Here is a 72,089-nt window from a genome sequence, read left to right as displayed (position 1 = left end):
TAAGGAGAGTACTAACACAAAGAGCTTTAGAAAGTCATTAATACTGGAGTATACTGGGGTAATCAAAACAGCTACAGTAAACTCGAAAGCCATCTATCCAGATGACTTAACACTAAATTGATATCATCCTGAAATGCAATGCCAACAATTTAATAATAGCACCACAGAGAGATAAGCCTGTGAAGCTGTTGTCCAACTGGTCATCAATGACTACATAACAAAATAGACAGTATAATAAAATTAAAGCCAGTATAGAGAATGCATTGGGCTAGTTTCATTATAGCCATATGGACAGTCCATTAACAGGGCAAGTATTTGGCAGAAAACAAAATAGACTGAACTGGTAAAAACATCATTTACAAGGAACAAAAGTTACGTCAAATGTGGATGTTGGACTGAGGGAACTTCATAAACAGTCAGGAAGGGATGTTCAGAAACTGACCATTTTTCACAGTTAACTTCTCTGTTTCTAAGCTGGAACATCTTATTTAAACATCTAGGCAACTCTGGCACTACTATCTCCAAATGGTTCACAATATTTTATAGCCATTGTTTCTAGAGTACCTGACGCAGCCTTCTTCCTTATTTTTGTGTGAATAGTTCTCTCTGAAGGAACAGACTGTGGTGTACATTGATGCGACTTCCTCTGGTGGGTGACTTATGTATATCAAGTTGTGGTGCTGGCAAAAATGATAACATTTTTGTTGCTCTCTCGGGGTCTTTTGTTTACTTTGTTACACATATAGTTTTACTTAAGGAATTCTCTGTAACTGTCATCCTCTTCATCTTTCTTGAAAGTTTCATACTGTTGCTGGGGGCATCATTTCGTGTTCATAAAAGTAGAGTGATGAACTTTATTAAATGGGAAACAAATGGCTTCAGTAGTTTGTAGTTTTTGATCCTTTTCAGTTAAAATTAATGTATCATTAATCTTTCAACATTTTATATGGTGTCTTTCATAGCAAACAATATAACAACTACAATGAAAGATAAAGTTATTTTTTATGTACAACAAATTGCTGTTTATATTCATATGTAACAAACTGGTATACTGCAGAGAATACAGTATGAATTCAACAGAACTGAATATCAAAAATGTTAGGGTTAAAATCAAAACAAAGTGACATATGTTAACAGCTGAACCTGCTATTTTAAACTGCACATGGGAAAAAATGGGCCTTAAACCTCACAAAGAGCTTAAAAGATGACGGAGCTCAAAAGATGAAATCTTAGAATGAGTGATGTAAATGCTGAATGCTCATTTGCCAAAATTTTTGTTTATTATAGTGAGAAAGATGGAGTCGGGAAATGTCAGGTATTTTACATGTTTGCGAGCGAATAGCAGTTTAGACCAGTACTGAGGAATATTCAAGTTAAAGGTAGCACCTTCTTGAAGAAGTTTATAAAATGCACACCACGCCAGCTTCTTAAGACAGGTGACTGTAATATGATCTGTCTGTTTGGCTCTAATTCAGACTTTAGCAGCACTTTGAACCTGCCTTCCTCTGTTTGTGCATTACACAGAAAAACCATTGAATGAAAGAGAGCAGCAATGCTATGACAGGTATTATCTTTAGGCCTTTGGTGGATTTTGACATTTTCAAAACATATCACAACAATGAAGGAAACAGTAGCACTTAATAACATTAATTAAATTCTCAAATTCAATACTCGGTTGAGGGCTGCAGGTGGCTGGAATCTGTCCCAGCAACTTCAGAAACAGGGCAGGAACAAGTCCTGGATGGGGCACCAGTTCATCCCATGGATCACTCATGTAGCCAAATTAGAGTAGCCATTCAACAAACATGCAATCTCAAGAAAACGCAGAATACCCAGATTCAAGTCATCACAGCCAAAAACTGGGTACAGCAGTGCTAACCACTGTATGAATATGCCACACCACTTAATGCTCCAAATATTAGGAGACAAGAAGTTCCATCCATGACAAATCTGATTGACTAATGTAGCTGCAACCCACAAATCTGCCATAATGTATTTAAATAGCAAATGTCACTGTTTCAGTTACAGAAGGGCTAACCAGTTAGCTTATCTGTTACCATCAGAGCTTGCCAAAACAAAAATCCTTATAGCAGAGTGTAGGGTTCTTCCCTTTACCACATTGCAATGTCAATATTGGCATGAGCTACTCAAACAGTTAGATCTTTGGGTAATGCTGTTTCTGCACCATATATGCCCTAGGCACCTTTCTATAACTTCTCTCCTGTGCAGTGACTTGGGATCAATGATGTTCTTATTTCCCATTTATCACTGCCAAAATAGCCAAGCAAAATTAATAAGATGCCTGGCTGTTTCTTGAATTAAAAGGTAGGAGACACAAAACTGAGTGAAAGGTTCAAAATGATATGGACATCAAGAAAATAGTTGGGGACAATAAAAACCTATATATAACCAGTTATTCTACTTCATTTTCCTTTCCCCCCTTCTATGTGGAGTTTATAGGCCTGCTAAACCTTTTCCATACAGCTCAGTCCTGCAGCTCCTTCCCAGTCAATCCCTTTTCTTTCAAATCTTTTTTACTTTATCTATCCTCTACTTCTGCCTCTCTCCCTTTTTCTTCTCCTGTACTTCCATTTCCATCACTCTTTTGCCCACATATTCATTGACTTTCCTCATCACATGTCCATACCACTTCAACCTACTTTCCTGTACTTTCTTAGATATCACTCCAACTTTTGTTGTTCCTCTGATGGTGTCATTTCTTATTCTGTTCTTTTTTTGTAATTTTACACACCTATCTCAAGATTGTAATTTCTGACAAATTCAACGTCTTTTCTTGTACTCCCTTAACTGTCCATGTCACAGATCCATACATCATTGCTGGCTTTACCACTCCTTGTCTTAAAAACCTTACTTTTTACATTTGTTAATTCTTGGACCACACAATACTCCTGATACTGTATCTTCTTCCAATTATTCAATTCACACTGCATTCTGTGGTTTATCTCTACATCTAGTTCTGCATCTTGGGCTACCGCTGGTTCAAGATATTTAAACTTATCCACTGTTTTCAATGGCTTCCCCATACTGAATATCTCCCTTCTCCTTATAAATTGGAACAATCACATTCTTCCTCCACTCCTCTGGTATTCTCTCCTGTTCATGGATCATCTGCATTAGATCCCAAAACACATCTACTCCCTCTTCTGCTGAACCCTTCCACAATTCCACTGGTCCTGTTACCTTTAAATTCTTCATTTTTTCAGTGCCTCCTTTATTTCCTCCCTTCTTATTCTTGGTACTACCCTTCATTTGGGAATCCGACCCCAAATACTACCTCTGGATTTTCTTTATTCAGCAGCTGTTCATAGTATCACTTCCATCTATTCTTGATCCTATCCTGCTCACTCAAGGCCACACCTTGCGAACCTTTTATCTGCTTTATCTGACTAAAATCCTTCCTAGCCTTGTTCCTAGCCTTTGCTATTCTAAATATCATTCTCTCTCTCCATCTTTTGTCATGCACATCTTCCAAAGCCTGTGCATTTGCTCTCACCACTGTCTTCTTTGACTTCTTTTTTGTCTGCCTATACTTTGTAACCATCAGATCTGAATCCAAAAAGTGATTTCAAGGGTAGGTGCACCAGGAAACTTACCATACATATTACCAGATTTTACAGATCTCTATGTCAGAGCAGGAAAATCCAGAAGAAAGATACTAGGGTCTCTCTGTCTTTTTAATGGCACAAATGAGTTTTGGTTCAGAGGTAGTTGGACTGACCAGGAGATGCACTGGTTTTTCCTAGTGCAATCTATGATATCAATTGAGTTACCACATGAGAGAACCTGAATTATCATTTTCAAGCAAAACAGGGTTATTTAAATATATTAACAGAAGGGAACTAATGTGTATAAGGGTGTTATGCAGAAAGAATAAATTAGAGGTAGGCCAAGGAAGTAGACAGGACAGATAGATTAAGACAGTTTTGTTTTGGTATATGGACAACAACATGCTTCTAAGCAGCTGTATCCAATCCAGGCAAAACGGATGGGCCAAGAGTGCGTATTGTGTTATGAAAGGGTATCCACAAATAGTTCATCTATTTATGCTGATTGGGTTTGTCGACAATAAGTGCTGTCTCATCATACCTCAGCACCTTCAATGCCCCGAGAATGCCCTGAATGGTTGTGTTCCAGAGCTACGTATGCAGACATATTAGCTTGTAATCTCCATGTTAGAATAATCTCTCATCTTGTAGTGTAGACAAATGCCACCACTGATCAACTCTATCAGAACTGATGAAGATGAATATAGAGCTGTAATCTAATCTGGATTTATTTCCATGATAGAAAACACCTACCTGTACCTCAGTCTGCTTGCTATTTTGCAGGAGGAGGAGGAAGAGGATGGGAGCATGCGGTGATATTGTGTTGCTGCACCCACCTCATGGCAAACCACTGACTGGGATCTGAGTGCAGTCATTCATCAGGTGACACCTCACCAACACACTGGAACAGTATGAGGTTTTTTACAGTGGCTGGAGTGCTGATCCTGCCCCCAACCCCCAAGTTTTCCCTGCAAGTTGGAGGACCTGCTTGCAGAGCTGGATGCAGGTTAATATGTATGTAAAAAATCTGTAGTGTTATTAATTAGACTCATATTTTCATTGAGGCTTGAAATGTTGAACAAGGAATGAAGCTGTCAGCACTAGCCATTGTAGAATCTAGTGACCTGGGGATATAATACTGAAAAAACATAATTAAAGTGCCAGAGATGTAGTAATAATGAATCATAAAAAGGAAACATCAAAGAGATAAAAAATAAGGTGTTTAATTGGTGATACTTAACAAAATGCAGTTTCATTTTGCTTTAGATGAAAAGCAGCTTTGATATATAGATGGTATCTATAGTAACATTCTTTTCATGTATATCTCTTACAATTATTAAGACATACAGCATAGTTTAAATTGTATCCTGCATGTCCCACAACCAGGCAGTGGTAGCATAAACCAGCAGGTTTATAGTTTGAAATCTAATACTTTGGCCACACTGCTTGTCTAGAAGAATAGTCTTTGAATACTGATATAATTCCATTATCCTGTATATGTTTAGTGCCGTTGTCTGGTTGGTTCAGGTAATATGAAATAGTGCAGTTATTAGTACTAATCACCTCAGCATATAATAATTCTTGTTCTAGCATTGAGTCTAATATGGTTATGAAGAGGTACCAAAAAGCTACCTGCTCCAAACTGCACTTTCAGCTACAGAGCTGGTTTTGAAGGTCTGTATGTATTTGGTGGGGGAGCTGTGACATTCTGTACATGTGTCATTTCAGTTGACCTTTTCACTTTTCCTCTCACATACCAAAGATATTCATGTTAAATTGTGTCTATTCTAAATGACCCTGCATGAGTGAGTTGTTGAATGAGTATGGCTTATGACAGACTGCTAGCCTTTGCAAGGTTTTTGTTCTTGCTATCACCAAATGTACTCAAGATAGGCTCTGACTTTCTGCAACATAAAATTGGTTGAAGCAGGTTGTGAGAATAATAGACAACTAATTTGTTATTCACAGGTAAATCAATCCATCCATACATTTATTATTAAATTAGCTTAATCCTGTTCAAAATTGTGTGGGCTGGAGTCTGTCCTGGTAGCACTGGGCACAAGAGAGGAACCATTCCTTGATAAAGTGCCAGTCCATTACAGGGAACACCCCCACACACAAAATATTGTCATACAATTAATATAAAGTATTGTTTTTAAATAAATATATTGTTGTCACAGCAGATGCAGTCATGTCATGACTTATGAATAAAACACATAGTGGACTCCTGAGCTAAAATTCCTTTAGCCAACTAAGTCAATAGTTTTTCAATTTTGCAAGAGAGCAAAAAAGCATAAAGACATGGGGTTTGAGCCTTGGCAAGGGAACAATGCAAACCCTTTACATTGGTGACAGAGATCAGATATAAGACCAGCAGGCTGTGACCTTTAGTGTCAGAGGTGGTCTTAGTAACCAAGAGGAGTCTTGCGTGCCATGAATGGAATGCAAAGCTGGTAGACTTGTGTTAGAGAGAAGAAATTCTTCATTTTAGGTAACAGTCATAAACAGGGTATACTATAATAGAATTATGGAGTGAAAACATAGAAACATTCCCATAGGTCACAGATTTCAACTCCATACTAAGGCTAGTAATTGTGAGGATGTAAATTTGAGTCCTGTAGGGGGGAAGACTTGTAATTGTTAAAATGATTTCCATTGACTAGTAAATCTTTAATTTACGAGATGTTTAAAAATGTGTTCAAAAAAGAGTCTCGTGGGAAGAAACGTGTTAATAAGAAAAAGTTTCAGTGCAAAAAATTATTTGGCCAATACAAATAGTAATTTTAAACTTTTTCTACTTCTGCTTCTGCTTATCTAAAATGTTTAAGGAGTGCTTAGCAGAAGGATTCTACTAAAAGGAAACATATTTCTCTTCCATTGTTATGCCATTAGAGAATAGATTCAGATTCCAAAACATCTAAATTAATTATGTGAATTCAGTGAGCAAGCAAATGACCAGGCTAAAAGAGCCTTCACATCAGTTGAACTTCTCTGTCTGTTTTACTTCACAGTCAGATAGAGCTCCCCTAATAGCACCCAGACTCTAAAATCTGTTGCTCATAACATATAATTAGGAAGAACTATAAAGTTCACCCTCCTTTAGAATACTGTAATTCCACACATGTTCTTCATTCTGAGGGTTTTTCAATTTTTCTATAATACGATGAAACGGAGTGGCCTCCACACATCATATTACTAAGGGACTTGCCATTCTAGTTTCAGTCTGGAACTCATTGCATGAACTTCTATTGCTTGCAGATCTTTTGGACTTTTGACAATCATTTTTACTAAATGCTACGAAACATTATGTAAGAAGTTTGACAAACAAGAGCAGACCACACAATTCATTAAGCTTGTTTGGTTAACTAATAGTTACATTATTGCAGTATCTCATCCAGATACTTTTTAGAAGTTGTCAAAGTTTCTGCTTCAACTGACTCAGTAATTTGTTTCAGATTCCCATGACTCTTTCTGTGCAAAATTGCTTCCTGCCTTCAGTCATAAATGCACTTCCCCTTAATATTCACCAGTTTAATCAAGTAAATGATTCATTATTTAACTGAAAGGACCTGCTAGATCAAAATTATCGATGTTTTTGAGAAATATGGAGAACTGGATATGGTTTCCACATTGCCTGATCAAGACTTAGGTACAGAAAATGCACTTGGCTGTGTCATGGCAGTTGGAATTTATGAAATATAATTTGGCATAATGTATTGTGGTAAACGGAGGTCCGTGGCTGATTGGTATCTTTTTAAATAAATAATCGTTGCACTCACGTCTTGGTAAGAAGGAGCATGGTAGCATGGCGAGAGCTGTTACTGGGCACAATGTGGGAGTGGACGGCCCTACACTAAGTGCACAGGTGCAGGATCGTCCATGACCCTAACTGGCGCTGGGAAGTGCTGATCGACACAGCTGTGCCATGTCCCCATTTTAAAAGCAGAAGCACCAGCGCAAGAGAGAAAAATAATCGAAAAAGAAAAGAAAGAAAGAAAGAAAGAAAGAAAGAAAGAAAGAAAGAAAGAAAGAAAGAAAGAAAGAAAGAAAGAAAGAAAGAAAGAAAGAAGGCAGGAGACGGAAGGAGCAGGTGCGGGAGTGAGTGAGCTGAGGAGGGAAGGCTCAAGGGAAAGAGAGGAGGCAGCTGGGAAGTGAGCCCTGAAGACGAGTATGTGGCAGTTGGTTATGGTCTCTCTGGTTGAGCTGCAATGAGGAGCAGGAGTGAACGTGATTTTAGGCGGCTCGCTGTGGAATATCAGAAAGACAGTGGGAGTCAAGGAGGCTTGGGAGGAGAGCCCCAGTGTGAGCGCCCTGGCAATTGGGAACCCAAGCTGAGGTCCGGAGAGGGAGCCATTCTGTAGACATGGAACAGCAGGGACCCAGAGCTGAGGAAGGTCAGCTGCATCTGCTGTTAGGACGACTCCTGTGCTGTAAGGCCCGTATCAGATAAGCAGAGGAGCTGCCAGTGAGAAAGAAAGCACCGGGCCTTTTAGTAAAGACTGTTTCTTGTCAGTCGATTGTAACCTCGTTTTTAATGGATTTATTTATTTTGATTTTAACCTCCATTTAACCTTTGTTTTTTTTGGATTATTTATTTTTGATGAAGCATTGTACTTTTTGAACATTTGGTTTGGACTTGGTTTTTAAAAAAAGCACTGATTCACTTTTACACCATCCCCTTACTCCAAGTGTGGTTTGTCCTCATCTGCCATGCTCATCTTGGTTACGGTTCTGACAGTGTCGGGTTCAAGAGGCCCAGCCCCAGAGAATGAGTTACAGTGCATGTTAATGCAGTGCATATGCTGGGAAATGGGGTCCCATTCTGTACACTGTTTAGGTGTGTGATTTTACAAGTTAGGATGTTATTTTATTACTATTAATCAAGTTTTAGGACAACCCAATACAAAATTTTAATGTAACATATTTTTTTTTTAAACTTTTCCAATGTTCATTTAAGTTTATGCAGTGTGTTACATTTACCAACATATGTTGGTTAGCACTGTTACTTCATAGTTCCAAAGTCCAATTTCAAATCTCAATGTCATTTTTGAGGAGTTTGCACAATCCCTCTGGGTCTGTGTGTGTTTATTCCAAGTTCTCTGGTTTTCTTCCATATTGCAAAAATATTCAGTTTAAATGGATCAGTGCCCAGTGTGAGAGAGTCCTGTGATGAGTAGTTCTGTATTGGCCTTGCGCCAGGTGCTCCAGCCCCTATGACCCTTAACTGGACTGAATAGATAGGGTAATGAATGCATAAAAGAATAGTTAATACCTTACTGCATGTGATTTAAACTGTATGGTCCTGATCATACTGACTTCTAGGTTTTTGTTTCCTTTTGAATATGCATTTTTTACATATTTGGTTCAACTAAGAGTGACTTCACCTTTCCCTACTAGCTTATTGAATTTCTGGAAACCTAACCGTGCTATTCAGAGACTTTTGTAGCCCTTTTTATTTTTATGCCATCTTCTTGGCTTTGCAGATTCAGATAATGCTGTATGACAAAGTAATTTTCTTGTATTCCACTGGCCTGATGTGTTTATCCAGCAATCAAACACGTTCATAGCGCAAATTCTTTTCCTGGAATAATAAACCACATGATGTCTGCAAGTTTATTCCAGCAACAGTATGGACTTCCTTCCTCATACACAGTGCTCACTGAATTTATCTGCTGAGGCAAGTGAAATCTGGCAGCTTAGCAAGTATTAATAAAGGATTAGAATAAGACAACAACCATGGACTGATACCTGGGGATGTGCAGCACTTTCAGACGGGCAAGCTGCAGCACACGGGGCAGCGTTTACAAAAACAAATATAGAAATCACAAACTGTGTATACTACAAAGGCAATTCTAGCCTCTTCTTTCAGAAGGACAGCTGCTGTTGCCAAACTGCAATACTGGAAAGGTAAGCAGGAAAAGTTAAATTCTTTAAATAACAAATGACAGAGTCAAATCAGAAAAAACTAAGCCAGGCTCAGCATCTTACAAAAGGTGGCACATCTCCATTAAAACATAGATAAAGAAACCTTGATTACAATGAAAGACAGAATATAAGTTTTTAAAATGATAAGTGGATTAAATAACGCTGATACAATAATCTATCTTTAAAATCAGTTCATCATGGCGTTTTGGAATTTTAAACACAAATTTTCTGCATTCACAATTTCCATATTACTTTCTTACAGGTCAGTTGCTCCTGATTTGGTTCTAGGAAGGATGCCTTCTATCTAAATTTCAACCCACAAATCTATTAGCTTGAATTTGGCTGACTGACTGCCATAACCTGGATGTGACTGTCAATCAGGTTATTTCATTTTTTGGCAGTGTGGCTTGATTGACTACAATGTTGAACTTTAAACCACAATGTTGTCAATTTAATCCTTGTCTTTAACTTATTGAGTGAACATGAGCAAATCACTTCATACACTTACACCAACAGTACAAAATATAAGCAATTGTGTTTTATATCTTTAAAGTCAGTCATTTTCTAACCCGCTTAGTCCTGAACAGGGTCGTGCGTGGCTGCTGGAGCCTATCCCAGCTAGCATCGGATGCAAGATAGGAACAAACACTGGCAGGGTGAACACACACACCCACCCATCCACACACGCACACACACAACCCAATTACCAATTCACCTAACCTAAATTCTTTGAATTAACTTAACCTAACCTAAAGTCTTTGGACTTTAGTAGGAAATCCATGCAGACATGGGCAGAACATGCAAACTCCCTGCAGGGAGGACCCAAGATGCGATCCCTGGTCTTCTTTTTGCAAGGCAGCAGAGCTACCACTGCACCACTGTGCCACCCTTATCTTTAAAGTACCCTTGGTAATGGTTGCTAGAGAAAGGTAAGATATAAAATGAAATTATTATTTATTTTTCTTCTGGATGGAGTTGCATGCTCCCTTCTTATGCAGTTATGGCTTTTTTTCTCAAACATTTACTGCTTATATGCCCTGAAATTTGCTGACATCCCATCCATGCATCTCTCTCTCTCTTTGTATTAAGTAGTGTTTCATTCCCCAGGAAAATTAATTTGGATAAGTATGTACAAAACTGAAAAGAAGGAATGTTACCTTGTGAAAACTGAGTCAAAGGTGGATTGCAATCTGAATGCGATATACAGTAACAGCAGATCACAGATGGCACTGGTGTGTCAAGCCCTTTTTCATGTGACCAAGCTGTTCTATCTAGAGCCTCCTCAAGTCTCACAAAGCAACGATGACTTGTGGGCATTCAAGAAGACTTGTCATGTTTTCTAACTTGTTTAATCCAAGCCTGGGTCATGGAGGGTGCTGGAGCCTTTCCCAGCTTGCATAAGGAGCAAGACAGAAACAAACCCTGAACCGGGTGTCATCTATCTTGGGACACACACACACACACGGTTCAATTTAGTGTTGCCAATTCGCCATTCAAGAAGACTTGTTCATGCTATACAACACAAATAGGACATCAACGTGTGCCATGCATCAAGGAGTACACTTATTGTACTTAAATGTAATGTCAGGGACCTTTTACAACAACTTGACTCTTGTTTCTTTATATTGAGACCTTTTAGTGTTACACATGCAGTTTGTGTGGAATTTTCACGTTCCCTTAGTGTCCATATGAGGTTTACTTCCACATCCCTAAAGACAAATGTATTGGGATAACTGGCAACTCTTCCCTGGCTCTGTCTGGGTTTGTGATTTTGAGTGGGTTCTGTCATTGACTGGCATTCCATCCAGTGTTGACTCTGTCATATATTCTGATTCTGCCACAGTCCTGCCTTAGATTAAGTTGATTTGAGAATGTACTGTTATTTTACTAAGAAACTGCAGTATATGTCACTGTGATATGTTTTAAAATATATACGTTATACTAATTCTAAGTTAAATTTTAATATTTAATTTGTAGCACAGATAGAACATATAATGAGCAGCCCTAAACAAAATTATAGCAAATTTTTCTTGTTTTTGGCTGGAAGAAGGTGACAGTAAAGCAAAGCAAGTGATTTTCTGCTGTAGATTGTACTTGTAAAACTTGGATGTTCATGTTGGATAGTCCATTGTGATGTACAGTACAACAGCAGCTCTGAAATTCTACTGTTATGTAGCTGTTCATTGCAATATATTTGCTTTTTTAGAAATTATCCATCTATTTGTTTAGAAGAGCCTGTTTAAAACAATTTTTTGGTCACGGGAAGCTGCCAATAGCACCAGGTCAGAACCAGAAATTCATTCATACATGGGACCTGTTTAGAGTTGCTTATTACCCTAATCCACATAGCTTTTTGAATTTTCCATGTAAAGACAGGAAAATATCAACATAGGCTGCTATTGGGTCAAACTGCAATCCACTAGAGTAGTGAGGCAGACAGTTTATCCACTATGCCATCATCCTTCTCAGAAGGCTATGCAAATTAGATGCTTTGTGCCCTTCATACTAAGACATACTGTACATTGTTTCATACTAAGACAAGTGACAATAAGAAACATTTAGTGGTGTCTTGGTGAAAAGTATTTTAAACTAGGCCACATAAAATGAGGGAGACTATTTTAAAATACATCTGGCCTCTATGTGTTTTTTACTAACTGCACCAAGGAATTCCAGAAAGCATACTGTTTCTGTAACAGATGCATGGTTATTTATAATAATAATAATAATAATAATAATTCATTACATTTATATAACACTTTTTGAGGTATTCAGAGTACACAGTGAATGGGGAGCCACTTCAATCACCACTAATGTGCAGCATCCACCTGGATGCTGCAATGGCAGCGATTTTGCACCAGTACGCTCGTCATATATTAGCTGTTAGGGTTTAATGGGTGAGAGATACTTAGCCAATCAGAGACAGGGGATGATTAGGGGGCCATGGTGGACAATTTAGCAGGGACATCTGGATACACCCTACTCTTTACAGAGGATGCTCAAGGATCTTTTATGACAACAGAGAGTCAGGATCTCAGTTTTACATCTCATCCGAAAGATGACACCATTTTTATAGCATTGTGTCCCAGTCACAGCACCATGGTATTGGGATCCACATTCAGACCACAGGATAAGCACTCCCTGCATATTATAGCTGCAAACCCTTTGACATTAGCTGGTTGGTAATTCATCTCACAAGTGAGGTAGATGGTAGTACTCTGAAGACCTTCAAAACTCTTATTGATTTGAATAACTTGTTCTATTCAAAAGAGTAGTAACATTTTATCATGTTGAACAAAACACAACTGGGACAAATCTTGGTTTGTTCTGGAACTTCAAAAGTGAGTTCCTTGACTGCAGCACTCAAAGTGATTACACTGCCATGTTATGTTTTCGTCAGTGGCGTCAGTACCCAACACCATGATTACATCTTCCTGGATTGAATTCTGTTTCATTACAGCATCTTATTTCCTGATCAGTCATCCTTCATTGCAGAAAACTATAGTACAACATGCTGACATAGAGGAGCTGCTTTCCATAGTACTTGTTGTGATCCTTACTTGTACGTATCTAAATTACATTTTGTCAGATCTGAATGCTGCTTAGATGCACAAAAGGCAAAATAACTGTCAGTCACTACAACTTTGTGATAAATCTCCTGGTTGGTGGTGCTACCATCCCTTCAGGGATTTTCTCACCAATGTACAAATGCCCAGTGTGGGCAAACATCTACATCGATGAGGCCAACTCCAATCCTGGAGAGCTGCAGTGACTGCAGGTTTTTGCTCCAAGCCAGTTGCTTAATTAGAAGCCAATCCTCATCAGTAACAGATCTTATTTAATTCATGGCTTGTTAGTGTTTTAACTCTACCATGTCAGTTCATTCTTAAATCATAGATTTTTTTTCCCTTTCTAATGATACATGCAGTGATTTAAAGCCTAAAATGGACGAATAATTTTCAGTTATTTACTTTCCCTTCAGTTTCCTTCTGAGTACTTAATTAAACCAAATCATGAATGATGAATACACACGGGTAGAAATGGACACAAGCTAGATGTAGAACTGCTGGTTCCTTTGTCATTTGCCTCTTATTGCAAATAAAAAGCAGTTAAAACAATGAATACAGCTGTTTAAGAGTAAAATAAGCAATTAAGAGTTCAAAATCTTAACAAGCAACTAAAATGAAGCCGAAAAAAGCCACTTCAGCAATAAGTGCTTCATGAGCAATGAATGATTGATTTCTTAAGAAGCACTTAGGTTGGAACAAAAAACTGAAGTCACTGCGGCCATCCGTTGCTCAGCCCTGATTTTAAGGGTCTGAGCCTTAAATAGCAAATAAATTAAAAGAGGTTAATTAGTAGCAATTGTAGTAGGTTGTCTCAAACAGTATTCTATTACATCTTTAAATCAAAAAAGCATCTAGAAACTGAGCATCGTCCTCTTTTCATTTTTCCAGATCTGTTATGTGGGTTATGTCATGGATCATTGATCACCCTCAGTTATTAAATAAGCCAGCAGAAGGCCCTATTGATCCTATGAGCACAATGTGTATTCTTTCATACTCCAGATCACGAGTTAAAGGTATTTGATGTACCTAAGACTCCTACAGTTCTTATGGTTAGAGCAGCATATTGGTCTCCTGATTATTACTCCTGCTTCATAGAATATCAGTTGAATTTCCAGTTCTACCTTCTCATGTATGGAGTTTTTTATATTATGCCTGTGTCAGTGGGTTTTCTCTGGTATTGACTAATACCCTAATAATGTATATCATTGGTTCATTAGCCACTCTAAATTTTTCCAGCATTTACATTATTAAAGGGGCAGCAGTAATAAGAATGTGTTACCACTTTTGGCATATAATTTGTTGCTGGTACGTGATGATAAATAAATTTAGAGATTTTTCAGGTAATTAAGACTGAAGTTTTAAGGTCAGGTTGTTGCATTCATTAGCCACAGTTTGTAAAACAATATTCCATTGCAAACACTCCTTGCAAAAAGCACAGTTTACCAATTGGTGAAAAAGTGCATACTATTGAATTTGTGAACAATGTACTAAAACCAAGAAAGTTTTCCATCCATACAGTATTCCAGAGGCAGGAACAGATTAAAGCACAGGCTTCCTTGGCTTAAGGCCCAGGGACTTAAGAGAGTGGAGGAAAATTGCTATGATGAAAAAAAAAGTCAGGAAATATTTTAAATTTTATAATTCATTTCTGAATGCTTAAAAAATCTCATTTAAAAGAACCAAGAAAAATATATTGAACTTTAAATAACCTAGCTGATCAGAGACAAGTTCCTAAAATTTGCCAATTTTTTTCAAGCAACAGGACAGTGAGGTGAAAAAAAGAAAAGCTTAAAGAGTGAATGAGTGTATTCCACAAAATAAGCTTAAGAAATTTAGACTTAGTGGAGTAACTCTCACTTAAAATGGACTTATGGAGGCTTGAAGTGTAAGTGTTTCATATTAACTGAAGAGTGGCTTAGATTATCCATGACTGTGCACACTTGTGAAATTTAAACCACCCTGAGAAACAATTGTTGAGAACAGAAGAGTGAAGCGCATCTGCAGATTGAATACCTGTAACTTTAAGTGGAAAGCTGAATGGATCACTGCTTGAAGTGGGTTGGCAGTACCTTGACCTCTTCCAATTTCAACATTGACTACGAGCAGCTTTTCATGAATCATCGATTGAAAGTTGATATTTCCTAGTGCTCAAAGCTTCATGATGGGGCCCAAATTTGATAGACAACTTTCACCATACCAACACCCTTTTTCAAATAATTGAACTTCTTTGTGAATCCTCATGTGGAACCAACAGTCTTTTCTCCTCATCATCTTCAATCACATGTTGATGTTTCCTGGCACTTGAAGCTTCACGGTGGGGTCCAAATTTGACAGATTGCCTTATATTGCGATATAGATAGATAGATAGATAGATAGATAGATAGATAGATAGATAGATAGATAGATAGATAGATAGATAGATAGATAGATAGATAGATACTTTATTAATCTCAAGGGTAAATTCACATAGTCCAGCAGCAGCATACTGATAAGGAAACAATATTAAAGAGTTAAAAAAAATACAGGTAAAACAGACAATAACTTTGTATAATGTTAACGTTTTCCCCCGTGTGTGGAATTGAAGAGTCGCATAGTTTGGGGGAGGAACGATCTCCTCAGTCTGTCAATGGAGCAGGACATTGACAGCAGTCTGTTGCTGAAGCTATTAATTTCACCATACGTCCACCTTTTCCCATCATAACGGAACGTCTTTGTGAATTGTCATGGTGGACCAACAGTCTTCTCACCTCATTATCTTCGATCACATGTTGATGTATTCCATTGCTCTAAGTTTCACGTGCCACTTCCCCCTTCATCAACCGTTTCATCAAATGTCACTGTATTGTTATAAAAACAGTCAGGTCAGGTCAGTTCATGTTGAGGAGCATGCACTGGTACAGCACATTGCCACACCCACCACACAACGAAACAGCTTGGGATCCTGGTTGACAACCCTCCAGGCAGACATGCGGTCCAGACCCACCCTCCAGAAATAACTATCTATCTGCCGGGTGTTATGTGGACATCACTTTGGCCTCGTCCAGCCATTCGGGTCCTCAACAAAGAGGATCCTGCGAGCTGGATTACCCTCGGGGAATCGCGCCACATGGTCATAGTGCTATAACTGATGCTCCCCCACAATGCAGGTAATGCGCCTCATTTGGGACTCCATGAGCAACCACTCATTCGACACAAAGTCAAACCAGTGGTACCCAAGGATTTTCCAAAGTAACAGAATGCCGAAGGAGTCCAGTCTTCATCTCAGGTCACTGAATAGTGTCCATGTCTCCCAACCATATAGCAAGACAGGAAGCACTAGGAATATAAAGATTTTGACCTTAAAAGACTTTGACCTTTATCCTTTTGCATAAATATCGGGAGCGCCACACACCCCATTCCAGCAACCTCATGGCCCCCCATGCTCTCCGAATACATCTTCTGACTTCATAGGAAGAGTCACCAGAGATATGAATGTCGTGCCGAGGTAAATAAATCTCTCGACATGGTAAACACTCTCTCCGCAAACAGACACATTGCTGATGGCTGTGCCCAAGAGGTCATTAAAGGCCTGGATCTTGGTTTTTATCCAGGACACTCACAAGCCCAGACACTCAGACTCCTCACTCAGTCTCTTGAGAGCCTCAATCAGAGCCTCCATTCACTCCATAAAGATCATAGCATTGTCAGCAAAGTCAAAATCAGTGAATCTTTCAACCAATAGATGCCCCACTGCCACTGGACCCAATGACCCTGCCCAACACCCAGTCCATGTATGCATTGAACAGAGTAGGAGCAAGAACACACCCCTGACGAACCCCAGAATCAACTGGGAAATACGCTGAGGTTCTGCCTCCACTCTGCACAGCACTCACAGTACCAGTATACAGGCTATTCAGCAACAGTGTACATGGTATTCAACAACCTTGAGGGGATCCCGCAAAGTCTGCGGATGTCCCACAGGGTAGCTTGACAAACTAAGTGGAAGGCTTTACGTAAATCAACAAAGGCTGCAAAGAAACTCTGCCGATATAAAAACAGTACCATCAGTAATTTGGTTCTACTTCAAGCACTGGAACGCATGGTGCATTATGAGATAGCCTGGAAACTATTACAGTTTTATTTCATTTTTATAAAATGAAGAAGATAGACCTTATCTACATATGATCTATAATAAAACAAAAGTGGAAATATGTCTGCTAGTTTACGAATGTAACACATCAAACACTATTTATGTGGTAATGTGAGTATTATGAAGAGCACTTGGAAGCAAGTGAAAATTATATGCATGCACATACTGTACTGTAGAAGAACTAGAGTATACATTTATATGAAAACATACTGTAGGATGCACATTATTTTTTCATTATTAATATACTTTGTTAATTCTGTTACTGGTGTGGTGCCCCAATTTTGCTTGTGCTGAAGGAATTTGCTCTCAGCACAATGTAACATTGCACATGATGAGTGGCCATATATGCCAATGTCATTTAAAATTATTAAACTATACATTAATGCCCCTAATGATTTGAGTGTTACATAGTCCACCTCTAATGAGCGAGGCAGTGTAGTTATTCACATTCGAGTGCAGTCTATTGTGCCAATGATGTTTGGGAAGCCTAAAGAACATTACCCATCATCACTGATAAAACTTTGGATAAATACATTTTACATAGTTTCACTCATCAAAAAAAGCCTTCTTTATTGCATTCTGACCTTTTCATGATTCTTTACATTGCCAATACTGCACAGAAATGCAGCAGATGCAAAAACGAGCAAACTGATATGCAGTGGTACAGTGAAATTTTTACTTGTGTGTGCTAATCATCTTGCAATGTGTTGCCACTCTCTGATGGGTTTGACAACTTTACTAGCTGCTGTTGTATAGAAAGTTTTTTTTGTAAAGCTATAGTTGTCAAGTTGTCCTATAACAGTATTTTAACTGGTGGTGTCAACCCCAAAGATCCTACAAGTTTGTTGGAAGCAAATTGACTTTTTACGCATTGAAGGTAACCACAAACATCTGTCTGAAAATCATCTTTAAAAGTACCAGGACATACTTTTCAATTGTTATAATTAGTGTTTCTATTTTATTGGCTGATCCTCAAAACATCCTCAAGGCAGCATTTTGTCTTTTTAAATTATCTCTAGTGAAAAAAGAGCAAGCTGGACTGTTGAAAATAAGGAAGAGGTTGAATGAATGAGTGCAGCATTTTGTTCTTCATTATTATTATTAAACATACATACAAATACAGTTAGGTCCATAAATATTTGGACAGAGACAACTTTTTTCTAATTTTGGTTCTATACATTACCACAATGAATTTTAAATGAAACAACTCGGATGCAGTTGAAGTGCAGACTTTCAGCTTTAATTCAGTGGGGTGAACAAAACGATTGCATAAAAATATGAGGCAAATAAAGCATTTTTTTAACACAATCCCTCCATTTCAGGGGCTCAAAAGTAATTGGACAATTGACGCAAAGGCTATTTCATGGGCAGGTGTGGGCAAGTCCGTCGTTATGTCATTATCAATTAAGCAGATAAAAGGCCTGGAGTTGATTTGAGGTGTGTGCTTGCATGTGGAAGATTTTGCTGTGAACAGACAACATGCGGTCAAAGGAGCTCTCCATGCAGGTGAAAGAAGCCATCCTTAAGCTGCGAAAACAGAAAAAACCCATCCGAGAAATTGCTACAATATTACGAGTGTCAAAATCTACAGTTTGGTACATCCTGAGAAAGAAAGCAAGCACTGGTGAACTCAGCAACGCAAAAAGACCTGGACGTCCATGGAAGACAACAGTGGTGGATGATCGCAAAATCATTTCCAAGGTGAAGAGAAACCCCTTCACAATAGCCAACCAAGTGAATAACACTCTCCAGGGGGTAGGCGTATTGATATCCAAGTCTACCATAAAGAGAAGACTGCATGAAAGTAAATACAGAGGGTGCACTGCAAGGTGCAAGCCACTCATCAGCCTCAAGAATAGAAAGGCCAGATTGGACTTTGCTAAAGAACATCTAAAAAAGCCAGCACAGTTCTGGAAAAACATTCTTTGGACAGATGAAACCAAGATCAACCTCTACCAGAATGATGGCAAGAAAAAAGTATGGAGGAGGCGTGGAACAGCTCATTATCCAAAGCATACCACATCATCTGTAAAACACGGTGGAGACAGTGTGATGGCTTGGGCGTGCATGGCTACCAGTGGCACTGGGACACTAGTGTTTATTGATGATGTGACACAGGACAGAAGCAGCCGAATGAATTCTGAGGTGTTCAGAGACATACTGTCTGCTCAAATCCAGCTAAATGCAGTCAAATTGATTGGGCGGCGTTTCATGATACAGATGGACAATGACCCAAAACATACAACCAAAGCAACCCAGGAGTTTATTAAAGCAAAGAAGTGAAAAATTCTTGAATGGCCAAATCAGTCACCTGATCTTAAACCAATTGAGCATGCATTTCACTTGTTGAAGACTAAACTTTGCACAGAAAGGCCCACAAACAAACAGCAACTGAAAGCTGCTGCAGTAAAGGCCTGGCAGAGCATTAAAAAGGAGGAAACCCAGCATCTGGTGATGTCCATGAGTTGAAGACTTCAGGCTGTCATTGCTAGCAAAGGGTTTTCAACCAAGTATTAGAAATGAACATTTTATTTCCAGTTATTTAATTTGTCCAATTACTTTTGAGCCCCTGAAATGAAGGGATTGTGCTAAAAAATGCTTTAGTTGCCTCACATTTTTATGCAATCATTTTGTTCACCCCACTGAATTAAAACTGAAAGTCTTCACTTCAACTGCATCTGAGTTGTTTTATTTAAAATTCATTGTGGTAATGTACAGAACCAAAATTAGAAAAAAGTTGTCTCTGTCCAAATATTTATGGACCTAACTGTATTGTCATGACAATTATATTAAAAATGACAAGGGGCTTTTTTGTAATTATTATTTGGGCTGGTGGTTTTAAAAGCTCTGCATGGTACGTGAGCTTCAAGTTCAATAAGACTTAAATGTAAAAGAGTACACATACTTGATCCTAAAAAAACATGGCATTTTTTTCATTACATAACATTTCTGCGCTACTTAGTGTTAGAGATTTACTAACATAGAATTGGTCCTTTCTGTAATTAATAATTTAAACTTAATGGAATACACACTTATAACCTATTTTTTATTAATATATATTTTCTCCTTTTGCCACTTACTGATAATAAAAACAGGGGCTGATGGCCTAAATAATTTAAATTATTATTATAATTCACATTATAGATTTTAATGTTCTGACATTTTCTACTGAACATATCAGATTCATTCAAATGATAGTGTAACTAAGAATTCAGCAACATCAGTTATATGGTCCAGACCTGAGAGTGACACGTTTCTCAGGTGGTCATGGACAATCCAAAGAGGTGGGGCTGTCTTGAGAAAGCTGGCTATAAAAGCTACTCTGGCATATGTGGAAGAGGGGGCTTCAGGTAGAGTGTGTAAGAGACACATTTACAGGAAAATTACTGCTAAAGGTTTGTGGCTGCCTCAGATAGGATCCTGGATTTGTATTGACTGGAGAAAAGTATGGTAGATGGTGTCGACGCTGATCCCTGAGTGAAATGATGCGGAACGCTATGGGGGAAGCAATAGATAGATAGATACTTTATTAATCCCAAGGGGAAATTCACATACTCCAGCAGCAGCATATTGATAAAAAACAATATTAAAGAGTGATAACAATGCAGGTATAACAGACAATAACTTTGTATTATGTTAACGTTTACCCCACTGGGTGGAATTGAAGAGTCGCATAGTGTGCAGGAGGAATGATCTCCTCAGTCTGTCAGTGGAGCAGGACAGTGACAGCAGTCTGTCGCTGAAGCTGCTCCTCTGTCTGGAGATGATACTGTTTAGAGGATGCAGTGGATTCTCCATGATTGACAGGAGCCTGCATAGCGCCCGTCGCTCTACCATGGATGTCAAACTGTCCAGCTCCGTGCCTACAATAGAGCCTGCCTTCCTCACCAGTTTGTCCAGGCATGAGGCATCCCTCTTCTTTATGCTACCTCCCCAGCACAACACCGCGGAGAAGAGGGTGCTCGCCACAACCGTCTGATAGAACATCTGCAGCATCTTATTGCAGATGTTGAAGGACACCAGTCTTCTAAGGAAATATAGTCGGCTCTGTCTTCTCTTGCACAGAGCATCTCTAACAATAGGGACAGCATGGAGCCAAAGAACACACAAGGCGGCCAAAAGAAGGAGACAGCAGGTTTGGCCCTAGTGCTCCTTTTATGAACCAACTACCACCAATGTTGTTGGAGTGCAAGTCCATTTCTCTGTCTCCCACACTCTGTCACTAAATATGCTCAAAGAATTTCCTCTCATTGACAAAATGGTACAATAGTGCCATTAGATATTATGTTTTATTAATTCTTACTGTTTTCGATGGATAGTTTAGTTTATACTGGCTTTCCATTTTGTAATAAACACATCAGATTCATTTAAAGGATAGAATGCAGCAACACTGGTTATGCTAAAAAATAAATTTTTGAATTTCTCATCAAACATTAGTTTCTTGTCAAACGTGAGTTTCATTAATTCTCCATCCGCAGCACTACACTAAGCTTCATCTTTAGCCTGTCATAAAGCAGGTTAAAAGGTGATGCTTATTTGCCTCAGTTACTGAGCATGATTTGTCCTAATCCTCCTTGCTGGAACTCACACTGGTTGAAATAAACCAGGTTTGTCAATTTAAGCAAGGCTAAGCATGCTTCATGGAATTTTCCCTTATCTTTAGTGCAAAAGATACCCAATCTGACAAGCTATTTTAACAAGATAGCTTCAACCAGAAGTTCCGATGATGATGATCTGATTGCTTTACAAGACATGGCGGATGAGTTAACATCTGGTTCTGCTAGACTTGTTTTTCCAACCTCAACATGGTGTCCAGCATCTGCACCGTCAGTAGAATCATTGATCTTGGGACATCATTAATCCACCAATTATTATCATCACAGATCAGGCAGCTTGCTGCAGAAGATAATGTAAAATTACTGGATTAGAAAGGAGCTTGAAAAATATCAGTATAAAGATGCCAATGTTTCAGCATCAAAGTGGCAACATAAAAACCAAAAGCAGCTTTTCTCAAAGTCTTACTTCATTGCAAACCCACTAATGGAGGGTATGAGAGCTGTTCTGACTGAAGTAGATATCTCTGTCAAGCTGTCATGTTCTTCCTCCTTTAAGTGTCTTGAAATCATGTGACTTGCAAAGTGGCGTAAAGCTTGTTTTGGTTTAGGTTTGGGTTTGACAGTTTATTTTTTTCATCCATTACGTTATTTTTCCACAATTTTGTGTTGTTTAACCAACAGGGCAGGGTAAGGGACAAATAGATGTTACAGCCCAGGGCAGGATTCCAACTGGGTTAACGTTACCCCAAGATTGTCATGGATCATATGGAAATAAGTCTGCATAATTCAGCATGAAGTCCCTTTCTTCACAAATATGAAAATATAGAGGTTTGTAGTAGATCCTTATTATGCACATGACTGAGCCTTCTCTCCTGAAACTAACTGGCAGAAGCACTAACCACAAGCTATCAAATTTAGAATGGAAAAACTAAGGACCAAAACATCCTGGAAAAATCTGAAATCTGAAACTGTGAATGATTTATGGATAATTTGACAAACAATTTACTAGTTTACCCTTGCAGTATTCCCTTTCCTAGCAACACAGCATCTGAAGGTGGTGAGCCCTCGTAATTCAGCAACTCTGTGGAGTGAACTGATCATTAGAGCTTTTCCAGGTGTATCCATGGATACTGTTAGATCTCTGAGGTAATCTCCGTCTCCTGATTATGGCATAGGAGCACATCTTAATGAAGCATTGAGATGGTGCTAACAAGCACTCTTGCTAGGCTTTAACAATAGGATCTTAGGGAATTATCACGTGCAATGTGGAAAAAAGTAAAGAGTCTTACAAAACAACAATTTTGCTCCATGTAATACTTTTCACTCTCTCTCTCTCTAGATGTTCCCATGGTCTCTCTTTACCTCTCTGGGTTCCCAACCCTTGCCCAGCCCACGTTCAACAGAAGAATTGGTGTCGGAGACGCTAATGTTGGAGTTTGAGTCACTACTCAAGCGCTGTGAGAAGCTACAGTATGAACGAGTTATGGAAGGTCGGCGGCGCAGGTCCAGTGTAGACTATAGCTGGCTTGCATCGCCTCCCCGTGTCACCTTCCAGTTATCCCCTGGAGAACTCCTTGAGTTGCAGGATCTCTGTGTGAAGATTCTGCCCTCACAGTGTGGGCCTGTAATACTAAGGTAGGTAATGACAGCCAAGGATGTTGCACCACATTCACATTGGGTGTTAAAAGTTATTATAGTGTATGAATGTTATTGTAGTAAAAAGCAGACAGCAGACAGAAAAAGGTTTGGGGATGGTCTCCCCATATACTGCAAAAATACAGATGGAGTTCAAAATGGAACTGGCCAACAGGCTAATAACTGAGCTTAAATATGGTGGACAAAAAGGAAGAGGTGGAGTCAGGATGACCGGAACAGGAACTGATGTGGCAGTATGATGGATTCTGGGTATGGGAAATGATGTCATCAGTGTTGGCCAGAAGTGACATCAATAGTGGGTGGACCAGTAGTGATATCATCAAGGGGCTGGGACTTTGGGTGAAGTGCAGAGGAACAAGAGCAGAGACGGTACACTATAAAGGCGCCTTCAGATAATTAATTTGCTTCTGTAAATAGAAAGCATTGCCATTCCATTAATGTGCTGCTCTTTATCCATAGTGTGGACAAGTGTGTCACATTGTTTAAGAATGTAGCGTGCTGCATAATGTAGCACATAATCATGGCTTGCCCGTACTTGAAGAGATGCGGTATGATGAATCTGACCCTGACCCACCAAATGAACGGCCAAATAGGACAGCGTTACAACTTTGTTTGAATGTAATTAGCAGAATGTAAAACCAGGTAATCAGATGCAGCACTTTATTTTTTAACCAATTCATTTAATTTGTCATCAATATCACATAATACAGCCCTTATATTCCTTAGTTCATTGGCCACATCTCTAACAGCATGCATTATTGTATTTTGTGACTCCAGAACAGCGTCTGTGAGCACAAAACCAGATGGTCGCTAAGTGGTTTCCGAGGCAGAGGTGTGTGCACAGCAGCACCATCACCGCATGGATTTGTGTCCTCGGCATGGGGGTTGGCTTTTGTAATATTGTCTTAAACAGAGTAAACAGGCAGAGGGATGCAACTTGCCTTTTCACTGCGACTTTGATATCTAACCGCTTCTTTTGTATTTTGACCACTGTGTGACTTTCTGAGCTTGAAGTTTGAAGTGTTTCTGTCACATTATATCAGTCCATAACTTTCTTTTCAAGCTTATACCACTGCTTAAGCCAATAAATAGTATGTTTTTCTTTGCCTCCACTTCACATTCACTGAAATTCTTCTTTTTTCCACGTGCTTTTGCCATTATCTTTTAACAAAACACTGAACGGAAGGGGCTATTTATATTGATTTGCATATTCAAATATTCCATATTCTGGGAGGAGTCAGTAGGTGCATGCATGTGTGTTAAATGTCATGTTCATTGGGGTTTATAAAAGGGAAGTGTGTGGAACTTGGCATATGCAGTTTTATGCATGTGGATTTTTTGTGCATACGCACATTTTCCAGTTTTGCCTGTACACCATGTTTTAGTTTGAATTCTACACACGGTGTTTTACATGAGGTCCCATAAATTCAAATGGGTAGACTAGGCTTTATAATGTCTTCATCCTCATGCTGAGCCCACTTCTGAGCAAGTCTTTTAGACATTAGACTCACAGCAAGACTTAATCTTCTTTAGCTCTTGGTAAATGATCACAGAATACTCTTTTAGTATTACTGTGTTCCAGAACAAAAAGGTTAGTTACACCATTTACTACTATGTAAGTTAGAAAGATAAGTTTTAAGCTTTAATGGCAGCAAATGAAGAACTGTAACGAACTTACAGTTAAAAGGCAGAGTTGTAAGGCAATTTATAAAAAAGAAAGAAGTTACAGGTATCAGGCATACAGTACAAAAGAAGTCATAGTTGGGTTTCAAGTATAATTTTAATGGTATAATTCATGGATTTCCAACTTCAGTCCTGATGGGCTGCAGGTTTTTGTTCCAACCAAATCTATCAATTAGAAGCCAAATTTTGCTGCCCAATTGCGACTGAGCTTCGGCTTCCTTGTTGAGATCTTGAGATGTTGCTGCAGAATATCCACATAATTTTGCTTTCTCATGCTGCCATCTATTTTGTGACGTGCACCAGTCCCTCCTGCAGTAAAGCACCCCCACAATATGATACTCCCACCCTCATGCTTGATGGTTGGCATGGTGTTCTTTGGTTTGCAAACCTCATCTTTTTTCCTCCAAACCAAGGAGGAACCAAACAGTTCAATATTGGATTCATCAGGCCCGATGCCATTTCTCCAGAAGGTAAGATCTTTGTTCCCATGTGCCATTGCAAACTGCAGTCTGGCTTTTTATGGTGGCTTTGGAGCAGTGGATTCTTCCTTGCTGAGCAGCCTTTCAGGTTATGTCAACATTGGACTAATTTTACTGTGGATATAGATACTGGTCTACCTGTTTCCTGCAGCATCTTCATGGGGTCCTTTGCAGTTGTTCTGGGATTGATTTGCACTCTTTATGCCAAAGTACATTCTTCTCTAAAAGACAGAATGCAATTCCTTCCTGAGTAGTATGACAGCTGTGTGGCCCCATGATGTTTATACTTATGTATTATTATTTGTACAGATGAATGTGAAACCTTCAGATGTTTGGAAGTTGTTCCCAAGGATGAACCAGATTAATGGAGGTCAACAAATGTTTTTTTGATTTTTCCATTATGTTAAGAAAAGCCAAGCAAAATGATACCTTTTATTGGCTAACTAAAAATATTACAATATGCAAGCTTTCAAGGCAACTCAGGCCTCTTCTTCAGGCAAGATGTAATCCTGAGTTGCCTCGAAAGCTTGCATATTGTAATCTTTTTAGTTAGCCAATAAAAGGTGTCATTTTGCTTGGCTTTTCTCTACATTCATAATGGCTAACACAGTACAACACCCTAGTACTACCCATTATGCTAAGCAAAGACTAGTAGGCCTTAACATAATTGGCTATCAGAAGCTAATTGTCTAATAGCCTAATAATAATAACAATAATTTTTTGCATTTATATAGCACTTTTCTCACTACTCAAAGCGCTCAGCAATTGCAGGTTAAGGGCCTTGCTCAAGGGCCCAACAGAGCAGAGTCCCTTTTGGCATTTTACGGGATTCGAAGTGGCAACCTTCCGATTACCAGTGCAGATCCCTAGCCTCAGAGCCACCACTAAAGAGCCTAAAGGCTTGACATCATTTTCTGGAATTTTCTGAGCTGTTCTGTAAACTTGAGACACATCTAAATTGTGATATAGTCAATAAAAAGTGAATAGTAAATTTAATGCCTCAGTGATTAAATAGCATAACACTGCAACATGTTAATACATCATTAATGAATGAACTTAAATCACCTTCTGTGCTGTCACTAGACAATGCAGGTATTTCATGGATGTTTAAATAAACACACGGTTTTTGTTCTTTAATAAATAAATGAAATCTAGACACTAACGTTAGAACAACTTCTATAAAGAGGAAATTAGGCCCAATGCCTGCTAATGTGTTTGTATTAAGAACAGGATTTGTGTGCACCACAAATAGGGTAGGGGGATAGGGTAGGGGTAATTGTTGATTTAATAATGTCTAGGTAACATGTAGTCTTAGTTTTCAGATTTAAGTATTTGTTTTGCTATTAAATGTTAAAATCCATTTGAAGGTGTAGAATTTTTTGGATACTTTCAAAGGAAGAGATTATTGTATCCACTTGGACTAAGACTTATTTACAAAGCGCTTTGGGAGCCAGCAGCCCAGTATACTGTCCAAACCGGAGAATATTTTCTAGAGAAGTAGTTTGAGGAGATATAAAGGTTGTTACCTATATGTGTGTGTCAGACAGTTAGAATTACATTACTGGCACTCTTTGAATAAGCATTGACACTTCAAAGAGTTAAATTATATTACTGCCTACCAGGAAACAACTAAGCACAAAGGCTGTTTACTGGATTAACAGGTTAATTCTAGTTTTCACATCAAAGCATTAAATTATATTGTTTTATTACTACAGTCCTTCTGCAGTAGGTATGTTTTTTTTCTTTCAGGAAACTGGCAAAGTAAAAACTTTACATAATATTGAGACACCCAGCCTTGTTAAACACAAGTAGGTAACGCCTGGTACGTTTCTAGAATTTAATGGCTTTAATGGAACACAGTTACTGTCCAGTGGTGTGGCCCATTTAACTCAATAGTAGGTTAAGCATCCATGCTGGATCTGAACAATGTACTACTCTGAACCATCAGGTCCACTTTGGTAATAATTTTGCAACTGTTCCTCTGCAGATTTCGCAAACTGGTGACAGAATATGAGCCTGATGTTCACGAGGTGTCTCGCATATTCCGCAGTGTTCTTTGTGATACTCTTGATGAAGAGCCTCAGCAGAAACAGGATTTCAAACCACCACCTCATCACTGGGATAAGCGCCGAACCAAGAGCTTGTCTCTGATGTCCTTCAAGTCTCGCCTGCGCATTAATCCCTTTAGAAACACTGCCACTTGTGCTAACGAAGAGGAAGAACAATGGCCAAATGATGAAGAGATGGGGATGGCAGTAGCCAGGAGAGTGCAAAGCATGCCCGAGATCTCGCCGCTGGAGAAGGGAGCACAGAGAGTGGAGAACTAGAATGCTTCAGAGTGCCCAAAACTTGACATTCCTTTGAAACTCATCATATTGTCATTGCTTTAGTTTTAGATGCCTCAAGTGTTTTACCAGAATAAAACAGGTCTATATTCTCCAAGTAATTTACTTTTATTACTGTTCCATCAGCAAGGTTTTTACACTATTATATGTTCAGGATATTGACCCTTGTCCGCACCTTAGGCTATCTTACTTTTTTAATCAAGTAATATCTGAAATGCAGAAGCTTTACACATTTATAGGAGTCACATTTTTTGTTTGCAGGGAGACTATAATGGAGGGTTGGATCAACAAAAAATGGCAACACAACTAGTCAATGGGCAGTACACCCATTTACATAACACATGCACAAACTTCTTATTTACAGTTTCATATTTACTACTTGCACTCAGCTTCAATATCATGATTACTAATGTCAAGCTACCCCTCTCATCCACTCAGCCATGTAACTACTTTACCAACAGCTTACTTCACTTCACAACTGGAGATGAAGAAATCTTTACACTGCTTAGCCCTTTCAATTAAATATCAAATAAACTGGGACAATTAAGCTTCTCCCTACTAACACGTATGTCTTTGTAGAGAAGTCTCCAACCACATCCAAGACACTGGACTTACTGAGACATCTTTGACTTGTTTCATTTTAGACATTTATCTTCCGGAGTTATTAAGAAAAGAAAAAAGAAGGTTGTTTTCTCTTGTAGGATCCTATGGTGACCTTATATTCCCTGTTTATACTCTTTATTGTGTAGACCTTAATAAAATGTTTAAAATCCCATACACTTGCGCCTCTGTGCTCAGGTACGTTTAGCACTTTCTACCCCCTTCCCTTCCACATCTGTAACCTCAAGCAATTAGACAGAGTAAAGAAACAAGCTTAAGTTAAGTTACACATTTAATTATGTAATATTGATCTTCTTCTTCTTCTTCTTCGTCTTTCAGCCAATCCTGTTCGGGGTTGCCACAGCGGGTCATCTTCTTCCAAATCTTTCTGTCCTCTGCATCTTGCTCTGTCACACCCATCACCTGCATGTCCTCTCTCACCACATCCATAAACCTTTTCTTAGGCCTTCCTCTTTTCCTCTTCCCTGGCAGCTCTATCCTTAGCATCTCTCCTCTGCACATGCCCAAACCAACAAATTCTCGCCTCTCTGACTTTGTCTCCAAACCGTCCAATTTGAGCTGACCCTCTAATGTACTCATTTCTAATCCTATCCATCCTCATCACACCCAATGCAAATCTTAACATCTTCAACTCTGCCACCTCCAGCTCTGTCTGCTGTTTTCTGGTCAGAACCACTGTCTCCAATCCAAATAACATAGCTGGTCTCACTACCGTCCTGTAGACCTTCTCTTTCACTCTTGCTGGTATCTGTCTGTCACAAATCACTCCTGACACTCTTCTCCACCCACTCCGCCCTGCCAGGGTATTTAAACTCGCCCACCTTCACCCACTCCTTTGACCTCCCTCTCATTCACACACACGTATTCTATCTTGGCCCTATTGACCTTCATTCCTCTCCTCTCTAGGGCATATCTCCACCTCTCCAGGGTCTCTAATTATGTATTATTAATGATATGCCCAAAATAATGGGCAAAAATAAAATGAGCATGACAAATATACCATTACAGCCTAAGTAGCAGTGCATCTTGTGTTCATAGGTGGCTCTCTTCAGTCTAGGTTTGTCTTTGTTAACACGTGGTCTTTGAATGGAGTATTGAAACAGGCCACATGCATGTCTCAGTATGGCTGCCAAGGCAGAGTTGTCTTCAGCATGGAGAAATTACAAAAGAGAGAGGTGGTTGTCTCTTCACGGCCAGAAAGTCAGAAAAAGACTTAAACATGGGGTGACTAACTTATACCATTCCCATCCAAATCCCAGACCAGTGGGTGCAGGCAACTCCCTTGGTTCATCCAATTCTATTTCTGCCACAGTCCAATTTCAACGACCAATAGAATTAGTCCACCTGTCCTATTTACCAAGAACAGCACTCAGGCACAACTCATCCACCAGTTGCTTTGTTTAGGCAGTTTATAGCCATCCTGTGGAGAATCGTTAATATGCTCATGTAAATCCAAACACAGTAATCCTTACTGAACTAGTTTGACATATGCAGAAACCTCCTCCGCCATAAATTTCACATCCTGAACCCGTCCTAAAGACTAGGGGTTTGGGTAGGTAAACATAAAAGCAACGCTGTTCTTACCAATTAAGCAAAGCATGTCTCCTGAAACACTGTCTACTATTATTACACTCAATTTGTAGATTACAAATACAAGACATGCGATATATCTTTAAACTTGCATGCTAGATATCACTCATTTAGCACTCCACTACAAGGATTTATTGAAGTGTCACACTTTGCACTTAAAAATGAATTTAGATAAAGTGCAACAATAAAAAAAAATTATCAGTAGATTCGTAGGTCTTACTCCTCCGGAAAAACATAATAATAAATAATAATAATAAATTTTATTTATATTGCACTTTATATTTTAGCAATCCCAAAGTGCTACAGAGTAAAAATAGAATAATAAAATAAAAAAAAAGAACAGAAGAGTCTATAAAATACTTTAACAAAATGACTTTCTAAAAAGATGAGTTTTTAGGTTTCGCTTAAAGGCCTCAGTCGACTGTGGGGCTCTCAGGTAATCAGGGAGGGCATTCCACAGCCTCGGCGCCACCGATGAAAACGCCCTGTCACCCATGCTGCTGAGCTTAGTTCTGGGGACTTGAAGAGTGTTAGTGAGTACAGAGCGGAGGGAACGTAAGGAGTTATGAGGGGTAAGGAGTTCCTGTAGATAAAGAGGGGCATGTCCATAAATGCACTGATGGGTAAGAAGGGAGACCTTGTACTCTATTCTGAATGAAACAGGGAGCCAGTGAAGGGTTTTCAGGATTGGGGTGATGTGATCATACTTTCGCACCCTCATCAGGAACATGTTGATCATTGACCACAACTCAAACATATCACTTAATACAAAAGGAGTTTAGCATATTTATCAACACAACACACAAAAAAATGCTCCTGTAGGTCTTTCTCTGCAGAGATAACTGCACATGCTGTATGTATGGGATCTGGCTATCTACCTATATACAGTGCCTATAAAAAGTACTCACCCCACTGAAGTTTTCTTGTTTTATTGTTCTACACCAGTGGTCTCAAACTCCGGTCCTGGAGAGCCACAGTGGCTGCGGGTTTTCCTTCTAACCCTTTTCTTAATTGGTGACCAGTTTTTGCTGCTAATTAACTGCTTTTCCATTCATTTTAATTGACTTGTTTTTTAAGATCTGTTCCCCTGAACTTCTTTATTGTTCCTCTGAATTGCTTCATTTCTTTCCTTAAATGTCATCCACACAGAAATGAAATGTGAAATGAGTGATCCAGCAGAAGACCAACTAAGTCAGCGCCTCAAACTACAACCAATTTCACTCCAACCAGTTGCTTAATTAGGATTCTCAAACCCAGTCCTGAGGACCTACTTTGGCTGTAGGTTTTTGTTCTAACCATCTTCTGTTTTTAACTGGCCTCCTGGCTAATTAAGTGATGTGTTATTTACCAAATTCTGTGGTTTGGTAACAATATAGAAATTAGAAAACTAAGTTTGGTTAAAAAAAAAAAAAAAAGTATGGGAAAAATTTATTTTTCTTCCTTTTTTTAACAATATTTTCATTCTACTTTTCCAGGTGTTCTAGTTGTTTAACTAATCCATTATTTACTAATTAGTGGGTCTGACGCTAAAGTAGTTGCAGTCTTTGATTATTCAGTGTTGTTTACCTGGGTGTCTGCTCTGCTCGTTTTTAATTGTCATTATTAATATACAATGAAGGGAGCAAACCGCACAGAGCAAGGGCAAAATATAATGAAACCAACCAAAGAGAGTTGAGCATCGAAATGTAGAGCAAAAATAGAAATATTTCTAAATGTCTTATGTGAAAATTATGCTGCTGCGCTTTTCTGGATGTAGAATAAGAGGAAAAAAAATACCAGCTAATTAAATAAGATCAGTGTTTTCAGTTGTCACTGATTGTGAATCTGGTTGGAACAAAAACCTGAAGCCAAAGTGGGCACCCAGGACCGAGTTTGGGAATCCCTGAGACAATCCCAAAACAACATCCCATGTTAAAGTCAGGGATACGGTAGCCAGAAAGCTGACATCAAGTACACATAATCAGTGAGTGAATGCTGGATATATGGGCAGGTGTAAAGAACTTAGTGACTTTCATAAGAGCTGATGGGCAGGCAACAGTGTGAAAGCATTTCTGAAATGGCATGCTTTGTGCGTTGCTCACAGTCTTTCATGGGGAGCACCTATAGATTGTGATACAAAGAAGAAAAAAAATGCAAACCACCTATAGGATGTTGGGCAGCTGAAAATTTAGTGCTGTGAGAGGATAACAAAGACTATCCAGTCTGGTACGAATCATCAGAAGGGCTACTGTGGCATAAATCACAGATAATTTTAATGATATTTACAGGAGTAATGTGTCACAACACAGGGAACATTGAACCAGTCAGAGTGCCCACGGCTAACCCCAATCCACTGTCGGAAGTGACGTACAATGGACATCTATGAAAACTAGACCTTGGATGAATGGAATAAGGTTGTCTGGTCTGATGAATCCAATTTTGTGTTGCATCATGTGGATGGTTGGGTACATGTGTATTGTTTAACTGGTGGGACAGACGGCACCAGGATGCACTGTGGGAAGAAGACAAGCCGAGGGAGTATGTTGCTTGTGGCAATATTCTGCTGGGAATCTCTGCATTTGGGAGTTCATGCAGACATCACTGCAAACGAAGTGCACCCATTCACAGAACCCTTATTTAATGATGGGAACTGGGTATGTGCAACGGCTCACTGCACAAAGTGTTTGGGAATGGTTTTATGTGCATGACGACGAGTTCAACATATTGCCCTGGCCTCCAAATCCGATCGAGCACCTGTGGGATCTGGGAAACAAGTCTGACTGATGGGGGCTCCACCGCACAACTTACAGGTGCTTGAGAAGCAGCTGCTGACATCCTGGTGTCGGATACTACAGGACACATTCAGAGGTCTTAAGAGAGTCCACACCATGGCAGCTGGTCACAAATTTTTGGCTCGAGTGTATATGTGTACACCCTACAAATATCTGCACACTTGATATTGTCATACACTGTAAGAGATTACTATACAGCAATAAACGACAGATGAGAGTATTTGCATCATGGTTTTCTTTTGTTATCTTTTAAGGTCAGTGGGATTACAATCTCATTTTCAGACAGTCTTGATTTTTCAAGCAGTTTATACAGCCCTTCAATATTCTTAGCCTAAATACTTTATTTTTTCTTTTTCATATCCGAAAGCTAAACTTTATACTGATTAGACAGAACATGTGGGCAGGGCACAACAGCTGGAAAAAACGCTATCCAATCCTACGAGTTTAAAGAAAAGACTCTGGGTATTAAAATCAAGCCTAATCTCTGTTGCAATTAAAATTGCTTCTTATGTGTAATGGTTGTGATACTTGTTATGTTTTCCCCATATTTGCAGCTCAAATGTTCAACAAAAAGAGGGTTCCAAGCAATGTGGGAAGTGACTTCTTTGCAGTGTGATATTGACTCAGGCAGAGAAAAATCAAATGTTATTTTGCCTTGTCGTTTTCCTAACAACAAAAATTACATAAAGTTCACTGTTTGCAGTCATTATTATTCATTTATTAGAAGTGTTATCATATTATTTGGAAACCTTTCACTACAAACTGATGTTTTTCACTTAATGCTGACAAAACAGTCATTGCCATTTAGGAATCCGCAAATGATGGCCAATAACCCCCCTTCATACCTGGTAAAATGCATGATGGAAGCAATATACTAGGCTTAAAGAAAACCTTCACCTAAAAAATTTACTTACCTATAACGATGGTGAAGAAAAAAAAATATAATTCATGTTTTCATGCAATATAGAGAGGCAACAAAGTTTCTGCATTAATGAGCTGCTGCCACTCCCTCCCACTACACTGGCCAAAAGTCCAGTCTTCAATTCAAAAGTGCAACCCCATGAAATGGCTTTGTATTGAGAGTTACTTTTGTTTAACCACAGGAATCAATTTAACAATATTTATGCATAAATGCATTAATTTGTGCTTGTTTTGAGTATATGACTGGATGACTGGACATGGATTATGCAACATGACTAACAGGGTGTTTTTTCATGGACGTTTTCATACGGTTTGCTGTTGTTTGGCATTGGTCACTCTCCACTTACATTAAAGCATAAACTTTGATAGCTCCGTTCTGCATGAGGACACGAGTTTAAAATTCTTCAGGCATCACTAGGAACCAAACTAGGCAAATAACATTTATTTTTATATATATATATATATATATATATATATATATATATATATATATATATATATATATATATATATATATATAAAGGCTTGGGACAGAGCATTTCTTTAAGGGTTTGAGGTTATTAAAAATGATACATTTCTGTGGAGTAAAGTAGCAATAGCTATAAACCAGCTTTCATCTATTAGGTCTTTGATATTAATTTTATAGCCTCACTAAAATGACAATAATGGCCCTCTATACCAATAATGTCCCTACATAATATACTTTTTATAAGAACATTAAAACAAAATGAAGACTATCAGATTCTGTTACTTAAGTTATCCATCACAATAACTTGACTTGTATATTATATTTATTAATATACAAAATGCACAACTGTATACACTGTTACAGTAATCTGTCATCTGTCTTTTTTTTGGTCAAGCATATGCTCTACAACAATACAAAAAGTGAACGCCAATCATGTTTCATCCCAGCTGTGGCAGGACTGCCACCTGCAGGTCACACAGAAAGGTGCACTTATCTAATCACAGTTAATGCAGAAGTCCATTTCTGAGGCAATCAAAGAGTGGAACACATTTCAGCTCCATTTGGTAAAAGAAAGCAAGCTGCAGGCTTTCTTTTTCTATACAGACATATATACACATTATATACAATGCGATTTTTTTTTTCTTTTTTCAACAGATGCATTCACCAAGGAAGACATATGTACAAATCTCATAAAATTTTATATAAATGTTAGAAGATTCAAACTTAACATTTCAAGCTTGAAGATATCAATGGACTGCTGCCATGAAAAAAAAAAAGCAAATGTAGGCTTACTGAAAGATTTAGTGATTAAAAAATAGTCAACCAAAGATTTGTCCCCTTTCTTCCTTATTTTGGTGACTCTTGTATAATTTATTGTAACTGCAAAGGAAAACAAAATCACGTAGGATAGCAATCGGCACCGGTGTATCTCAGAAATGGAGAAGTATTAGAGAATCAGCCTTGGCATCTAGGAGACACCCACTCAGAAAATGTCAGTAGATACCAAACGTTAGAAACGTTTCTTGTGGTTGAAGCATTAACTTGATCGAAAAAAAAAAAAAAGGATTGGCAAGAGCTTCAGGACAAAAAAAAAGAAAAAAAAACATAGACAATGGAGAAAAATGAAAAATATTAACAGAAACGGTCTTTCAATATAGCTGTACATTGAGTGATCAAATTTAGTTAACATGGTCATTTAATTCATAAACCAACCCCCCCCCCCCCCCCGTGGTATGCAAATTAAAAATATTCTATATACTTACAATAAAAACAGAATCAAAACAAAAAACAGATCTACTCAATTTTCATTTCTAACTTAACCCCTTCCAGTCAAAAGGATGAAGTGGTGGAATGTTTCTTTATATTTTAATGTCCATCACTAATTTTATCAAAAAAGTAGTAAACTGGCATTTTTTAATTTTGTTTTAAGAAAGTAGAAAAATGCAGAAATCAAAATGATTCTGACAGAAATGTATCCATATGTCAAAACATTTCTCTCTTTCTCTGAATATATATATATATATATATATTGCACATAAGTTACATGTTCTTTACTCCCATTTTGAAAGGCTAGTTAATTAAATACATTAGAAACAGGGAACAGAAGAAGACTGAAGAGGACACTTGCTTGCTTGCTTTCACCCCATGTCCACTTTTGCTAGTAGTCCAAATCAAACAATGAATCTCAGCACCTTCCAAGATACAATACAAAACTTCCAAAATAAATGTGAAGTGATACAAAGTAATAAATATAACTGCAAAAACATTCCAAGCACTGTGTTGGATGTTGAAATGGAAAATTTTACCATTCCACCCAAATCAGAAAAAAAGAGCCTAATTCATTTACTCCGGAATAAATGTGGAGGAGCAGAGGACTGCCAGGTCAAAGTGTTGTCTGAAGTAATTTTCTTGTGCCGACTTCTCTTTTTATTGGGTAAACACTGATCCATGTCGCTGAAAGAAGTTGAGTTTTAAAACCAGTTTTTCCCCACTCTACCTGTCTCTTCACAGGTTAAGATTTAACTTCACAGATTTACGTACACTTGCTAGCGTTCTTTAATAATGTACTTTCAAACAGGGACAGAAAGTGCACCGAGTGATCAGACTGGTGTGCAGGGAAATGGAGGATCTGAACATACTGCTTTAGACTCCTCCCAGGACTACACCATACTGTACAATAGCAGCTTGGAAATTCAGTTTTAATTGGCTCATGTTTGGGCCTCACTTTGAAGGATTCCTGTAAGAATGACACCACGATTTCTTCAGGCAGTGTCTTGTTGGTACAATATTTCCCTAAAAACAGTCAAGTGCTAAATTTAGACACCGCTTCACTGTGCACATGAAAAGCAAAATATTTACCAAGAATCCTCACAAAAATGGAACTTGCCAATAAAATGTGCATTTCATTTGTTGGTATCACTGCAGTAAGGCACAGCTGTGAGTGCAGTGGGACACTGGCCTCCTGTGTGAATGTTATACCTTGCTTAAGCCAGAAAGACTACAAAGACAATGAAGAAAATGATGAGAATGAAGAAGATCTTCACCATTAGCCAGCGATTTGAGGTAACTGACTGAAAGTATTTAAGGATTTCTGAGTGAGCTGCTTCCACATTCAGTTGAGCATCCTCCACATTGGCATCAATCCTGAGAAAACACAAAATGAAAAATGTGTTTGCTCTGTTTTAAAGGAAGACGAATGTGAACTCGGGCAAAGCCCTGATAAAAATTTATTTCAATTTTAAGTACTTGGAAATGCTTCTTAACACTAGAATTACCAGAGCCTACAAAAAAACTCATAGATCCGTCCCACCTTAAATCGCTTCGCACCTCTCCATCAGCATCTTTTGTCCTGTAAATGTGTCGATAAGCAGCAAGCAGCCTGCTATCACATCCCCCACCTCCGCACAGTTTTCTCAGCTCAAGTCTGTTTACCTGCGTGTCAGTTGCTTAGAGTTGTATAGAGTGAGAACTCAAGCAAAATGACACCTTTTATAAATATTATATCGTTATTTGGAACACATGCATTTCATGTGTGTTCTGTGTCTACAACAATCTATGTACAGTAAACACATTATTAAAACAAATGTTTTTCATGTTTTAGTAATAATTGACAAAATGTAGACATGAAGTGGTTAATGTGGGTAGCCTAAAGTCCAAATATCAAAAACACTTTCACAAAAGGTACAAATATTAACAGAAGAAGTGCGCTTCTATTCAAGAATATAACTGCAGAAAAAGAACCCGCGTTAGGGTGCGACATTGACAAGGGTTTGCTGCGACTGCTTCGGTGACGCAACGGTATCAACTGTTGACTGGTAATCAAAACTTCAAGGGTTCGATCCCGGACGAGTCCGTTTTGAGAAGTGCGCCGCTCTTATTCTTACTATTTTAGAATAAAATCATACATTTGATTTCAGTCTGTAACAGCTGGTGTAAATGTATGATGCTTGTAAAGGTTAGCTTTGTTTTTTTTTATTTTTTTTTTTTTTAATTGTTTTATTCTCTCAGTCACGTTCACGATACCACACACCCCCTCCCCATCGGACACTGTATGGTCCAGATAAATAGTGAAATTAACCCTCTGGTCCAAGAAGATTTGAGGCAACTGTGACTTGAGGTGTACCACTGAAGCACTTCACAAACCCAATTATTTACTGTGAGAGTACTAAATTGAAATCTTAACAGTCTCTCCATGTGCATCAGGTATTTTGTATGCAAACACTGTAAAAGTGATGTAAAGTACTGTAACATGAACCTCAAACAAACTGAATTCAATAATTAGATTATACATGGGTTGAATTCAAACTGATATGAAACCTTTTACCTGACATGCAGTTTAACAGGTTGCTTATACTGAAATCCTCTGTCACTTGCTTAGCACCAAGTCAAGCCTTCCTACAAAATAGAAAGTATCTTCTAAGCCCAAAACAAATCACTTAAACCATACCTTTGAACAGTCTCCTCTTGTTCTTTAACCATATGAGCAAGCTGCTGGAATATAGACCCGAGCTCCACAATTGTTGACTCTATGTTTTGCATGGTGTCAGCTCTGCTTTGAATGTACGAGTCCTAAAAGGAAACACACCAGAATTCAAAGAATGCAAAGGTTGAGATATGATGAAAATAAAATACCACAAATAAATTCAAAGCTATTAAAATGTGGCCACAACATGTGTCTAAACATCAAATACAGTGTTTTTAATGAAATTACAAGATAACCTATAAGATACCATTAAAACTGCCACAAAAATGTTTCAGGATTTGAGATATCTTGGCAGCAGAAATACAATCCTAAATGAAACGTAAATTACAAATATCATTTGAAATCAAGATGTTTGCTGCTACATTATATACCACCGTTTAAGTAAGTCTTCGTTACAATAAAATATACAGTAATCCCTCGCTACTTCGCGGTTCACTTTTCGCGGATTCACGACTTCGCGGGTTTTTAAATACAAGTGATTGCCCGCCTATCACGGAAGTTATGTTCCAGACCCATCAGCAACAGGAGAAAATCCGCGATATAGAAAGACCATATAAATAAACATTTTTATAGTTTAAGCCTTAAAATACCCATCCCACATGCTTTAAACACATGTAAACTTATAAAACACACTTTGTTAACACATATGATATGTGGATGTCGGGCTAAGGATATGAGTAACATCTCACTATTATAAAACATTTTAACTTCACGCAAGACAAGACAGTGAGACAGGAAAATTGGTGATGTACAGGCTTTTAAATTATTGACAGGCAGAGCGACAAGCAGCACAAAGCCAGCACAAAGTCCACTTCTCCTTAGCGTTCATTCAGCTCCCCACCCCCTTGACAATGCAAACTGCGCCTCCGGGGAGGGGGGTTTGAGCGAACGTGCGTTCAGCCCTCACAAAACCACACACACACTCCTCCTCCTTCCGAACGCGCAGAGCGACAAGCAGGCATTTTGGCAGAAGCAGCACAAAGTCCATTTCTGCTCAGCCTGAGTTCAGCTGCCCCCCTTCACAAAGCGAGTGCAGACACATTGACGTCTGATCGCTGCGTGCAGTGTGCAGTGTTGGTCTGCGGTGTTTAAGAATGTAGAAAGTGTTTAAGAGCATAGGAAGTGTTTATAAGAGTGTGGGAAAGGTTAACAAGAGAGTGAGAAAGGTTTATAAGAGTGTGGGAAGGGTTTATAAAGCCTTAAAATATGTATAAATAATAAAATAAATATAGGTCGCTACTTCGCGGATTTTCACCTATCGCGGGGGGCTCTGGAACATAACCCCCGCGATAAGTGAGGGATTACTGTAATAGCAATAAAATAATTTTAGTAATAAAAAAAAAATATTTTTAACAAATTAAATTATCAGTCTCAACATTAACAACTGCATACATTAATAGCTTTTAAAAAATTACATCATAATAAAGCATTTTACAATGCACGATTAGAATCACAAATATTTTTGACTTTGCTGTTTCAAATCTACCTCCACTATAGGGGGAAGAAACTAGTTTGTTTCTTTATTAGTTTATGCTTTTGTATTTTTAGGGAAAAAACTACATATATTTATTTGTTTGTATGGAATCTCCCATGAATGTCTTTCAATGTACAACTCGGATTTCTAAGCTGCATTGAATAAAACTGTCTGCCAATTAAATATAATAAACTCTGGATATACTGTTACTGTAAACTGCAAAAAAATAAATTATATGGAAATGTGATCATTTACCTCAAATAATTTGAGGCAGAAAGAAAACTGATATTCTTTTTTTTATGTATTAATAAAAATGAATAAAACAAGGACCAAAATTACACTAGTATTAGGAATTTTTTTACTTTTATTATTTTTCCATATTACATATTATTGCTCGAAAGACAGTGAAGAGTAAAGAGTTAAAGTTAATGGAAATGCAATTCCAAAACCTTTTCATTCTTAGAGCCAAAGCAAGCAGTTTAACTTATTGTTTTGTAACTGTAACATTTGTTTTGCCCGTCATTATAACATGCATAACTCAACAAGTATAACTGCAACTGACAAAAATCTGGTTAATGATCCAATATGAAATGAGCGACAAAGATGTTACATTACTAACCTGTTCGTCTATAAGCTGCAACTGCTGACTAACTTTGGAGTCCATGTTTATAGAAACATCACCTGATCGTCGAGATTCATCCTGCATCAGAACAGAGTTGCCTATAAGGGAAAATATAGAAAACATCAGGTAAATCTTCAGTCCTAACCTCACATTTTTCATAATAAAACAAAACCGCAGTCAGAAGCAATTTGTATGTAAAACTGAAGCATGATACAATTTATGAGTGATTAAGCAATTAAAGAGTCTGAAAACAGAAATGTAATTTTAACAGATTACTTAGTTTGGTCTAAATCGTTAGGTTGGAAAAGTATGGGCAGTATTATTAACAAAGTATCCTCTTTAATAAAATCCCTGTGTGCGTCCAGGTGTCCGTGTGTGTGTGTCTTCTGATGAAGTGCGCATGCGCGGGACACGGTGCGATGCGCGATATTACTGTCAGAGAAAGTTATAGGCATTTTACAGAAATACAAACCAGTATTACTGCGAGAGGAAATTAAAGGTACACAATACAGTGACGCATATTACAGCCACATACAAACCAGTATTACTGTCAGAAAAAATTAAAGGCATATTACCGATGCGCATGCCTGTATTACTGCCAGAGAAAATTAAAGGTATATTACAGACGTACAAGACAGTACCTGTATTACTGTCACAGAAAATTAAAGACACACAATACACGGCGCCAGCCCACGAAGAACGGTCAGCTCAGCAAGTAAACATCAACAAAAGAAAGGCTGAAAGACAAAGAAAAATACGACCAACAAACAGAATGAGGTCAAGGTCTCTTGCCATTTAATATAGACTGTTCCTACTAATGTTTATGCACTACTGTTCTAGCGCCCGTTATTGTAACGGGCTTAATGACTAGTTAATTATAAAAATGTGAAGAAAATCTAAATGGGACAAAAAGCACAAGGAAAAACAAATACAAAGACTACGTTCACATTACAAGCCTCATTGCTCAATTATGATTTTTTTCTCAGCTCGGATTTGCCTATCATAAGTAAAAGTGACCTGTATCCAACTAAAATGTGTCCTCCAAAATGGCACACATGTGCATCTGTCATCTGCATCACCAATAACAAAAAATGTCGTATTTATGAGACGATTCATGGCATTAAATCTGCAGAATGAATGTGGTAGTAGCTAGTATATACTGTATATCACATTTTGCTCAAAATGTTCGCCAGCTGTACATGATTAAGTAGAGAAAGCAAAAAAGCAAGATGGCTAGCTTTTGCTGTTTTGTCAGCTATCGCTTGCACTGCAGAACAAAGATGTGTGGGTATGAGAAAGGAGTTAGTAATGGTAGGACCGTCACTGTTGACACAGCTGAAGTTCCCCTCCATTGTTATTTGACAGTGCTGTTGTTCAGCCAATGCGTATAGGCAAAAAATAAATAAACAAAAAAATATAAAACACATTAATTCTAACCTGACTGTTCTCATTCATATCACATGGCCACAAATCAGATATATGTACCCAATCTAAGACCAGATATGAAAGTGACTCAAATCTGATTTGAAAAGTTCAGCTTTCTGTATTCACACAGCCTTGAAAACATCAGATCTGTGCCATATTATGGCAAAAAAAATGTATTTAAGTTGATTCAGCCTGGAAATGTGAACACAGCCTTTGACATCTAATCTTAACCTATTATGCCTTAACACTAGGATTACCACAGCCTACGAAAAAACTCGTAAATCCGGCCCACCTTAAATCCCTTCGCACCACTCCATCAGCGTCTTTTGTCTTCTAGATGTGTCGATAAGCTCAAGCCCAAGCAGCAAGCAGCCTGCTATACCAAACCCCCCACTGCCTCAGAACGGGCAAGAAGTTCTCCCAGTTCCTGCCTTGATTGATTATCTGGGAGTGAGCTACCCAGAATTGTAATGGGAAATAATTTGATGTGTGTTTTGGGTCTACAACAATCTATGTAAACACATCGTAAAAACAGACACGTTTTTCATGTTTTAGTAATAAATAACAAAATGTAGACATGAACTGTATACTGTGTGAAGGGTAATGGCCAAATATCAAACAAACACTTTCACAAAAGGTGCAAGTACCATACAACAGCTCCCGTGGTGCTGTTGTTAGAACTGCCGACTTATAATCCGGAGGTCGTGAGTTAGAAACCATCTCCATGGCAAATTTACAGTTTAGAGTAATGAGCTGCTCTTATTGTTAATATTATACAATAAAAACATACATTTGATTTTTTTGTCTGAAACAGCCAGTGTAAATTTTATAGTACTTGTAAAAATTAGCATTTTTTTTCACTTTTTTTCTCTCAGTCACGATCACGATACAACACCCATCCCCCACCCCAGATCTAATGCGGTTACTTTTTATCTGAAACTGGGAATAACTGTAGATGTGAGTGGTGTTTTGAGACAATGGAAATTCTCTGATCGGGAGGGATAAAAGCTGACACACAAACGCTGGTGAATCTGCCTTCTTCATATCTCACCGTCACTTTCATTTTTTTTTTAAATTCAGTTTTATTGAGTGTTTCTGCTCACGCTGAATTAGTATGCACCTTATGGTCCATGATGTCAACGCTGCACTGACAAAAAAAACAGAGACATAGGTATATACAATATTTGGAATAACTCATTTTATGACCTGTATAGCACATTTCGGAAAACATTATGGCACTGATGCAACATTATTCATATTCATTCACACTCCTTCTTGCGCTTGTAATCAGTGACGGTGTTTTTTTTTTTTTTTCCGATCTTGCCAGTGTCCACTTTTGGGTGCATGGGGGAGTTTCTTTTGTACTCCAGGACATGCAGAGGAAAGAATAGTACAGATAGGTCAGTTCCGCGCTATATCATCAGATTCAAATGTTAACAGTTCCCACACACCCAAGAACCGTCCTTTCTACGTTTACGACATGTGTACCTGTTACAATGTACACACTTCTCTCTGTGCTGTGGTTACTATTACACTGAAGAGGCTGGGGGAAGCAGCGGTCTTGGAACAGAAGCTTGTCGATGTTGCATCCTCTTTTGCTTTATCCATTGCCTTTTCTTGCTCCTCTGCAAGGTGAGCCATGAACACTCTTCTTTTCTCAGTGGCCCCCATGCATACCTTGCACACTACATGTGTGTTGATCGCTGCCAAGTCAAGCATGTTATAGCACAAGCAACCGGCCACCTGCGTGCTCCTGCTTGTGCTGAATAAGCTCACGCCTTCTGGTGCACGATGTCAACGCAGCACCGGGCAAAAAAGAAGTATATGTGACATTTTGAAAGAAATCATTTTATGACCTGAATTGTACCAATAAGAAAACATCGTCTCACTAATGAAAATTTCATTTGAAAACGAACAGCATCAGATCTGGTGTGAATTTATACTGCTGCTGTTTGTTAGAGTCAGATCAGAAGGGGGGTAGGATGGGTGCAAGGGAGAGCATGAACATGACTGAGAGAATAAAACAGAAAAAAAGCTAACTTTTTGAAATGCCATATATTTACAGCTGATCTGACGCTGTTCATTTTCAAATAATATTGCATCAGTAAGACGATGTTTTCTTATTGGTACTAGGTCATAGAATGAATAATTCCAAATATCATATATATCTATGTCTCCGTTTTTTACATCATGGACCATAAGGTGCATACTAATTCAGCGTGAGCAGGAACACTCAATAAAACTGAATTAAAAAAAAATTCAAATAACGGTGAGATACAAAGAAGGCAGATTCACCAGCGTTTGTGTGTCAGCTTTTACCCATCCAGATCAGAGAATTTCCAGTTCCATTGTCTCAAAACACCACTCACATCTACAGTTATTCCCATTTTCAGAGAAAAAGATGGACCTGTAATTTATTTGAAAGAAAATACCCTTGGGTATGTAAAGACACCAATATTGCTTTTGAGTGACTTTATTGCAAATTACACAAACAACTTTGAAATATGGTGGTGTCCCATCGACAGGTCACTTCATGAATAATTGGCTACGAAATACCTATTTTTTTTGGGAACTGTACTATGCACAAGATGCTCTAATTTAGATATCATGTACACTTTAAATCCAGTATTTATATCTGACACCTTAAGTGTTTCAGGAAGAAGGATTACTAAATCCCCGGTTGCACTACACGATTTTCAGTCATAGTCTTCATGTCACATAATCTTAGCAGGCCAAGTACAGCACATGATCACATGCCCCAGTCATGTAGTGCAAATTCTCTAGCGATGCAGTCAAAGTAATATCTTTGATGACAGATGGAAAAATCAAGGTGGGTTGATTTTGGCTTAAGTCATACTGGCAGCTGGAAATATTACATATAACATGTGGCTGCCAGGAAAAAGTAAAACAAGTATTTTGGAACACAAAAAAAGAAGATAGGTTTGCTGGTTCAATGTCTCATGTTTGTTGTACCAAAATGGAAAATGGAAAAAGATGGATGGAGACTAAATTAACCAAATATGGAAAACACCTGTATAACCAGCAGTGTGGACAGGCAGCATATCATTTGTCAAAATGATGTCAAAAAGCAGGAGCTCACAATAATTTGGAAATGTGAAACTGCACTGTGAAATGTGGAAGAATAAACAGAATATAATATAATAGACTTACATAAAATAAAAGTAATTTGGGTGTAAACCAACCACAGTAAAATGTATGCACTGATATATTACAATGTATGTAATTTCAATACTTTATAAAATGAACTCTCTATTCTTTGTTTCTCTGATCATTCCGACCATGCTGTAACAGACTGCTTTTGAAGAATGCTCCCTTTAAGGCATTGTGTCGAGGAGTAATTGAAAGATACAATAAACAGCTTTTCTCCTGCCTGATTACTAATTTGTCCTGTTTCTTTCTTTAATTACAATGTTAATTTCTACCACAGAAATCATGAGGCAGCATCATCCCCTATGATTCCTAGCTATGTGATCAAATATCCTTAAGGTGATGAAATCCTGGAACTTCAGTTGTTAAGTCTGACATGCACTCCAAGGGAAAGTTGTGTAGTATGCTGCTGGCCTTACCAAAACAAATAAATTCTAGGTTTTCTGTTGATTATTACATAGAATCCACCAATAATGACAATGCCATCTTAATCACGAAATATTGCAAAGTACAAGTCATTAAAGCAGTAAAAAGATTAAAAAAAAAAAAAAAAAAAAAAAAGAAGAAGAGAAAATAAATAATTTTGATTACCAAAATTATTCGCATGCAAAGGTGACCCTGAAACTGGTAGCTGGGAGAAATGTTCTCTTCTGCTTCTCTGTTGCTTGAGATTCTAAAATAAAGACAAAAAAGTTACCATAGAGAACAGACCTTAAATGGAATTTTTCCACTTTTTAATGATTATGTGGGAGTAATATCTTGGAAATAACAAAATGAAACTCAGAATCTTACCTCTGTGCGGACTTCAAGTACAGACTTAAAATCATTTGACATTGATGCCAATTTGGACTGAAAAAGGAAAATTGAAAACATAGTATTGTGTTATACTAATGGGTCAGGAATTTTTAATTTTATACATGTATGTCATATTTCAAAACACATGAAACCTAGTAATATATTGCTGCAACTGCTATTTTACCTGTTTAATGTCACAGTATCAAAGGGAAAAAAAATCCTTGACAGCTAATATACATTCAATATTATGGTATCATCTACTTTAACAGTACTATATGCCTCAGTGTCTTCTAATAAAGGTATTTTTCATTCCAACTGTACTAATGAGAGATGGGAGGGGAATAACAAAAAATGCCTAAATTCTCAACAGTCTGTGGGTTGCAGGAACAAACCCACACTCTACTATCTGTAGAAGACAGTGTGGTAAGGTAAAAACATTCTTACGCAAGAAGCAGTGGACCAATTACTTTGGTGCAATTCGATTACTTTGTTCTAATACTGTGTTCACAAGCTGTGAAAAATTGTAGTTAGCACTTGTGACATTTTACCTTTCTACTTCATTGTCTTACATGTGAACTTTAAGTCAGCATTTTAAAGAAAAGCAAGGTTGCTGTTGAGTTGCTACTTAGTACACTTCCAAAAACAAGTAGATCTTACCTAATGTGTTTTAGTTTGCTCTCATTCTAAAGAAAAAAGAGAAACTGATACTGCAATACTCCACATTCAATACACAGACTTAAATGCCATTTCTGGTTGATATATTTATTTCCTCATTTTATAAGGCTGATTAAAAGCTAGAGTTCCCACAATCTCCACAAAGCCTTTACTAACTACAAACCAAAGGGATGAATGCCTTGACAGAAAAGTTCAATACATTTTACCCTACCTTTTTACTTCTAGCAGGGAGGAAATCTTGCTTTTCTCCAAAGCACGGTTTTGTTTGCTTGGGAGCATTAAACATGTCATATCAAAATTATTTTTGTCCTCTGTAGTTTAAACTTGTGGTACGTTTACCATAGGTCAGTTAGTTCACCTTCTTTCCAACTGAATGAAAAGCTAGTAAAAAGCAATTCCAAAATGTCTGATCTCAGTTTTCTTTTCTCACTGGATAATACTGGTCCATTTTTATTGCCCTTTGTACATCTTCTGGCTACATTTTCTCAATGTGCTTTGAGTAACAGGTATTCATATTCAAGCATGCTTACATTCAAACAAGAAAGATTTTTTTTTTTTAATAAAGGAGTGGTTTCTGTTTAAATTCAATTACAAGATTTTTTGCAGGAGTTTTATTAAATACAGTGATCCCTCGCTATATCGCGCTTCGCCTTTCGCGGCTTCACTCTATCGCGGATTTTATATGTAAGCATATTTAAATATATATCGCGAATTTTTTGCTGGTTCGCGGATTTCTGAGGACAATGGGTCTTTTAATTTCTGGTACATGCTTCCTCAGTTGGTTTGCCCAGTTGATTTCATACAAGGGACGCTATTGGCAGATGGCTGAGAAGCTACCCAACTTACTTTCTTTCTCTCTCTCTCGCGCTGACTTTATCTGATCCTGACGTAGGGGGTGTGAGCAGGGGGGCTGTTCGCACACCTAGACAATACGGATGCTCGTCTAAAAATGCTGAAAGATTATCTTCACGTTGCTACCTTCTGTGCAGCTGCTTCCTGAAGCGACATGCTGCACGGTGCTTCGCATACTTAAAAGCTCGAAGGGCACGTATTGATTTTTGACTGTTTGTTTTTCTCTGTCTCCGTCTCTCTCTCTCCCTGCTCCTGATGGAGGGGGTGTGAGCTGCCGCCTTCAACAGTTTTGTACCGGCGGTGCTTAGCATACTTAAAAGCCAAACAGCCCTATTGATTTGTTTGCTTTCCTCTCTCTTTCTGACAGTCTGTGCTCCTGACGTACACTCCTTTGAAGAGGAAGATATGTTTGCATTCTTTTAATTGTGAGACAGAACTGTCATCTCTGTCTTGTCATGGAGCACAGTTTAAACTTTTGAAAAAGAGACAAATGTTTGTTTGCAGTGTTTGAATAACGTTCCTGTCTCTCTACAACCTCCTGTGTTTCTGCGCAAATCTGTGACCCAAGCATGACAATATAAAAATAACCATATAAACATATGGTTTCTACTTTGCGGATTTTCTTATTTCGCGGGTGGCTCTGGGACGCAACCCCCGCGATGGAGGAGGGATTACTGTATTACAGGAAACTTGTTATACCATATTTGTTCCAAAATCACAAAAATGATTGCCCATGCATGACAGTGATAAGATCCAATGCAAATTACTTTAATGCTGCATCCAAAGTGTCCCACAGTACTGAGGTACCAATTCATACCTCTAGTGGGATGTCAATGTTATCTCACAAGTTGTTTAATTTGGGTAGCACTGTTTCCTCCAAATTGTCAAAATGGGAGCTTCCAATTCAAATTGTATTCATGTGAAGTTTACAGCAGTTTGAAATGTGACAAAAAATGCAGAAAAAGGTCAATGGCAGTTCATATTGGTAGTAATGGACTCTGGGTATCAATCAACATAAAGTATGCTAGCCAGAAACTGGAACTACCTTGAGAAATCCCATACACACAGACAGGGAAAACATGCAAGCGCCACAAAGATAGTGATGGTGTTAGGATGTAATCCCAAATTTCTGTATCTTTGAGACAGCGCCGGTGTTCGGTCTGGCATGCTCATTTAGCCCATGGAGTGTGGGAACAAAACAAACTTTACAGTAAATACTGCAGTCATTAATCAACAATATGTAAGGGTGTTCTACAAGTTAAAACTACATTGAACAACTGGTCACTTTTTAATTTTTTTTTAAATAACTGGAACACAAAAGAATTTGCTTGCACAGTGACTTAGAGGCAGAAACCTAGCTTGCAATTTATGGTTTCAAACTTCAGATCTTTCTATCATACCACATTGCCTGACTGGAAACTGGAAGTGGTAACAGTCATCTTCAGCAGCTACTATATAGAAATGGATGTTATTTACACCATATCCTGCCAAAATAGACTTTAAACAACAAGATAGCACATTACAAAAATAGTTAAAACTAAAACTGGAAAGGTACCTGTAATGAAACGACAATTGTATTGGAATGTGTTTGTAAGTGTCTTCCATTCTGGTTACCCCGAGCTTTCACAAATTCCTGCAGCTGAGCAATCTGTTTGTTCAGACTGTTGATGTCCTGCAAGGAAAACATAATATTGCTAATAAAAATATGGCATTACATAATTAAGATGAAATTTTAAAACCACCGAACAGACATAGCAACAGCCAGGTGGATGCTGTAGTGGATTTCTTTTAAATAACTGAAGCAGTCACTCTGCAAATGGCTATTTATTTATTTAGCAGATCCACTGGAGAGAGACAAGTGAACTCTGCCTTCAACTAAAGCCTCTCTGGTTCTCAAAAGGTATTCCTTTAGGTTGTATACTCCCTAGATAAGACGACAGTTAGAGAGCAAGTAATCATTCTTTGCACTGTGAAAGAGCTAGAAAGATGAGAAAAATAACATCACATATTCAAGTCTGTGTCCCCTTTGGAAGAGGGAGGTGAAGGTGCTTTGCTTTTATAATAGCAATATATAAAATGCATTTGGGAAGTATTCAGATTCCATCATTTTTCACATTTTTATATTACATCTTAATGTTAAAAATCACTTAGTTTTTTTCTATCATCAAGCAACACCTAACACCTCAAAATTGTATTATGTATTAAAAAAGAGAAATATCACATTGACACAAGTATTCAGAGTCTTTATTCAGTACTCAGTCAAAGTTCTTTTGGAAGCAATTGAAGCCTGAAGTCTTCATGGACAGGATGCAACAGGCGTCACAAACCTGGATTGGGTAATTTCTACCATTCATCTCTGCAGGTCCTGTCAAGATCTGTCAGGCTAGATGGAGACCATCAGTGGACAAGTACAGTGTCTCTAGAGATGCTCTACTGGGTATTGTCTGGCTCTAGTTAGGCCACTCGATGACAAACCCACGGGACTCCCTAAACCACTCTTGTATTGTCTTTTCTTTGTGATTAGGACCATTGTTGTGTTAGAAAATTAACCTTTGCCCCAGTCCAAGGTCTGTTTGCATTATGTCACTAGACTATGGTAGTCTGTCCTGTGTACACACAATAAACTTGAATTTTAATACGGTACATTTACTCCCGGATTGTTAATGCAAGACAAAAAAATCCAAATTCAGATATACAGGTAATCCTTTCACATCCACAAGGGTAAGGTAAGTGGCAGAAGACCCTCACAAATGTAAAAACTTCATACAGTCATATGAAAAAGTTTGGGAACCCCTCTTAATTCTTTGGATTTTTGTTCATCATTAGCTGAGCTTTCAAAGTAGCAACTTTATTTTAACATATGGCATGTCTTATGGAATCAGAAGTATTTCAGCAGTGACATTAAATTTACTGGATTAATAGAAAATATGCAATATGCATCACAACAAAATTAGACAGGTGCATAAATTTGAGCAACCCAACAGAGATATTACATCAATACTTAGTTGAGCCTCCTTTTGCAAATATAACAACCTCTAGACGTCTCCTATAGCCTTTGACGAGTGTCTGGATTCTGGATGGAGGTATTTTTAACCATTCTTCCATACAAAATCTCTCTAGTTCAGTTAAATTGCATGGAGAGCCTGCTTCAAATCATCCCATAGATTTTCGATGATATTCAATTCAGGGGACTGTGATGGCCATTCCAGAACATTGTACTTCTCCCTCTGCATGAATGCCTTTGTAGATTTTGAACTGTGTTTTGGGTCATTGTCTTGTTGGAATATCCAACCCCTGCGTAACTTCAACTTCGTGACTGATGCTTGAACATTATCTTGAAGAAGTTGTTGATATTGGGTTGAATTCATCTGACCCTTGACTTTAACAAGAGCCGCAGTCCCTGAACAAGCCACACAGCCCCATAGCATGATGGAACCTCCACCAAATTTGACAGTAGGAAGCAGGTGTTTTTCTTGGAATGCGGTGTTCTTCTGCCATGCAAAGCGCTTTTTGTTATGACCAAATAACTAAAGTTTTGTTTCATCAGTCCAAAAGCACTTTGTTCCAAAATGAATCTGGCTTGTCCAAAAGCACTTTGTTCCAAAATGAATCTGGCTTGTCTAAATGAGCATTTGCATACAACAAGCGACTGTTTGTAGCGCGAGTGCAGAAAGGGCTTCTTTCTCATCACCCTGCAATGCAGATGTTCTTTGTGCAAATTGCACTGAATTGTAGAACGATGTACAGATACACCATCTGCAGCAAGATGTTCTTGCAGGTCTTTGGAGGTGATCTGTGGGTTGTTTGTAATCATTCTCACAATCCTGCGCATATGCCGCTCATGTATTTTTCTTGGCCTGCCACACCTGGGTTTAACAGCAACTGTGCCTGTGACTTTCCATTTCCTGGTTACATTCCTTACAGTTGAAACTGACAGTTTAAATCTCTGAGATAGCTTTTTGTAGCCTTCCCCTAAAACATGATACTGAACAATCTTTGTTTTCAGATCTTTTGAGAGTTGCTTTGAGGATCCCATGCTGTCACTCTTCAGAGGAGAGTCAAAGGGAAGCACAACTTGCAATTGACCACCTTAAATACCTTTTCTCATGATTGGACACACCTGTCTATGAAGTTCAAGGCTTAACGAGCTAATCCAACCAATTTGGTGTTGCAAGTAATCAGTATTGAGCAGTTACATGCATTCAAATCAGCAAAATTACAAGGAGACCCAAATTTTTGCACAGCCAGTTTTTCACATTTGATTTAATTTCACACGACTAAATACTGCTTCACTAAAAATCTTTGTTCGGAAAACACCCCAGTACTCAGATGTTCCTAGGAAATGAAAGACATACCACGGTTATCCTTTGTCCCCCTAACTGTGTTGGGGTGTGCTGTCATGGGATATTTTCTCGGTTTAATATATCAATTGTTTAATGAGTTGGATTGCCATTTGCAGAAATGGCAAGTGCACAGCATCAGCTGTGATTGGCTGCATGGGTTAAAAAGAAACAGGTAAGAAAGAAGACAAAGAAATTGGGACAAGTGAAATTGAGAAGTGAATGAGTGCTTGAGAGAAGAGCCGAGAAGAATGGCTGGAGGACAGGTAAGAAAGAAGACAAAGAAATTGGGACAAGTGAAATCGAGAAGTGAATGAGTGCTTGAGAGAAGAGCCAAGAAGAATGGCTGGAGATCTATGTGGGTTTCCAGTAGGGACAGAGAGTGCATGCACCAACTAAATAACTAAGGGAACAGTGAAGCCATAAGGCAGCTGCCACAGATTTTTTAAACAAAATTATAATATGTATTTACATTAAGAAATATTAAATAACACTAACATTTAAATATTATGATTTTATGTAATACTAATCATTTTCAGCATATATTCAGTAAATATTTTTGGCTGCGAGTTCCTGTGATTTTTTGGAACGCTCCAAAAATATTCCCATTTAACTGTTCAGGACCAACACACAAATAACCAAAACTATGAATGTCAAATCTGTGAATTTGCAGGGGCAACTGTATTATTCACTTCTATATATTTTTGTGCAGTACTATATTATACAATAGGTTGGCTCAGAGCTATACATAGGTGAAGATTAAAATAAAAAAATAACACAAACTAACAAAGGAACACAAAGTTTTCATGTAAAGAATACAGTAAAACATTAATACAATTTGATGACACATTTATTTTTTGCCCTGAATTTAAAGTTATGCTGTGTCTTTACTAACCTGCTTAATTATGTAAGTCAGCTCCTCTATTTCGATGGCTTTGTCATCGAACAAAGACTTCCTTTTGGCAACTGTCAAAAGAAAGAGGAAAGGGGAGTGTGAAGAGGCTTCAGAGAAAGTTATGTACTGACTAAAACACAAGTACATACACAGGTATGGCAAATAATGAGAAAAGACACCATTACTACTTTAGCGTTTATAGCTTGTAAACACATTTGACAGCCATCTATGGCACAACAAGTCTTAATATCGTGAAAAGGAAGCCTAATTTGACAAACAGTTGAGGAATTATACTGTGTTATGATGTCTTAACAAGGAAAGAGTACATGCCTTTGTTGGAAGAAGCTGAATTTTAGTGCTCTGCAGAACCCAGTTTAGTATCTTTACCTGAATTAAGTCACTCCTAAACTTGGTATGATATTTACTCAAAACTGAAGCCCTTATATAAAATCCTTAATACTGATTTTCAATCAGCAAAAAATATTAATTTAAATAACCTGTAATGGATGCTTTTACCACACTCACCATATGAATTTTCCTATAGCACTCTAAATACATTATCTAATGCTAACAAAGAGTGGAATCAGTGACACTTTTCTATAGCAGTAAAAAATTACAATTAGCTTACATCAAAAGCCATAAACAGGAAACATCACCAAAAAGGAGAATACTGAACTATGTAAAGCAAACCTCAAATGTTGGTACGTTTGTCACAGAAGTAGACAGAGTTATGTCCAGTAATTTTAAACCATGCTAGTGTCTTGCAAGACATGATAAATTACACTCAAATTTCCAAATTATCACAAGTAAAGCCGCTAAATTAAATCGATATACTGATTTTTATCAATCTTTTCACATCAATTCAATTTTTTGAATGTATGCATTGAAAATCAATTTTCAGGAACCTAAAGTAGTTGACAAATCTCATAGGTCATTAAGCATGCTCAATGATTTTCCCACCAAAAGAAAAGAGATTTGTAAATAACTAATGGTTTGCTTTGATGATTGCGCACTTCCGGGAGAGTCCACTGGTATTATTTTCTGCTTTTTTTTTTATTAACTGTAACCTGTGGCTACCCACTGGACACCTCCAAAATAATTAAATAATTTGCCTTCTACCTGCCTGCCTCTTGCCTGCTCTTTTACTTTATTAGCTGTTCTCACTCTGTCATAGTCTTACGAACTTGACTAGCCCGTATCAGTCTTGATCCTTGTCAGGATAGTGAGCCATAAATGGCAGTCCACGAAAAGAAACCTAAATCCTTATGAGGTACAAGATTATAGGAAAAGTTGAGTGAGAGGGGCAAGGGATACAATTGTGACTTCATGTCAAACAGGCTGAGCAGTTTATACTTCTGTGTCTAGTCATCCGCAGTGGACTGTAAACAAGATGGCAGAGCTGATACTTCCCTTTAACAGGGTGCTGATGTTTCTTATATTACAATAACAGTTGCCCAAGTACTGCTGTGTTTTTAGTTTTTGCTGTGGGTGTTTTTTCTTGCTGTGGGCCGTGCTGCAGCCATTACCATAATATTACATTAAAAAAAAAAATCAAAGACAAACATACATGTAACATCCACAACTGTTAACCGAAGTAAGAGTATATTAAAATATTTTCTTATTTTGAAATTGAATATTCTATGCTTTTTTTTGCCTAATTGACAGCCCCAACTTACATACTATAAAATACTGTAATATTAATATTTTAATATTAAATATAAAGTTTGACAGCACAGTTGAACATGAAAATATTCAAGCTACTGTCCTAGATTTGTGCAAATGCATACTTTTTATGAAAAATGCAGCAACAACTGTACTTGACAGTATATAAAACACAAACAATAGTTAATGGTTTGCAACACATTTAGGAAACATGTCTGCAACCAGTCACCACAAAATGAGAAGCATTAGACAAGATGACAGAAATAAATTTGGTTTAAAACAAACACCCAGGAAGTACTGTAAACACATCAACAAGTGCAAATGCTGCTGAATTAATTTACATTAAATCTATGTATTAATGTACAACTTGCATCTCTAACAATTCTTACTTGCAGTGGGGGGAAAAAACATCTGGAGGCACACAGACTGCACTGTTCTCATTCTTGATGGCTCAATTTGTTGGCGAAAGTCGCCTACTTTCCCCAAAATGGAATATACTTAAATGCATGATGATCAACTCATTACATGCATGTATTTTGGTGCACTTCATTCTAATTATTAACTATTCTATTTAATTATATGACAGCACAAGGATAATTAATATTTTTGAAATCAACTGTGCTAGAAGTGTTAATTTAATGTACATTTAAATCTGATGAGGCCTAGGAAACATTTCAATATGCATTAGCATAGGAAACTATGAAATTAACTATCACAATTGCTATAAAATGGCATGTACGACCTGAAATGGTCCACTCTCCCAAAAAACACAATATAATCAATTAAAAGTAAATAACAGAAGATGATGCACAACATATTAACAGCACAAATCAATTCAATAAAAATTATAAAAAATAGAAACAAGACACTTACGTATAGTAAGCTTTTCCAGTTTGGCAAATGTGTTACTTAAATCCTTCCCGATTCTCCTGTTAAGGGTGAAAGAAAAAAAAAATCTCTTGATCACTACATAACACCCAACAACTGAAAACACTCAAACCAGCTGCTGTACACCACCTTAAGCCTATTGTGACTGTACTAATCTTAAAACTGCATTTATTCCAAAGCTCATATAGCTTAGGCATGTGCTACTTGCTATAAAATTCTCTGGTGAATATTTCAGCTTTCTTTTCATTTTTGGGAAAAGAAAAAAGGGATATAAATTTACAAACACTAGTATAAGCAATTGAAGGAATATATATGTGTATGCACCAAAAATAGCCGAGTGTTCTGTTATTTTAATTTTCAAATTGGGCACTATTTCATTGGGTTTTACATATCTATTACAAAAAAAAAATATTCTTTCAAATGCAACACTGGCATATTAGAATAGATAACCAGATTAACACAATAAGTGAGTCAAGCATGTAACATTGAATTAAAAGTAGAATTGAAGAGATCTATATCCACTACATTATTTTTCCATGGCCTGGGATAACCCCTGAGTTTTGTGGAGTTTGCAACAATGTAGTGAATCAAAAGTATGAACATCCTTAAAACTGCACATGCAAAAATAGAAAAGAATTGCATCATCTCCCCCTATTGCAGTATACTAAAGCAAGTGTTATTAAACATTTTTCATAGATATATTTTTGCACACTTTATTTGAAAAAGAAGAGGTTTGTATTCTTACAGCCTTGTTTTTTGTGCTATCCTATGCCAAAAGATGGGAGACATATGAGGGATAGTCTAGAGATGCACTGATCATTCAGCCCGCTATCTAAATCAGGTGATTTTTTTTTTACTAAAAAGACTACCAGTGATTGGTAAATTGGCGGATCACAAAAGCCTATCTTTACAACCCCTGCTTTTCTAGGCTGTACAGTAGTTTAGTTGCAGTGCTCCTTCAGGCGAGGTATTATGGTGATTGAGGCACTGAAGCTTTTTTTTTTTGTTTTTGTTTTGTTTTTTTGCAGAAAACTTCCTGTGGTGTAAACAAAGCAAGTCGAGGCTTGTTTTACAAGAGATCGAGGCACGATTGGAATATTAGCCTTTATGTTATAGAAAGTGGCGTAATAAACTGGGAAAAAGGAATCAAACAAGTCATTCCATGCAACTAGACAAATGGCAACAAAAGCTGCTTTAATGAATTCAGACCTTTTTATGTTATCCTTTAAATTAAAACGAAAACAGTTTGAGCTTGAATAGAGAGCTTGTTTTAAATGCAGCAGATTACATTTTCAATTGGAAAAACAAAAGACAGACAAATTTGAAATTGCTGCTTAGTTAACAATAGTCTTCTTAGCTTAACAGAAAGATGTGTATTTTACTTATAAACCTATTAAGCATGTTAGTCTTGTATCATATGTTCATAACTTGTTTATCAAGAAGACATATTTGTTAATGTGCGTCAATCAGTATAAGTTTTGGTAAGAAACAAGTACCGCATTGTTAAAATGGTAATCCATATTTATTACACTTCAAGAATTATGAATGTCTAGCTGACACAGTGAAGGAAAAAAAAACCTTTATAAATAAAGGTGTGATTTAACAGTAAAAAAAACCTGTAGTCCAATTAATTATTAAAACCTATGTGCAGATATACTTACATTTAAGCAGTGTTCAATTACCAACACCAATTAACTGATTGTGTGTTAGTGTGCATTTGTAATTATACACAGACACTCACACATATACATATATTGACATATCCATCGAAAGAGGTAATGACACTACCCTGATTACAGGTATATACCGTAAGGAATGTTATGCAGACAAAATATTTCACTTTGCTAGCAATCACTCATCATCCCTTAAACAGAGTTGTGTTAAGACTATTCAGAAGAGTTTTTACACATTGTAATATCATGGAGACTAAAAAAAATGAAAGTCCGCATCAAATGGCTATCCAAAGACATCCATCAGACAATGCTTACACAGGAGATGCCAGAGACCCCAGCCAACAATTGACTCCAATGTGACTCCTCACCCCACCTGACACATACTTCCTTATCATCATGGGGTATCAGAAAGATACAGCACATATCCTGTCCAGATCAGGCATCAAAATAGCACCCAAGCCTACATGCACTCTGACCATAGTCCTTTTTAATGTTAAAAGTAAGAAATTGGCAATACAGACACAGAACACAGTTTACAACATTCCGTGTAATTCATGCCTGGCTGTAAACGTGTGACAAACATCAAAAACACTTGCCACATGTATACAGGAACACAGTAATGCACCCAAAGTCTCTGATTTACACAAATACAAATTCGACTGGACACACATTTAAAACAGGACTCAGTGCTAGTACAATTCAAGACTAATACTAAAAGTGCCACAGTACTGGCTGAAACATGGCTATTCAATGAAAATGGCATTAACAGACATTTGGATATGAACCCAGCATATGCAGGCTAAAAAGAAGAACATGCACATTGTAACTGGCGACCCCTTTACCCAGAACGGCAGCTACACAACCAAGACTAAGGCCACCCTGAGGATTCTCCAGATAATAAGCCGTACTCCTTACAAAGAGTGATTTTTTTCCCCCAGTAACGAAATAACAGGCAACACAAATCAGAGATGTAAAATCAAGTGCAGATATATTGGGAGTGAAACGAATATATATATATATATATATATATATATATATATATATATATATATATACACACACACACACACACACACACACACACACAAGGACAACTACTCAATATTATATATCTGTACACAATCCCCCACTAGTCCAAAGACACCAGTGAAAACTTATACATATATCTATTATATAAAAAAAATCTTGGGTCGACACATGATCATCTCGGAGAGACACTTTGACGTCACGTGTCAAGACTAGACATTACAACCTTAGGAAGCAAGACCCGTGAGATGGTGACTTTTGCATGTCAAAATAATTCTGAATCAGACGATTAAGTAACATGAAATCAGCCTTAAAAAACCTGTCTGGACCTAACCCTAATCCTAAATATACTTACTTTGCCATTAGCGTAAAGTCACTTCTCTGCTTTATAGCAGTCAGAGTTGGTTTGTTAATCTGGACCCCATTCTGAAACACATAATTAAACACTTTGAGTTCAATACACACAGTAACTGCACAAAATCTGACTGTGATTATCATAGTAATAAATCAATATATCAACCACCAATGTATTACAAACAGAACCGTAAGTAGTCAAATTTTACCTGTTCTAGCTGAAAGGGTTTTTTTCTCAGCACTGTTATAGATTGAGATTTAGTTTTCTTTCATCCCTTGTTAACTGCCACTAGTTTAAAACTGTACATTTATACATTACCTTATTTGTATTTGTAAAATATAAGTGTTTTAAGAGACAACTCAAAAAACCAATTGGGTAGGTACACATAATAAAGCAGCCTTACACTAATCTAATCCTATATAGGACCCCTTTTTATGCTAAAGCATCTTGAATTCAACAAGGCGCCAGAAACATTCCTTAGGGATCTTGGTTAATTCTGACTTAATATCAAAAAGTTCCTGCAGATTTTTTACCGACACATTCATGTGAACCTCCAATTCTACGTTATCCCAAATGTGCTTATAAAGATAGAAGTATATTAATATCATAGCACTTTTTCCCAGTTTTGTTTGTTTGCAAGTGAATGAATTTATGTTCATCTGTATTGGAGTGCTAAACTCCAGTTGCAGAGGTCTCCAGTGGGTGAAGTTCCATCCAGTTTTGTAATTGAAGCCAAGCCTAGCAGATAAAGAAACTTGTTATTTAATTATATGGCTCAATAGTGTTTCCATACTTCCTAGGTCTTTATCACAGTGTAGATTTTTTCCTTTCCTGAGAACATTATCCATATGTTTTGTGGTTGTGAACAAACTTGTACTTCTTGGTCCTTCCTTTCTCTCGCATTTATTTCAAAACACTGTATTAACACAGATGCTTTATGATGTGTATACACAGGTTTAAATGGAAGCTCATTAGCTTGAGAGCTGGTGGTTCATTTGTCATGTGTACCTCATTTGGTTAAAGCAAAAACCTGCAACCACTGTAGATCTCAAGGACCAGAGCTGAGTGCCTCTGATCTGTATAAATAAAACAGACACCCACTGTCTGTCTTTTACATTTTTCAGCTTTGCTGATGTTATTAGTCCATTTTGCACACTAAGGATCAGATCACATTCTTTCTGCCTGTCTGCCATCAAGCAAAAATGGCTGAACTGACTATCATAAAAATTTTTTACATTTAAGTTAACATTGGCCCAATCTGTTTTGCAATGACGACATGGAAAATTTTAAACATAATTTTTTAACGGAACAACCATGATAAAAAAAGTTTACAAATATGAAAAAGACCTGGGTTGACATCATGTTACTTACGTTTGTTGCATAATCCACAGATCAATTATTCAGTAGTTTCCTCACAACATGCACAAAAAAAAAAAAAGTGCACGCTTTTTTGCCACAATACTGTTACATAGATAACCTCTGGAAAAATTACCATACATCATAAACAGGAAATGCATTCACATAATTCTGAGCTTTTTAATTAAAGAGAGTAGGATTCTTTACTAAGGAATGAGGGGATTTTCCAGTAACGTATCTGTTTAATAATATGTTTTGCATGTTGTGAGCAAACGACTGGATAACTGACATGAAGCTTATGTGACGCATAGATGTGCACATTCTAAAGCATTTCTATACTTCTTGGAAAGATGCATTATGGTACTTGGCTTAATGCTTTACGTAAGAGCTTTTGCTCTCTTAATTCCAAAAAACACTGATAACTTTAAAAGAATATAGCACCCAAAAATTGTTATTTTTTAAAATTTACTCCACATCATTTGTAGTGATTACAGTTTTTTTTGTTTTTTTTTAAATATGCTTTCACAGCATAAGACTGAGTATGTCAACTATGTGACAAGAGTAATTTGAATTTTTTTACATGGACATTTTGATATTATTCAATGTGGGTCCCCACTGAAGCACATTCTATCAATGCTGGTTTCTCCATGAAAACAGGAGATTAAAATTTATTTTTGGCCATCACTACAAACAATAATCACGTTTAGGTAGAATATGCCTTTAAGAAACAAAATAAGATTTTTTAAATTTTTTGCCGAATACCCTTTTGGGCTTGCAGCTTTTCTCCTTTGTAAGGATTTTACAGCTTCTCAGTTTTAGTCCATGCAGTATTGTAATGTAGTTTCCATTTGTTTATAATTAATTTTGAACCAAAAGTGGTGATCTAAATCACTACTGACATACAGAATTTGTAGAATTTTGTTTACTTAAATTTAGTCCAATTTACATACACTTCACTTCCAATATTGACTCAAAAGTTATATACACAGTACAGTTACAAAATTGGTAAAATAAAATACAAAACAACAGTAAGAAATCACAAATTACAAACATTACATTGTATGCACATGAATGTTTATATCATGTATGTAAGTGTATATATTAGATATATCTAAAGTGTGAGGGCGGCCAAAACCATTACCTGGCCACAATGCCAGCTGGATGGAAGTACTGGGGGAGAGGGCATTTGAAAAGCACTACCTCTCCCGGGACGTTAGAGGGCAGCCCAACTGGGCGGCTGTGGCACCAAGGATTCCCGCAGAGCATGCTGGGAGTTATAGTTTGGCATAGCTCTGTTGTGTTCCGTGGGGGCCACCAGGGTGAGCTGCAGAACCCTACTCTGGGCTTTCACCACACCTGGGATTGATTCCAGGTTCAATTAATGAGCCACCTGGAACACTCCCAGGTACAACATAAAAGAAGCTGCCTCACTCCATTCAGAGAGCCAGAGTTGGGAGGAAGGATGACGAAGATTGTGAGGGAGGAGTGGAGGCGGAAGGACTATGAATTATGATGTATGTACTGTGCTGTGGGGAGCAAGGAAGAAGTGCTTCCCCAGCTGTAAATAAATGTGTGCTGTGCTGAACTTGTGTCTCTGCCTGTCTGTGTCCGGTTAGGGTGGCTGTATGCACCACAGTGGTCCACAATAGAAATATCTATATCTTTCAGTGAGATAATGACCAACTAAAATGACCAGTTTTGCTTGTTAGGAGTCATGACAACATGCAATCAGGGGGACACGGTGAACCTTCATTTATGGAAAATGGAGATTTAAAATAAAAATGTACCTTGTAAATCCATTTTAAAATGGTCTTCAAGTAGGTTTTTAATTGAGTTTATTGCAAAGATGTTTTAAAATAAAGCTTGCACATGCAAAATTGTGGACAACCTTAAAAAATATACCCTTATTAATTTATTGGTAAAGCTAGAAGTAAGGTTTTCTAAAACATGAAGCTACCTCTAAATCATCAAGGTTACATACCTGTCTCCCCTGCAGGGATTTGCAGGCTGACAGAAACTCCTGTGTTCGATCTCTACAGGACATGGTATCGTCAATAATTGCTAAGGGAGGAGGAGGAGGAGGTGGTGGTTGAGGCTGATAAACAGGAGGGCTGGATGCAGGGGGATACACTTGTGTTTGGGAGGGTCCAAGATATACTCCCTGCTCTGTACTTCTAGAACCGTGGCGTCTTCTTGTATTCATTGAGACTCATAACCGTAACCTGTAGGAGGAAGGGTATTTTTATGAGACAGGTATTAAACTAATAGTCAAAGCAACATTAATTTTTGTGGGCCAAAAAAAAGCATCCAAAAGCTGTGTTCCATAATGTTCATGCACATCTTACAACATATTCTATTAGTTTCAAGGTAAGGTAGTAATATTCACTGATCAACGTGACAGAGAATGCCAATGTGGCATGTTGATTACCACATGCAGTTGCGAATTGCAATGTATTCCATACATAACAACGACTACATTGACCCAATGAATCTATGTTCTGCAGTTTAAAAGAAAATGTAAATACTTTACAATGCAACTTAGAGAATTTCTCCATCAAACCAAGTTAGACTCTTTTTTTTTTATTATTATTACTTTATTGATTTTATTTGAAGAAAACAACATCCCATACAATCATGTCAAACTTAAACCAGAATTCAAACCCGGCCTGTGAGAAAGACGAGAGCCAAAAGCATGAGCAAATCTTTAAAAACAACAAAGAGAGTGTCATTTTCCCAGATATAAATCCTTATCCTATGATTTGATTAATTACAATTTGCAATATTTAAAAAAAAGCTGTGAAGAATTCCTCTAAGTGAGAATTCAATTTTTTCCAATTTCAGTTACCCACTGCCTTATAACAAGTGGGCTAGGATTCTTCCAGCTGAGCAAGAGAAGTCTATGTGCTAGTAGTGTGGTAAAGGTAATAATAATCGATTTGTCCTCCATTTTAAGCTGAAACCAAGTTAGATTTTAACAAAGACTGTAGATGATTTGAGGTGAAATCACTGAAGGTTTGATTCACCAAAACAGGACATGTGTGCTTAAACAAAATAAGTACCAAGTAAGAATTTCACTGCATTCTATAAGCATGACAATAAACTTGAACTGTAATCCAATTTACACAAGATGCAGCTACAGTATTTGATAAAGGATGGCCTGAAACTGCTATAGAAAATGCTACATGTCCTGTTAAATGTAGACTATGCACACATTCTCCTAAACATTTGCCAAAACAAAAAGTCTCTCCACTCAAATACTAATTAGGACCCAATACTCTCCACTCAAATACTAATTAGGACCCAATAAAACCTACTTGCACTAATCAAGCACAGCTTATAGGCCATGTGATGACAATGTCTCCTTGCGGATTAACACAGTGTACTAAAAATGATAAAACAACTTAATGAAATCAAACCCTTTCATTTAGGCGTTAAATATTTTTATTTTGTTTTGCAATTCCCATTACAATGCATTTAGTAACATGAGCATTGTTCATGCTGCCTTAAAATTTTAGTTGTGTAACCGCCCACTCTATACATTAATAATCTTTTATATATTTTCATGTTTCAGTTGTTTCATCATTAACAAATACAACAAACAAATTAAAAAAAAAAAAAAAAACTAATAAATTAATGAACAAGTCTGCTCACTTTAAACATGTGTATGTGGACTCATCCAGAATCAGCACTAGAACAGGACTGCACTTAACTACAGTAATTACATTAAAATACTTACAAATGGAGGGTGCAAGCAAAGGGCTTCTATATTATTCAAATATGTGCTGTGTACTTTAATACTTTGAGGGCTGATTATTTTTTCCAAAAAACATAGTTACTTAAAAGCAATGGTTTCACACAGAAATCAACATAAAACGTCTGTTGCTGCATGCTGTGGCTGCCAGTTTGCAAAGAATGTGTGGCAGGCTTGCTGCCAGGCTGTCTTCGTGTGGCTGGGGCAGCAGCAGTGATCACGGTCGCAGTACATTGCAATCTGGTTTCTACCTCTTATCATTGTTAAGTGGCAGTCCTCCCTGGCAAACATTGTCAGTACCACAATTAGCCGTGGACCAATCAGGTGAAACTGGAACCTTACATTCGTTTTTGATCACTTTTATCAAAATCGGAGTTCGACAAGTCATAGTCCAGTTGAGAGATAATAGGCAAAATGTCATCCACTGAGTGTTTGCTTTACGCATCCGCTTTGGTCTCTCGCTATGTCAGTGCCATTTTTGCCGTTGTTTGCGCCTTGCTATTCACACGAGCGAAGGAAATCAAACCAATGAAGCTAACTTTCCTTCTAGCAACAAGAGTCCAACTAAAACATAACGGTTGGTTTTGTCACAGTTTACAGTTGATTACCATCGTCAACTCCTCCTTTTGACAAAAGTCAACATCAACCCTGAAAGAGTTAAATATTTTCATCACATTTTTACTTTAGTAACAGAAACTCTAATGTCTTCAAAAGCTCAAACTCAATGAAGAAGGATGTTTGGAGCATCCTGACTATTTGCATGCCTGTGTGTAGCCAATATTCTGCTAATCTTTTAGATATTATCATAACATCTCTGAATGATTACAGACTGTACTCTTGCTGCATTTATTAATGTCATTGTTTGTCTGGGTTCCTGGGAAGTTTTCAAAGAAATAACATAAGTTCACATTTGTACCGTTACTCTTTCTCCTAGCTATTCCCTGTTGCTTTTTCTTCTTCTCTCATACTATACTCCTTGCCTAAGCCTCTCCTCTTATTTTGGTGTCAATACACCATTTACTCCTAACGCATTCACAAGAAATGTTTTCACCCAGGCTCCAACACTGCCCTTTCTGCTACTTTCCACAGCTCTACATAAAGTGGTACTTGAAAGTAAGTGAACCATTCAGAATTTCCCACATTCCTTCATAAATCCAACCTAGATCATCATCAAATTTACATACCTGTCCTGAAAGTAGGTGAACAGAACACAACTGAACAAATGCAACAAAATATAGTCGATTTATTTATTGAGGAAAATGATCCAATGTCACAAATCTGTGAGTGGCAAAAGTATGTGAACTTTTGCTTTTAGTACTTGATGTGACCCCTTTTGCAGCAATACCTGCAACTAAATGTTTCTGGTATGTCTTGATCAGTCCTGCACATCAGCTTGGAGGAATTGTGGCCCATTCCTCCATACAGAATTGCCTTAACACAGGGATGTTCCTGGGTTTTCCTGAAATGAACTTCACACTTCAGGTCCTTCCATAACATTTCTATTGGGTTTAGGTGAGAACTTTGTCTTGGCCAATTCAAAACCTTTATTTTATTCTTCTTCAAACACTCTTTAGTAGAACAATTTGTGTACTTGGGGTCGCTGCCTTGCTACAGGACACCGTTTCCCTCGAGTGTTAGTTCACAGACAGATGTCTTGACATTTTCCTTTAGAATTCGCTGGTGTAATTCAGAATTCATTTTCCTGTCCACAATAGCAAGCTGTCCAGGCCCAGATGCAGCAAAACATACCCAAAGCATGATACTACCGCCACCATGTTTCACAGATGGGATGAGCTTCTCATGCTGGAATGCAATGTTTTTCTTTCTCCAAACATAAAGCTTCTCATTTCAAGTGCAGAGTTCTATTTTGTTCTCATCTATCCATAAAATATTACTCCAGTAGCTTTTAGGCTTGTTCACGTGTTCTTCAGCAAACTGTAGTCAGGAAGCAATGTTTTTTTGGAAAGCAGTGGCTTTCTCCTGCAACCCTGCCATGCACACAACTGTTGTTGATGAACTCATGAACATTAACCTTGGCCAATATGAGAAAGGCTTTTGGATGCTTAGAAGTTAGCTTTATTTCTTTTCTGACCTCGCAAACAATCACACACCTTGCCTTTGGAGTGATCTTTGTTGGTCGACCACTCCTGGAGAGGGTTAACAATAGTCAAACTTCCTCTACTTGCACATAATCTGTCTGACTGTGGATTGGTGCAGTCCAATCATTTTACAGATGGGTTTTTAGCCTTTTTCGGTAGGATGAGCATCAGCAATTCTTTTTCTGAGGTCCTCTGAAATGTCTTTTGTCAGTGGCATGACAAACTGATACTGCACAAACCTGTTTGAAGATGAAGCCCTTGATATAACCCTGTTATTTTAATATGAACAGGGTGTCCATTCACATCGGATTGTGATCACATTGACTGACATCCATGACACTGATTGACAACACCTGACTCTAAACTCACCTTCAAATTACCAGCTAGGCCACTCTCACAGAATACTGGGTGATTTTCCTCATTTGTTTAGCTGGATTTTCCATATCTACTTTTAGATAGATAGATACGTAGATATATACTTTATTAATCCCAAGGGGAAATTCACATACTCCAGCAGCAGCATATTGATAAAAAACAATACTAAAGAGTGATAAAAATGTAGGTATAACAGACAATAACTTTGTATAATGTTAACGTTTACCCCCGTCCCCCCCCCCCCCCCGAAGTGGAATTGAAGAGTCGCATAGTGTGGGGGAGGAACAATCGCCTCAGTCTGTCATTGGAGCAGGACAGTGACAGCAGTCTGTCGCTGAAGCTGCTCATCTGTCTGGAGATGATACTGTTCAGTGGATGCAGTGGATTCTCCATGATTGACAGGAGCCTGCTCAGCGCCCGTCGCTCTGCCACGGATGTCAAACTGTCCAGCACCGTGCCTACAATAAAGCCTGCCTTCCTCACCAGTTTGTCCAGGCGTGAGGCGTCCCTCTTCTTTATGCTGCCTCTCCAGCACACCACCGTGTAGAAGAGGGTGCTCGCCACAACCGTCTGATAGAACATCTGCAGCAACTTATTGCAGATGTTGAAGGACGCTAGCCTTCTAAGGAAGTATAGTCAGCTCTGTCCTCTCTTGCACAGAGCATCAGTATTAGCAGTCCAGTCCAGTTCATCATCCAGCTGCACTCCCAGGTATTTATAGGTCTGCACCCTCTGCACACAGTTACCTCTGATGATCACGGGGTCTATGAGGGGCCTGGTCCTCCTAAAATCCACCACCAGCTCTGTGGTTTTGCTGGTGTTCAGTTGTAGGTGGTTTGAGTTGCACCATTTAACAAAGTCCTTGATTAGGTTGCTATACTCCTCCTCCTGCCCACTCCTGATGCAGCCCACGATAGCAGTAGTTGTCAGCGAACTTTTGCATGTGGCAGGACTCCGAGTTGTATTGGAAGTCCGATGTATATAGGCTGAACAGGACCGGAGAAAATACAGTCCCATGAGGTGCTCCTATGTTGCTGACCACAATGTCAGACCTGCAGTTCCCGAGACAAACATACTGAGGTCTGTCTGTAAGATAGTCCACGATCCATGCATGCCACCAGGTATGAATCTACTCCCATCTCTGTCAGCTTGTCCCTAAGGAGCAGAGGTTGGATGGTGTTGAAGGTGCTAGAGAAGTCCAGAAACATAATTCTTACAGCACCACTGCCTCTGTCCAAGTGGGAGAGGGATTGGTGTAGCATATAGATGATGGCACTTGTGGACTTGTGTGAAAATCTGATGATGTTTTAAATCATACTTTTAAAATATGTCAGCTATAAATATTACAATAGTAGTTCTGCACAAGCTTCAGTTTCAAAGCAACATCATTAGCCTAAACACTTGAGTGACTGGACAAGGAAGACATTTTGAAACAATGATTGGTAAATTTTATTATGAAACAGATAAGGTGCATAAAGCAGCTCATTTTGTCTCCATTTTAGACAAGCTACATGTACATATACTAAAACTGAAAACCAGTTAGTAACTAAAAAATATACATGTACACAGAAAACATTTGTTTCTGCATACAAAATGCATGATTTTTCTGTAATACATTTGAGTGTTTTCTTTTTCTTTTTGCATTTAATTCTGTTTCAGTGACATGAATATAAAGTGCTTAATGCCACTGCCCCATAACTCCAGAGTCTCAATTTTGTTTTTTTGTTCTTTATTTTGCCTTATACAATTTCTTGTATTAGGAATTTGTTAGTTTTCGCATACCCCTTGGGGTCAGAGCGCAGAGTCAGCCATTGTACAGCACCCCTGGAGCAATTACAGGTTAAGGGTCTTGCTCAAGGGTCCAGCAGAGTAGGACCTCTTTTGGCAGTGATGGGGATTCGAACCGGCAACCTTCTGGATACCAGCACAGATCCTTAGCCTCAGAGCCACCACTCCGCCCTGAATTTTCAGTTCAAACCCAAACACTGCCTAAGCAGAGATTGCACAGGCATTCTTCTTAAATTTCAAAAACTCCAAATTGGTCTGGGGTGACTGAGTAAGAGTTGGTATGCGAGTGTGGGTGCCTTGAGATTGACTGTTGCCACACCCAGGGTTTGTTCTGCACTGCATCTGCTGGGACAGGCACTAGCCATCCAATACAGTGGAATGGATTAGGCAGGTGAGATAATTATTTTCAACAGTGAATAGTGTGCCAAGATCATAAGTGGAATTGCGATTTAAATGTCACAATACTTTATGTACCACTCTCTTTGAATTCAGATGATGGCATTAGATACCTTAAAAAGATTAAAATTGCTCAGGAAAGAATAATTACAAACTTACAATATGCAAATACCTCTCATAAAACTAATTGCATCCAAATATGATTACTGGAAAAGCAACTCTAAGAAAATATATTCATAATACGCAAATGCCACTTAATGCATCACTCACACAATCTTTTTTCAAAACTGTTAACATCCACTGGGGATAAAGAGTTAGCTGAAAATCTATTCACAGTTGTTCTCAAAACACATATTCTTTAATTATGTTAATTTTACTAAAAAAGAAATTGAGCAGGTAAGAGGTTCTGCAAAATAATTTTTCATGACTTAAAGAAAAATGCTGAGAAAAGCACAAAATACCAAAAGAGCCTACTGACTTATACAAACATAAAAATAAATACAACTACAAGTTAGAAAAGATATATTACCATATATCTGAAAAACAAAGAAAAAAAATGTAATGCCTTGCAAAAAAAAAAAAGAAATGAGTAAATTATTTCAGCTGTTCAACCAGCGGGTGTTCAACCAGTAAAGAAACTTTTACCTAATCAACCTTCGTATTTACAAAACATGTTATGAACAATGTACACTATAATATAATAACGTATTTTTGTGGCAACTTATTTTAGAAATTATCCTGGTTAAAGCTGTGTTAAACATTTATGTTTTTTTTTTTTATAAAGTCGGGATGTTTAAAAACATCAGAATTCCTTGAGCTAAAAAGAACAACTTTCATGTTTATATGCACGAAAAGTACTTAGCATTTGCAGTTTTATCACAGAATCTTTAAGTCTTTATTTTATTTTGCCATATGTAAAACTTAAAAAGAGGCATGAACATGGACATTGAGTGCACCTGATGTGGATTTAATTTGGCTAAATTAATGCAAATTAATGTATTTTGTTTATAAAACTTGTGATGCATACATCTTACTCTGAAAAATATATTCAAGCCTCTCTCTTTTATAAATTATTTACAACTTAGGCAAGACTGGTTGCATATTCCAGTAGCAATCGGACTATGCAATAATGAAAGTATTCTGCTTATATTACCTGAAAGGGGAAAGTAATGTACATATTTACATGGTACCAAGGAATGTGGTGAATGTAGACTTTGAATAAATATTGGCATGTGCAAGGTACTTCAGCCAAAAAAAAAGAATGCTGAACAAGATTCCCATACCTGAGCACTGCATTCATTAAACTCAGAAATGGGTAACTACAAAACTCATGCATTGTAACAACCTTGTTTACAACCTGAATGCTAAAGTGTGTATATATCTGTACAAAACTTATAGAACAACTCTCAGAGGGCAAAGATTCAAGACATCACACAGCAGTATCATGACATTACCACTTCCCTCAAGGAGCATATTCTAACACTTCAGATAAAAATTGAGTATAGTACCCAACTGAAATAGCTTTCTTTGCCTATACTGTCAGCCTAAGAACATGTTTTTCAATAATTAAACAGCTCTATTTAAAGCCATATTATTATTGTAAAGTTTTAATCTTTAATAAGCTATGTCCTGGTTATTTCAACAGAAGAAATCTAAACAGCCTGTAACATCAAAAACTTAAAGCATCACAATGGTATCAGATAATGCCACTTTTGAGTTGGTAATGAAAAACAGTTGGCAGCTCATTTCACTTTTTGACAGTAAAATATCTGTAAAGTTGCAAACTACAGTACAGGTCTTATTTCATTATTTTTTTAAATACTACTTATTATAAACAGCTATGTATGTCTAACATGCCCAGTAACAACGCAACACATAAACTGCACATTTACCTTCGGTCATTCAGAAGACTGTTAAACATTAATTAAATATAAGCATTTATTGTTTTTGGCATTTCAGTATACGGTATTCCTAAATACAGCACCTGCTCCAACAAACTCAGAGGGATCAGCCTCTGTCCAGGATTGAGCAGTAGTTTTAGGTCTTTGCTCTAAACAGGTTTATGGAGGACTAATAAAACAACACTGAAAAAAATCAGACTTGACAAACAAGCAAAGAATAAACAAAAATAACTTATTAATCAAGCCGTTTTAGTTATCTGGTGGCTAACTTGTTCCGTTATTTCATTCAGACATTTTTTTAAAAGTTGTCAATGGCTTTTAAAGTTTAAGTCAATGCTCAATTTAGCTTTTTACTGTACTCCATATCGGTTACTTTAATAAACAAAACGTCATTGTGAACAGGATGAAAATACAACCTTACCATTTGTAATTATTCAATTAACTTTAATCAGTGGGAAATATGCTATGGTAAGAAAAATATATAAAATGATCGATATTATTTCTATTCATTAATGATATGCTCTATTACGAAAATGTCAATCGATATTTTCGCTACCACATAAAAAATGAAACTCACATATTAAATTGGATCTCTTACAATGTCGAAATAACTTAATACCATAAACATTCTTCTGTCTTTACGGAGAGTGTATATAACTTCCACTTCGAAATATTCTCAGTTCTGCATAAATGTATTTAAAATCATTAAACATCTGTTCCTCACACACAAACACCATTCTAAGAAGGCAGAGCCTTCCATACCGGGTCAAAACAACACCTTTTCTTAAACCCGCCTTCGCTTACAAATCTGGCTTCTGATTAGCTAAAAAGGACTGTCAATATTGTAACATAAAACAGCTTCTACTCTATGGTTCGTCGAAAACCAAGCATTGGACTCCATTTCCCGGGGAGTTTTCTATTGGTTTTTAACACTACCGGAAAGGGCCCACTCTTCCTTTCTTTTGGCTCAAACAGGCGTCAATAAAAACAGAACGTACACTTCGAGACATCCCATTGGTCGAATCAGCCACGAAACCGATTCAAGATACTTGTTAGGTTGAAAAGGCAAGTCCTGCGTACAAAGCCTCCGTACACTAGAATAAAAAGGGAAAATAACTAAAAAATTATTACGGATGAGTGCCATTACAGTGCTACACTAAGGCCCTTCATAGAATGTCAACGGTCCTATGCTGACAAACTTTTTCACACATAACTTCCAACCGGCTGGTACCTAAAAACCCTATCTCTCCGGAAACTTTGTATAAAAAGTCAAAAAAATATATTGTATTTTGACACCTGAGACTAAACGAGCTATCGATTCCAAAAGAACAGCTTATTAAATAAACCGAAATTCTGTATTAGCCAACTCACCGACCACAGCTCCGTCGTCAAGATTCGATTCAATCCGGGTTACAAATCAGACTACTGACGTCAGCGCCACGTCTACGGCCTGCCTGCTCCTGACGTGCGACCACACCTACTGACCTCTGAATGAATGACGTAGGACGTCGAACGTATACAAGGATTTCCTTTGCAAGGGTGGAATTTGCAAGTTTTCACCGGCTAATTCGAGAATTCTGTTTGTAAAGCGTAGTTAAACGAGAAAGAATAAAAAGAGACGTTAAAAATTGTTTAATGTTTATGTAGCCATTAAATTAGAATGATTTAAATAATCATTGTAGACCAAGGATTTTTACTTATGTTCCAGTAAGAAGCGAGACTACTTCATTTTTTCTTGTTACGCATTTTTTGTGTATGTTTAACAAAATTAGTGAGAAAGACCGATAGTTTGTGTACTGACGGGCCTCACCCAATACAATCTTTCAGGAGTGGAGGCATCAACATTTAATAATGTCATAATTTTTGCAGTAAATTTCATTTTAATCTCAGCATTATTAATTTCATAAAAAAAGCTCAGATATGTTCAAGTGGCAGGACAGTACAGTACTTGGATAGGATATTACTGGTTCATGGATCGAGCCTTCTTTTTTTCTCCTCATCTTTTCCTACTTCTGTGTGGGGTTGATGTGCCTGATCAGCCTTCACCATACCACTCTGTCCTGCTTCTCCTCCTCAATCAGATGTTTTTCCTTCAAATCTTCTTTTACTTTATCCATCGACCTCTGCTTCAGCATCCCTCACTTTTTTCCCCTGGTACTTCCATTCCTATCACTCTTTAGGCCAGATATTCATTGTCTGTCCTCATCACATGTCCATGCCACTTCATCCTACTTTCCAATATTTCTCCCACCTTTTGTTAAGGGGGATTGTCTTTTTTTATCCAAGGAGTCAACACCAGCCAACCAGATCAAAG

The 72,089-nt window shown here is 37.7% G+C and overlaps 2 protein-coding genes across 4 annotated transcripts; one reads left to right on the top strand and one right to left on the bottom strand.

Moving 5' to 3' along the window:
- The first annotated feature begins 9,293 nt into the window (after nt 1–9,293).
- LOC114645925 (protein RD3-like) lies at nt 9,294–28,002 on the top strand. Its single transcript, XM_028793840.2, has 3 exons — nt 9,294–9,473; nt 23,082–23,377; nt 27,548–28,002. The coding sequence occupies exons 2-3, from the start codon at nt 23,082–23,084 to the stop codon at nt 27,885–27,887; spliced, it is 636 nt and encodes a 211-aa protein (XP_028649673.1). The 5' UTR covers nt 9,294–9,473; the 3' UTR covers nt 27,888–28,002.
- Nucleotides 28,003–34,581: 6,579 nt separating this feature from the next.
- Nucleotides 34,582–71,259, bottom strand: stx5a (syntaxin 5A). Of its 3 annotated transcripts, none has more exons than XM_028804438.2 (11): nt 71,147–71,259; nt 61,447–61,687; nt 58,110–58,180; nt 55,041–55,096; nt 52,506–52,576; nt 48,826–48,942; nt 45,741–45,797; nt 45,540–45,621; nt 40,353–40,453; nt 38,224–38,345; nt 34,582–36,920 (listed from the first exon to the last, which is right to left on the bottom strand). In XM_028804438.2, the coding sequence occupies exons 2-11, from the start codon at nt 61,666–61,668 to the stop codon at nt 36,761–36,763; spliced, it is 1,059 nt and encodes a 352-aa protein (XP_028660271.1). In that variant the 5' UTR covers nt 61,669–61,687; nt 71,147–71,259; the 3' UTR covers nt 34,582–36,760. The 3 variants fall into 3 exon arrangements, with proteins under 3 accessions (XP_028660271.1, XP_028660277.1, XP_051786542.1); XM_028804444.2 differs by lacking the exon at nt 71,147–71,259 and adding an exon at nt 70,353–70,513; XM_051930582.1 differs by lacking the exon at nt 71,147–71,259 and adding an exon at nt 69,767–69,899.
- Nucleotides 71,260–72,089: the final 830 nt, after the last annotated feature.

The sequence above is a fragment of the Erpetoichthys calabaricus genome, chromosome 1 (assembly GCF_900747795.2).
Source record: "Erpetoichthys calabaricus chromosome 1, fErpCal1.3, whole genome shotgun sequence".
Classification (NCBI taxonomy): domain Eukaryota; kingdom Metazoa; phylum Chordata; class Cladistia; order Polypteriformes; family Polypteridae; genus Erpetoichthys; species Erpetoichthys calabaricus.
This window is presented reverse-complemented; position numbering and strand designations above follow the sequence as displayed.

What these genes read in the sequence shown, in the direction of transcription:
- stx5a (XM_028804438.2), bottom strand. Translation starts at nt 61,668, where the DNA reads ATGAATACAAGAAGACGCCACGGTTCTAGAAGTACAGAGCAGGGAGTA. An exon ending in ACTGGAAAAGCTTACTATAC is followed by an intron (nt 52,577 to 55,040) that starts GTAAGTGTCTTG and finishes TTCTTTTGACAG; the next exon opens with TTGCCAAAAGGAAGTCTTTG. An exon ending in TACTTGAAGTCCGCACAGAG is followed by an intron (nt 45,622 to 45,740) that starts GTAAGATTCTGA and finishes TCTTTATTTTAG; the next exon opens with AATCTCAAGCAACAGAGAAG.
- LOC114645925 (XM_028793840.2), top strand. Translation starts at nt 23,082, where the DNA reads ATGTTCCCATGGTCTCTCTTTACCTCTCTGGGTTCCCAACCCTTGCCC. An exon ending in TGTGGGCCTGTAATACTAAG is followed by an intron (nt 23,378 to 27,547) that starts GTAGGTAATGAC and finishes GTTCCTCTGCAG; the next exon opens with ATTTCGCAAACTGGTGACAG.